The following is a 72,089-nucleotide window of genomic DNA, read 5'->3' as shown; positions in this document are numbered from 1 at the left end:
ATTGCTAGGAAAGTCCATGCTGAAAAGATAGGGAAGTTCCCACTGAAGAGGGAATAAAAAAAGCTGGCAACCAGGGAGTTATGGTGGATTTTATGGAGAAAGTGGTAGAGTTGGTGTGTGAGCAAAGGTAGCACCAAGCACTAACACTACCTCTATCACCACCTCCTCCTCCTCTGTATAAAGCGCCAAAGGAGAAAACTATAATGGAATTCAAGAAATCTAGTTCACCACCATTTGAGGGTACCGCCAACCCTGATGAAGTGGAAGTTTTGGTAGAGCAAATAGAGAAAGCATTCGCAGTGATAGAGTGCACCGAAGAAGAAAAGCTTGGCTTTGGGGTGTACATACTCAAGGGTACGATGAACCGTTACTATAAAGGAGAGCTTCACATTCATCAAGGGTAAGAGTTTGAGTCTTGGGAGCAATTAAGGGAAGCCCTCTTTTGCAAGTACTTCATCAGGGATAAGATGGTGTAGTTTGAGAGGAAGTTCATTAATCTGACTTAGGGGAGTATGACTATTGATGAGTATGGATGGAGTTTGACAAGCTTTCTAGGTATGCTCCAAAATTAGTGGATGATGACTAGAGTAGGGCCCTAAGCTTTGAGGGGAGGCCTACATGCACACATTTGTAGGAGGTTAGCCGCTTTACACTTGACCAGCTATGCAGAGGTTATGGGGTGTATGAAGTCCCTAAATACTATATCGAGTGACACGTTGGATCAGCAGGAGAAATTTTAGAAGAAGAGAGATAGAAGCTTTGATAATTAGAGAACTTACTAGTCTAGAGGTGGAAAAAACCTAAGTTGGATGTAGGATACGATGCATCTCAAACTGTCAACGGACCTCCAACTCCATGATCTTGGGGTCACCACCTGTTCCTCTCTGTTTTAGCCAAAGGGGGATGTGTTACTTGTGGAGGTACTCATGTGACCACGGATTGCAAGCGTACTACTAGAGGCTGTTTTAGGTGTGGTTATTTGAAGCATCATATTACGGAGTGTCCATAGCATTCTTTTGGAGCACACAGGGCATCTAGTGTGAGAATTCTAAGCATGTGCCTACACCAAAGCCTTAAGCTTCCACAGGTCAATGCACTTGAAAATAGGTTGTTAGTGAGTAGCCATCTTGCTCAACACATCAAAAGGTAGGAAGACCAAAGACATAAGGGTGTGTTTATGCAATGATGAAGGAGGATGCACATGCCTTTAATGAAGTGGTGTCAGGTGCTTTATATGTTTATTCTGCATATTCTTGTGCATTGTTTGATTCTGGAGGTACACATTCATTTGTCTCTTCTATATTTATTCAAAAGCTTGTCTTGACTATTAGTGCTATTGACTATGATTTGTGTGTTGCTACCCCATTAGAAGTCAATATTGTTCTTGATAGAGCATGTACAAATTGCCTAATTCTTATTGTTAGTCATGAGTTGCTAGCTCAATTCCATTACATGAATATGAAGAACAATGATGTCATTTTTGGGAATGGATTTTCTATCTGACTTACATGCCATAGTTGGCTGTAATGCAAAAATTACAGTTTTTAAAATCCTTAAAGAGGTAGAGTTCACCTATTGTGGGAGTAATTCTGCATCACCACATCATCTGATTTCCACACTTCAAGCTCGGAAATTACTTTTAAGTGGGTGCTAAGGATTTCTTACCACCATAATTGAAGCTAAATTAGAAAGATTGGTGTTGGATGATATTTCCATATTCAAGGAGTTTATTGATGTATTTCATGAAGACCTCCGGGTTTACTTCCATATAGGGAAGTGGAGTTTACCATATATAATGGCACCTATGAAGCTAAACGAGTTGAAACCGTAGCTTAAAGATTTGATCGAGAAAGATTTCATTTGGCCTAGCATTTTGCCATGGGGTGCACTAGTTTCTTTTGTGAAGAAGAAGGATGGAAGTTTGCGATTATGCATCAATTACTGAAAGTTGAACAAGGTGACAGTGGAATCAATATCCACTACCTTGGATCAATGATCTCTTTTATCAATTGTAGAGTTCTCAAGTGTTTTCAAAAGTTGACCTCAGGTTGGGATATCATTAGTTGAAGATTAAACCAGAAGATATGTTAAAGACTACATTCCAGACTCGTTATGGGCATTAAGAGTTTCTTGTAATGCCTTTCGGGTTAACAAATGTCCCAGCTACTTTCATGGATCTAATGAATAAAACCTTCAAACCTTTTTTGGATATGTTCATGGTGGTTTTTATTGATGATATTTTAGTGTATTCCAAGAGCTAGGTAGAGTATGAAGAGCATTTAAGGGTTGTGTTGGAGATATTGAGGAAGGAGAAATTATTGCAAAATTCTCCAAATGTGAGTTTTGGTTAGACAGAGTAGCTTTCATTGGTCATGTTGTAACCAAGGACTAAATTTATGTTGATCCTAAGAAGATAGAAGTAATTGTTGAGTAGAAGAGGCCTACTAGTGTGACAGAGATTCACAGCTTTCTGGGGTTAGCTGCTTACTACATATGGTTTGTGGATGGGATTTCTGTGTTAGCAGCACCATTAACAAGGCTCACTAGGAAAGGATAGCATGTTACTACATACGGTTCGTGGATGGGTTTTCTATGTTAGCATCACTATTAACAAGGCTCACTAGGAAAGAAGAAAAAATTTAGTTGGCTGATTAGTGTGAGCAGAGTTTTCAAGAGTTAAAACACCGGTTGGTATCCGCACTTGTTCACACACTTCTAGCTCCTGGTGGAGGGTTTACCATTTGCAGTGATGCTTGTAAAACTAGTCTAGGGTGTGTAGCGATACAGAATGACCATGTGGTGACTAATGCTTCTAACAATTGAAGCTATTTGAGGAAAACTACCTAACTCTTGAACTAGAGTTAGCGACTACAGTGGTTTTTGCTATGAAAATTTGGAGGCATTACTTGTATGGTGAGGCATGAGAGGTCTTTATAGATTTCAAGAGCCTTAAATATATTTTCACTCAGAAGGAGCTAAACATGACGCAAAGGAGGTGGCTAGAGTTGATTGAAGATTATGATTTGACTATCAATTCTCATCCTAGAAAGGTAAATGTGGTGGCTAATGCCCTTAGCAGGAAATCTTTCAGTAGTCTTATTACGTTAATCACTTCCTAGAAGCCTACCTTGCAAGATACCAGTGTGTCTTTGGCGAGTTTAGTGGTGAGGCTTACTCTATTTGAGAGAATTAAAGCAACACACGAAGAAGATTGTTATTAGTAGAAGATTTGACAAGAAATGGAACGTGCTACCCAAGTTCAATTCAGAGCTCATGAGGATGGCTCAGTAAAGTTTGAGGATCATATTTGTGTTCCAGATGATTCAGAGTTGAAAAAGGAGATCATGGAGGATGCTCACTATACCAGCTACTCAATACATCCCGAAAACACCAAAATGTACAAGGATTTGAAGAGTATTTTCTAGTGGAATAACATGAAGCGAGAGGTTACGCAGTTTGTGGCATAGTGTTTAAGTTATCAGCAGGTCAAAAGCTTTAGAGGCCATATGGACTTCTTCAACCTCTTCCCATTCCTGAGTGGAAGTGGGATAATATTGCTATGGATTTTGTCTCCAGATTTCCTCAAACTGGTAAAGGTTTTGACAGTATATGGGTGGTGGTGGACAAGCTAACCAAATTTTCTTATTTCTTTTCTATTAAGACTGGTATGTCTTTGGAGAAGTTCACATAGTTGTATATTTGATCAAATTGTGAGTCTTCATGGCCCTTCTTTTCTTATTTGAAATTTGAAATGTTTTAGTTTTTCTATAGAACCCTTAAATTATTTTTATTTATAGATATTCACTATTATTTTTAATCTTTTATTCTTTTTTTTCTTCAATGGCACCCATCACAAAAGGTCAACTAGTAGAATCTTTTTATGGGTTAAACAATGACCATACTAAAGCCCAGATGGATTAGCCCTTCCAAGACAGTACTTTGTTTATTCCAAAAGTTTAGGGAAACATATCCAATATCATTGTATCAACTTCAATGAATGGACCACTACACCAAAGGACGTTTATGATCTTGTTAGACTCACATAAGTCAATTACACCAAACCTTGATTTAGATAGCTTCAGATGTCGAGTAAATGCCAATCCAACAATAGTCATATCGGCCCAGCAGGTTTTGTTCACCATATATACTCCTTGCCTGTAGACTATAAGAAGTGGACCTTCAAGTTCATAAGCAATTCAATGAATAAACTTAAACAAGTTGGTATCTTAGGCGGAGTCATAAAATCAATCGGATCCTATAATTTTGATCCATCAATAATAAAGCAAATTGTGGGTGCACCCAAACTAATACCTTTATCACTCCTTTTGCAGAAGTTGGGTTCTCTTCATGGGACTTAAGATGCATAGGTGGATTACCTATTGTTGGAGCCCTTTATGAGGAATATCTCCATCCAAACAACGAACTTTATTTCAAAGATAATTTTACCATTTTGAGGGATCTACTTAATGTTTATCAATGGATCCACCATCATATCTCAAGGAAGAATAACAAAGTTATCTACTCTAAATGGTTGGGCTTTTTCTTTACAAGCTTGCATGAAAAGAAGGCTCGACATTCAAATATTGACACCTACTCCATCGCTCCATTTCAGAAGAATGCAAGTTAGTCACCTTCCTATCTTTGTGGTTGTGTCGCTTTGTCATGCCACACAAAGGATTTTTTTTGTACATCGTAAAACCTTCATAATAGCAAGAAAATTGGCTCAACGAAAGAGTATAGCTTTGTCCCTGCAGTACTAGCATACATTCATACAAATTTGGATTCGATGATCTCACATTCTAGAGGACCATGTAGTGATCCAATCTACCTACCATATCATTTCCGTTATGTCCCGACCGGGTCACATTTTGAAGGGATATATGTTTGCCTTAATAAGACAATGAACAACATCATAAACATAAATGGATTACTGGAAATCCTATGCATCGCTTACATATCTGACATAAGAGCAAGCACCTTCATGCTTAAAAGGGCTTAGAGCATACTAAGGAAAAAAGAATACCTCAAATGGCTACCATTCACCTACGATGAGTTTAAGAATGAGGGTTGGTCTGAAGATCACAAGGACCCAAATGATAATAGTAGATTGTGAATGACTCAAGTAGAATATTTTGTTGCCTTTCACCAAAGTATCATTCCTTCTCATCTTAGGAAAGACCTCTATGCTCAGCAATACAATACTCATAGATTTTCTCGACAATTTGGCTATGATCAAGAGTTTCCTAAAGAGATTCAAATGCCTAAACATCCTCAATTTGTTGGCTTTTTGGTAGGCTATTGGCATCACTTTGGTCGGAGTAACAAGGTCAAGATTTTATATTCCATCTAACAAGTATGAGGGACAACATTTGTACAGATATGCACATTATTGGTCAACCAAGTTGCACACAACTTTGAAGTCTATTTATGACCATCTTAATGAGAATGACCAATCTACAAAAATTCCCAATGGTAAGGCCCCAGCTAAAAAAGAAAGCTTCTTCTCAAAAAAGGAAACGAGATAGTCATGGAGTTAAACTATGGAAAAGCCATGCCTGACCTTCTGGGCCAAATATCTCTTCACCAGTAGAATCAAGGAAATCTCCAAAAAGGGTTTGAACTGACACATCATCATGAACTCATTCTATACCATTGCATAATAATCATTAATCACCTCCTTAAGGTTTGTACTTCATATATTATTTTTTTAAATACATCTCAAACTTTATTAAATGTGCACTTTCTTTTCTAAAGGAGTTGCTCCTTACATAAATGAACATGAGGGGGATCAAGCTAACATTTCCAAATTTGGATCTAACCCAATAGGTATATTACTCAATGAATCTTTCTTTTCCCTTTTTCATTTTAATTATCAACTTTATTTATTTTAGTTTTTGCCTATTGTAGGTTCTCATGGAGCTCCATCGCTAAATATGGGTCCTTCTGAGCATGACTCTTTGTCTTCAAATTTTGCAAACAATGCTGACCACCCATCATTGATGATAATCCTCCCATGGAAAGCCCTTTTTAAAAAGAAGCTTCAAAATCACTACAAGCCATTCCTTCACATCAACATGTGAAAGAAGACTCTACTCCAAAAGCTATATTCACTAATAAGCCTCCTCAATCTAGAGAAGATTTAACTAGCAAGGCTAATAGTTCTCCTAAACATGAGGAGAACTTAACTATAAGAGTTGTGTCCATGTGCTCAACTCATCCTCAACTTGCTAGAAAGACACTAGCTTGGAGTGTTTTTTGGATAAATAAGCTCCTTAAAAAGGTGAAATCATCACATCCGCATGAGAATGCATCTTTGAGGGAGGAATCTACAAAATTGTACAAAACTTTGATGATCCATGGAGTTGACATTTCAGTCACAAGGTATGAAATATATGAAGTGCTTGATATAACAAAGATTTCCCATAACATAAAGATCAAAGGAAACAACCCAACTTTGGTGAAAAATAAAGAGTTGATGAAGAAATCAAAGAGTATTAAAGAAACTAAATTGTCCCTCAAAACAATGTCCCACCCCGTAAATGAGGCTAATATGAAGCTTATACTAGTAAGGAAGCAGTTTTTCATGATTTGAGAGCTCAAGAAGAAGAATAGGGACAACTCATCTCCTCAGGTATGGAACTACTATCTATTGATCCTTCTATTGAGGTAGTGGACAAGTCCCTAGCTGTTGTTCAGAAGAAGATTAAAGAACTAGGAGGAAAAGTTGGTGACTTACAACCTCATTGTCACTTGAAAAGGCCCTTGCCAACTATGACAAAGTGAAGCTCAACTTTAAGTTTACCTTATTTTATTTTCATCACTTAGTTTAAGACATTAGCTAGTATAGTTATTTCACTCTTAGCATAGTGTAATAAATGGACCAAGACTAAATATCTATGAAACATGTTTTTCTCTTTTGTATTAAAGATTTTTCCCTCATTTTTGTATGAGTATGCCAAACTTCAAATATGATCTCCACCATTGACAATGAAGAAAACTAATCTTTAAGTTTTGATAAAAATATTATCAAGATAAGAAAAGATTCTACCATTTGAACATTAACTTGAATATGAACAAGCAAAACAAAAATGATTAACTGATAAGTGATATTTTATACATGTTTTATCAATACTATTTAGCACTTAATCAACCCTATTGAGCTCTATTTCTATGTATAATTGGTACTTAGTTGTTCATTTTGTATCTCAAGTTAAAAGAAGTACAACAAAGTTACAAGGGAGTTACAAGGCAAGGTGCACACCCATGTACCTGCCCATGTAATGGTCAGGCCTTGTTAGTATAAATTAAAGTTTTGAAGAGATTTTTAGGGCATCCCAATTTTGGATGAATTTGGGGAAAGGTTCTGGAGTTCTTTGGCTATGGTTGAAGGAGTCTTTGAAGGATTGAAAAAGGAGTTTGAAGGAGTCACCATAGTGATGATCCATTGGCAATGATACATCTCTAACCACACAGCATTAAGAAAGGGGAATTTTCTTCACATGTTTAGAGTTTTAGAGATTGAGATTTACTTTGTATTGATGAACATGAGCCCCATGGATGGCTAACTCCCCTGAGTGACCGGATTGATGTAGCTTGGGATTACTTTATTTTTTGACTGTTTTAATTTAGATTTACCTTTTGCTTTCGAATTCATCCTTGTTTTTGTTGTTGGTTTTGTGTATCAAAAAGTGGCTCTGCCATTATGATTTCGCTTGTGTATTGAAAGATCCTTGAGAATAGATCACACTTGGATGAGTAGGTATCACTGATGCTCACTAGAGATAGTAAGGGTGCCATGTACCTTTCAATTGGAATTATGGTGGTTCATCCCCAATTCTCGACGTTGAGATCCTAGGGCTCATTGCAATCTTGCGAGGGTAGCAGTAGGAGAGATTCACTTCCACCTTAAGCAGAAGATAAGACACTAGGGAGTCTTGAGAGAGCATTTGGTGTGATTTTGGTTTCCTTCATTTCTGGTTAGCTAAGGTTTAATCTCTATTTAATTGCAATCATCTTATTCAATAAATTTCCAAGTGAAATGGATTCAGGCACTGTTCTATTCATTAAGTTTAGTTCCTCACTTCCTCTGATTTGGTCTTTTGTTTGTTTTTATTTTCTCTTTTTTAATTATAAAAGTAAATTTGATTTTTGTTTTAGTTAGCTAACAAAGATAGACTTAGTACTTCTAATATCTAGTCTCTATGAATTTGACCTTGATATTGCATGTATTACTTCGATTGACGCGTACACTTGCGTGCCTACTTTATGTTGATCATTGATGGATGCTATCTCTGATTTATGATTTTTTTTTATGAAAAGTAAATCAACTTAAAAATCAATCTCCACCATTCATATTGAATAAAAATATTTTTAAAAAAGTAGCAAAAATTTCATAAACTTCAAAGAATGTTTAATGCTTCAATCATCAGTTTGATGCAAGTGGTTGTGACAACTGCAATTAGAAAATTTTACATCTAATTTGCAAATTTGTTTAAAAATAGAGGTACTTTAAAGATGATCATGACCATCCATTTCAAAGTAAAACATGTATTAAATCCTTAATAAAAATTTCAGGTTGATCTGAGTAGATATCATGATCAAATTAACACCTTAATTGACACTGGTCATAGAAAGATAAATTTCTAACTATTGGCATGATGTTTTATCTTTTTCTAAAAACTATATAAACTTCAAATTTAATTCCAACCGTCCAGATCAAAGATTGACATGTATTTGTAATTTAGCTAAAGTTTAGGATAATCAAAGAGGATTTTGTCATCTAATGAGCTGCTTGATTGAAACAACAATAGCAAGGAAAATTACTGATTTTTTCCTTCAGGATCCACTATATTATAATGATTGTTTCTTTCTTTTTTTCTTTTTTTCTTTTTTTTTTATCTGATGTAATTTATTTTCTTTTTTCTTTTGCTTTTTTTCATGGCACATGCTTTTTAATGAAATAGAGAAACCAATCAATATTTCAATGTGGTCAATCGACATGAAACTCATAAAAGCACTTGAAAATTTATGAAACTTGTCTTTATTCAAAGTGAAACAACATAATGAAACTTGTGTTTTTCTTCAAGAAGCATGTAGAATGCTTACCAAATTGCTCAAACAAGAGCACTAGGCATTCCATCATAGATAAATGCAAGCTTATTTATTTATTTATTTTATTTTTAACATATTTCTACTTTATGATTTACATATATCATGGATAATATTTCTTCAAAATCCTATCATTGATTGGTGCCATAGGACTTTTTCCATCTGTGTTGACTAGCTTATAAGCTCCTCCTTCATAAACAACCTCTATAATGTATAGGCCTTCCCAATTTGGCTTGAATTTGCCCCCAACATGCTTGTTGATGATTATTGTTCTTAACACCCAAACCATCTCTCATTTCTCAAATATTTAAATGTGAGCCATTTTATTGTAAGCTCATGTCATCCATTCTTTGTAGACTTCAAGGTTTTGTTGAGCCTCTAGTCTTCTTTCTTCTAAGGAGTTAAGTTCATCCAAACGTAAGCGAACTCTATCTTCATTAGTAAGATCATTCTGCAAGCCAATACTCAAAGATAAGATTTGGACTTCAAGTAGTAGAACAACTTCTAGACAAAAAACCATCTAATATAGTGTTGATTGAGTTGGCATTCGGTAAGTCATGCAATATGCCCAAAGGACTTCAAAGAACCTTTCATGTTAGTCCCATTGGCCTTTTAAAAATTGTTTTATTTAGCAACTTGGATTAGGTTTTGTTAAAGGCTTCTGTAAGGCCGTTAACTCTAGCATTATTGATGGCAGAGTATCTCAAGTCTATTTTGTGATTTTGAGAAAACCTACCAACCTTAAAATTTATGAATGCTCATCCTTATTAGAAATAATCATTCAAGGTGTTCCAAACTTATATAGCACATGGTTTTGGAAAACTCGATTTTATCCATCTTTACTTCCTTTAAAGGAATGGCTTCTACCCAATGTAAAAACATAGTCGGTGGCAACTAATATGAAACAATTCCCTCATGATGATGAAGGCTCAATAAGGCCTATAACATTATGTCTCCACATCTCAAAAGGCCATAAAGAGATTGTAGGGCATAAAGGGGTTTGGATGTTGATGGATGAAATCCCCTTAAGATTGACATAACTTGCATCTTCTTGTATACTTATACAATCATCAATCACGCATAGTATCCAATATGCTTGATCTTCAACTGCATCTTAAGGCCTGAATGGTGAGAACCATAGATACCAAAATGAACTTCATGCATGACTTATTCAAACACCTTTTCAAGAGACATCTTAATAGTAGTTGATCATATAATCTTCAATAGAGGATGTTATTAACAAGGGTGAACCTTCTCAATTTCTTCTTTAACTACATTGCCAAAGACTTTTCATGTGGAAGTTTGCAATACTTGAAATATGTAATGAAAGGCTCCCTCCAATCATCTTTAGCCACTATTAGAACTTCTTCCCTTCTACCGTGTTTGTTCTCTAACTATTCATCAAGGCATGAGCTCAAAACTCTCTTATTTTAAATGGTGACTTGAATTCTTCCTTATTTGGATCTAGTAGCCCTTTTGCAAGTCTCGCTATGCTATCTACTTTTCCATTAATAGACCTTGAAACTCACTCCAGCTTAACATCAGGAATTTTTTTTATTAACTCTCTAACTCTTTGATGATATTGAAGAAGTTCCTACTTGTATGTCTTGAAACTTCCTTCAACTTGATTTATGATAAGTTAGGAGTCACCATATATGTGCAAACTCTATATCCTCATCTTAATTGCTAGTTCTAGTCCAGCAATAAGAGCTTCATATTTTGCTTCATTATTAGTGCATGATTTTAGCATAGAAAGAGAGTATCTCAAAATCCCACTCTTAGGGTAATGAAGATTAGTCCAATACCAGCTCTGACTTGAGGGATTTTTGTTTGAACACCTGGTTGGATTGAAGATACTCCATCAAAGTACAACTTCCAACATTGTTTTTCTTCTTCTATCACCAAAGTCTTGTCATTAGGAAGATTGCATTTCAATGGAGAATTTTTGGATAAAGCATGTGCCTTAAGAAAATCCGCCAATGCTTGCCTTTTTATCACTTTTTGTGGAGTCTAAGTTATGTCAAACTCCATTAGTATTAGTGCCCTTTTTTCTAATCTTCATATGAGTATTGGCCCGGTCATTAAGTACTTGAGTGGGTCTATTCTTGAGATAAGAATAACCTTATATGAGAGTACATAATGTCCAGCTTCTTTATCATGAATACCAATGAGAAACAATGCCTTGCTATGGGTGTGTATTGATTTTTTGGTGCCTATTAGCATTCTATTGAGGTAGTACAACACGTTCTCTTTACCCTCTTTATTCTCTTAAGTAAACAGAGCTCCAAGAGATCCATCTAGAGCTATTGTATATAAGATTAGTAGCCTTGCTTTAATTGGCACAGCTAACACTTTGGGATTCAGTAACTAGTGTTAGATTTCTTCAAAAGCATTTTGACATTTGTTACTCCACTTGAAAGGAACATTCTTCTTTACTAACTTTGAAAATGGCTTACAACTTCCTGAAAGGTTGGAGATGAACCTTCGAATATAAGCTAACCATCCTTGGAAGGACCTTAGTTGCTTTAATATATTTTCATGATTACCTTATTTTATAGGGGTCAATCTTCATTTGTCAGTGGCTCATGATGAACCCAATGAATTTTTGAGATAGCACCCCAAATGCATATTTTATAGGATTCATTTTTAAGTTATATTTTCTAATGCTATCGAACAACGTTCTGAAGATATTGAGGTGTTGATCTCTTGAGTGTGTCTTTACCATCAAGTCATGTACATAGCACTCCACAACTTGGTGAATAAGGTCATCAAAAATCTTAATCATAGCTCTTTGATATGTCAACTCACATTCTGTAGTCCAAACGACATAACTTTGAAACACTACATGCCTATCGACATTCAGAATGTAGTGTGTGTTTTTCATGCTCCATCTTGATTTGGTTGTACTCAAAGAAAAAAATCCATGAAATAAAAATCTCATATGAAGATGTATTATCAATCATGATCATCATAACATGTAGTGGTAAATCATCTCTGGGACATGCTTTGTTTAAGTCCCTAAAATCCACATATATTTTGATTTGCCATTCTTCATCTTAATGGGCACTATACTGGCAATCCAATCAGGATAATTTTCTTTCCTTATAAAACTAGCTTCAATTAGTTTCTTTGTTTTTTCAATGGCTTTCTCATCCAAGTCAAACATCATCTTTCTCGGTGCTTGTTTCACTAGTGAAACACTTGGGTTGATGGCGTGCTTGTGCATAGCTACCTCCATATTGAAACATGGCATTTCCTTATAGCTCCATGCATAACAATCAATGTACTCTACAAGGATACTTTGTATGTCTTCTTTTTCTTCCCAAGTTAACTTGATTTCACTAACTTTTCAATTATTGTCGGTTCTCCATCTTCTAGCTTAGGGGATGCATCTTTCAATTTTATATCTTTTATGAGATGATCATTTACTGCATCTTTAATTGGATCTTCTTTCTTTCTATCCAAAGCATCAATAACTAACACCATGTGACATTCATATACTTGTCTATCATGAAAAGTAAGTCCATTCTTACTCAAACCTTGACCTTTGCATAGCTCTCTTAAAAGGATGCCAAAGTCTCTCAAAGAGAAGATGTCTACCTTTTGAATGCTTTAAACCAATTCCAACTCATTCTACTAATCTTCTTAGCTGAGGAGAGTAATAATCTGAAATCCTCAAAAGCCAAGGTTCCTCATCCGCCATCAATTTGATCAGCAAAAAGTCTTTTTCACTGAACTTATTGGGACTAGACTTATGGAAGAGGATTCCTCTCTCTTCTTGATAACAAGAAGAAACATAGAAAGTGATGAGTTGTTCTACTAGGTAAGTACTCAACTCATCAAGAGCTTTGTAGAGGCCTTCCAATATTCTCATAACATGAAGAGAACTTTCTACTATATTTTCATCATCATCTTCTTTCTTTTTAATATATAGGAGTGAAGCTTATTCTCCATCAAAGTCATCACTACCAAAATGTTGGTTCCTCTTATGAAGACATGAAGACGGATAAATGATTTGTATATCCTCATCATCTCTTTCTTCCTCTGAAGACTCCATGTCACTTCCAAAATGTGGTTTCAAAGGCAAGAATGAAACCTTCCTCTGAGTGAGCTTGATAGTCTTCATGACCTTCATAAATGCATCATCCTTGGTTGCAAAAATCTTGCCTCCTTTTGATGTATTCACAAAATAATGACCATCATCATAGTGGATTTCATGGTCACCAAATGGCTGAATTCCCCCATTTATAGGATACATTTCGTTATCCTTTATATACTTCAAACACTAATGCAAAGTGGAAGGAACCACATAATTCTCATGTAACCACGGTCTTCCCAATAATGCTCTATAGGAGGCATCAATGTTAATGATATGAAATTTTACTTCTGACACCAGCTTCCCAATCTTCAAAGGGAAAGTAATCGACCCATGAGTCTTTTGACTATGTTGATTAAAGCGTTGGACAATAGTCTTCTTAGTATGTCTCCAAAGCCAAGACATACAGAGCCTTTAATGCTATCAGATTTACTGATGAGCTCGGATTAACAAGGATTTGATTGACTTTCCTCCCATCACAAGACCCGGTAAGATATAAGGGTCTAATATGCTCCTTTGTCCCTAACAATAAGTCTTTCTTCAAGAATTTAATTGTTTGTAAAACAAAAGCATAGAGAGCTTTAGTCATGTGGACTTCAACAAAAACTATAAGAAATGATCATCTTATACGGGCTATAACAAAAATGGCTAATGAGCTCTCTACTTAATCACTGGTGAACTAAAAGTATAAAAAGCTTCCATCTACTCGATAGGTGGTATCACATTCAGATTGTGTCCCTTTGATTGCAAACATGGGACTTGAACTTTTGTTGGTGATGGTGGTGGACTCAATTTAAAAGTGACAAAATTTGACACATCCCCAAACATGATTTCAACTCCGATAGGGCCGATGTAGAAAGAAGTGTAAGGCAACTTCACTTGGGTGACTTGTCCTAAGAAAATGGTGCATGAGGTAGAAGCATTAGTGTTGTTTTCAAATGCCATTACAAAAACCTGAAAAAGGAAACATCACATTAACAAAACTAGTTAATTTGATTTCTTTTTTTTTTTTTTTGTGAAACTTTCTCATTCACACTTTGTTTCAAAGATGAGAGGAGAAGTATGGTCCCACTAGGTGTGCAAGAATTTGTGGATCTAGCCTTTGATAAAGATGACATGTTAAAATTAAGTAGATCACAAATCAAAATTTATTTCTTTTTAAGTTTCAAATTATTTTGGGTTCATAATTTACATTAGGGACAAGCTCCTAATGTTAATTATCCAAACAATGTCAAGGGAACCTCTTATTAAGAAAAATTATGAACAAAATAAAAAATGGATATATGATAAAAATTAACTTTATTAATTTCAAAAGAGAACATGTATACATAAACTTGATCAGGAATACAAAGACTAGAAACACTAGCTTTCACAATGTTGTTTTCCTTATTTTCCTCTATCTTCACATGATTTTAGTCTATTCAATTTTGGTTTCTCCCAATTCTTGTGCCAAAATGCACACTCAAACGTCCATTTTGACTTTGTTAATTTTGATTTTTTTTTTTTGAGTTTTTTTCTTGAGTTTTTATCTTGAACATCATTCTGATCTCAAGTTGTGATCTCACCGTGTTCGAGAATGATTAAATTGATTTCCTTCCATTTTGATTCTTGAAGACTTTGGCACGTCATGCTTGGAAGCTTTTAAGTTTTTTGATTTCTAAGACTCTTCAGTTCTCTGACTTTTGATGTCTTAAGACTTCAAAGTTCATTCATTATTCATTTGAGATTTTTTCATGTCTTGCTTCTTCCATGCTTTGAGCTTTGACTTGTGAGTCATCAAGTTATGACTTTTCACATGATTGCTTTAACTTTTTTGGTTTTGGAATGCATTTCAAGTTGTAATCATGAACTTGATCTCCTATAATTTTGGTGTTTTAGGACTTCATTATTTTATACTTGTGAATGCTCTAGAACTTTGACTTGTGAAACTTTTTAAGCTTTTGATTTCCTTATATCTTGGAGCATCAAAGTTTCATTTGTCATTTTATTTGAAATTACCAAGCCATAACTCTCTCACATTGTCGAATCATTATTTTGGTTTCTTTGAGATGTTAGAAATCTTTCTTTTTTTTCTCCTTCTTTTTTCTTGACTTGAAATATCATATCCATTGTCTAATAAGAGACCCTTTCTTCCATGTGGAAGCTCTCTTCATTAGTTTATAGACTAAAACATGGACTCGTTTCTTAATTAATGTGATAAGTGCTTGTGTGTTAAGAATGCAAAGTATTCTTTCCTTGTGTTGAGCATTATTTTTATCAAGTTTTAGCCCTAATACATGTGTATTTGTGTTACTTTGGTGCATGCAGGGTTGTGGAGCCAAATATGTAAGAAAGAAGCTAATATAGATCGTGAATGCACTATTTGATGAAATCTTGGAAGGAATAAACGCGAAGACACAAGTTGGATTCAAAGATACGTGAATGTGTGCTAACCTTCGTGTATTCAAGCAATCACATGGTTTGGAGGGACACAAATACAGTCACATTTGCGTATTCCAACTCGTGCAATGATAACAAGATCTTCACCAATGAGTCTGTCTATTGAAGAAGCGACGCGATCTACGGCATAAACGTGTGGCCGTTTATGTTACCTTAATGAAAAATGTTGAATTGAGAGCATTTTGGCTTGTAGTAAAAATACTGTAGCAACCCACTGTAGCAGTTACTGTTCACAGCCCGCAGAAAATAAAGATTCCAGTGAATCCACAGGGCGTGTGGAACATCCACAGGGCCGTGTGGATGCCCAATTCCAGCCTATTGAAAGCCGCGATTCAGCCCGATTTCAGTATCTTTTTTCCCTATCTTTTCTCCAACTCTTGATGGGCTTGCGGCTAGGGTTTAGAGAAGTATTGGCAAGGCTTTTGGAGTGGTTCTAAGACTTCAACACCACGTTTCTCTTGGAAGATAGCTATTGGGGGAGCTTTCGTCAACACTAATCCGGCGAGATGTGCCCTAGGCTTGACGAGGGGACCTTTGGAGAGGACGAGGCTACTCCACAAGACCATCGACACGACTACCGAGGGGGTTTTCCTATGGATTACTTATTTTTTACTTTCAATTTTACTATTGATTGTATCTTGCTCCATGGAGAGCTAAACCCATAGTTGGTACTTGCATTTGTGAACCCTAAGATGTATTTGTTTCATTAACCTTTTATTATGCTTTCCTTAATTGATGTTTTAAATTGAGTTCCAATCTTGAATGCTTATTGAATGATTTCTCCCTTAGAGTGACACTAGGGTTGAGAGTTCATATTGGTAATCTTTGTGAGTGAGTGACACACCACGAGGGTTAGACAAAGCTAGATTGGAGAGGGTCGAGAGGGTGAGTCGAGAGCTAGCGAAGTGAAATGCTAAAGGATGAACTCCGTTGGGGCTTAGTTGCGCAAGCGACAGAGTGAAACGTTGAAGTGAACTTTAGTATCTGGGGCTAAATTATGACTAGGGGCCTTTCGCCTAAACCAAAGGGTTAGGTCTACATAAAGGAATAGGGTTTATTACTTGGAATCCCTAGAGCTTCTTGCGACTTTACACAGTGTGAGGTGTTGAGACTGATCGATTTCTCCGCCGGGGTATAGTGTAGATTTAGTCACGGTTAACCTTAGGTTTGGGACCGTGTATCTTAGGATGTCCACGACTCATTGATCATTAGTTAGGAAGCATAATAGATGGTTTTGCGCTTGAAGCGATAATCCTAAACAGAACAATATCTGAGTACCCCACTTCTTATCGATTGTCTTTCCTCTCACTTATTTGTGCCTCTCTTTCTTATTCCTTTTATTTTGTCTACATTACATCTTATCAACACAATCATTGTTTCATCTTCGCTTGGTTAAGTAGCAATCTTGGTGTTTCTATTCCTTATTCACTATGGATACGATACCCTACTCATCTGAAATTTATTATTTCGACAAACCCGTGCACTTGCAGATCACACGCAAGGGGTGTGTCATAATGTTTGAAAAAAACCATTCTATTTATCTTTGTGTGAAGAAACGTTTTCTTTATTTTGTAAAGCATTTTCTTTTTCTTCTTTACCCATGAGCGCATCATGTTTTACATTAGACCTTATTTTGGATCAAAATCTTCAAAGAAGAGCCCTTAATGACCTTCTTGTGAGCGTCAAAAGACAACAACAAGAAAACTCTCAAATAAACAGTCCACCTTGCATTAGTCTTCATCAGTGGATCAACATATTCATAGAGTCTTTAAGGACCTCCCTCTGAGTGTCATGAGATAATTGAGGAATACTCTCAAGGAGAGGGTCCACTTGCATTAGACCTCTTTATTGAGTCAAAAAGAGAGGAGAGCCTTTTGAGACCTAGCTATGAGCATCAAGAGACAAAGGTGAGAAAAATCTCAAAGAGAGATTATTGAACCTCATCAATGGGTTAAAAGTCCTCCAATGACCTCCTTAAGAGTGTCAAGAGTCAAGAGTGGGAAACTGTCAAAGTGAAAGTCCACCTTGCATTGAACCTCATCAATGGGTGAAAAGAAGAATGCAATCTTCCAAGGACCTTTTTATGAGTGTCAAGAGGTTAGTGTTAGAAAACCCTCAAAGAGAAAGTTCACTTTGCATTTAACCTAATAAGTGGATCAAAAGGAGAGTAGAGGCTTCACATGACCTCACTATGAGCGTCAAAAGGCTAAATTGGCAAAACTCTCAACAAGAGTGTCTACATTGCGTTAGACCTCATCAATGGATCAAAATTTTTTCTTAGAGAGTCTTCAATGACCACCCTATGAGCATCAAGAGTCAAGAATGAGAAAACTCTCAAAAGAGACATTCCACCTCACATTGGAGCTTATTAGTTTTCAAAAGAAGAGTGAAATTTTCATAAACCTCCTTGTCAACGTCAAGAGACAAAGGTGAGAAAACTCTCAAAAGAGAGAATCCACCTTGCATTAGATTTCATTAGTGGGTCATAAAAGAGTGGTGAGCCTTTTAAGACCTTCCTATGAGCGTCAAGAGGCATGAGTGGAAATAATTCTCAAAGAGGTTAATAGAGCTATCAAAGAGTGAAAAAATCACAATGAAAATTTTCACCATACATGGGACCTCATCAGTGGGTCAAAGAGGTTATTAGAGCTTTCCAAATTTCCCTGTGAGCGTCAAGAGGCAAAGAGTGAATAATTCTTCAAGAGAACTTTCATCTTGGATTGGACCTCATCAGCCGGTTAAAAAGGTGAATGGAGCCTTCAAAGTCCTCGCTCTGAGCATCAAGAGACAAGAGTAAAAAGAATTATAAAAAAAAATTCAAATTGCATTGGACCTCATCAATTGATCGAACAAATGAATGGAGCATGAAATTTTTTCCTTTTAACAAATTTCATGATTTATGGAACTAGCTCCTTTAACTTTTCACCTTTCAAATGTTTCCATCAAATTTTGCAAATAACCCTTGAACTTCATCATTTGACATTTCTCTAGATTTTGCAAATAATCCTACTTTCTAATTTTCTACTTTTTCACATGATTTGAACATCACTTTTGTCTTTGTAGACTTGATCAACGTTCAAAAGACCATTTTTTTTTTATCTTTGCTTGGAGAAAAAAATTTCTTTTATTTCATAAAACATAATTAATTTTATTCATTATCTAAGAGGGTGGGTGTCATGTTTTACATTAGATCATATTTTAGGTCAGCATCTTCAAAGAAGAGTCCTCAATGACCTCCTTGTGAGTGTCAAGAGGCAAAGATGGGTAAACTCTCAAAAAGAGAGTCCACTTTGCATTGAATCTCATCACGGGGTCAACATCTTCATAGAGTCTTCAAAGACCTTCTTGTGAGCATCTAGAGGCAAGCGAGGGAAAACTCTCAAGGAGAGAGTCCATCTTGTATTGGACCTCATTAGTAGAGAACCTCTTGAGACCTCCTTGTGAGCATCGAGAAGCAAGGGTGAGAAAACATTCGAAAAGAGAGTTACCTTGTATTGAAGCTCATTAATGGGATAAAAGAAGGGTGAGATCCTTCAATGATCCCCTTGTGAGCATCAAGAGGCAAGAGTGGGAAAACTCTCACAAAAAGAGTCCACCTTCCATTAAACCTCATCAGTGGGTCAAAAGAAGAGTGCAATCTTCCAAAGACCTCCCTGTGAGCGTCAAGATGCAAGGGTGAGAAAACTCTCAAATATATCGTCACATGACCCTCTTGTGAGCGTCAAGAAGTAAAGATGAGAAAACTCTCAAAAAAGATACTTTACTTTGCATTGGACCTCATCATCATTCCTGTCATTTTTTTTCGTGACTTCCAGAATCTACCTTTTTTAAAAATTTTCATTATCCCCTCAATTTTTTTTAATGAATTTTTTTTATCTTATCCCCATTCTTTGATCCAGGCTCGTATTTACCCCTTTTATTCTTGCTCGAAACAAGGTTATTCATTTTCCACTTATCCCTCCTTTTTATTCCTGCTTAAGCCGGCTTTTTTCCTACTTATTCTATTTTATTCTTATTTGAAACAAAATTATTTTTCTTTTTCAAATAAAATGAATTTGAGCTTAAGTGGTGAAAAAACCTATATAAACATTAATAAAGATAATTTTAATCACATTTAATTGAAAAACCTAATAAATAAACAAAAGCAACTAGTTTCATTTGTCAAATAATTTAAATGTTTCTATTTAATTTAACTATTATAATTAAATATTTAAATTAAATAATTCGCGTTAATTATTATTAACTTTAATTATTATATAATTATTTAAAATAAATTATTTATGTTAATTATTATTTAGTTTAAATATTATAATTAAATATTTAAATTAGATAATTTATTTTACTTATAACATTTAATTATATAAACTAATAACTTTTATGACTACATCTTTCTTGGAGGTAAAAAAAGACATTTTCAGTACAAATTGCAATTGTTTTTTTGTTGACAAGGCAGTAATGTTGTTAGAATGTAACATTGTCTTGTTGGTTAGCTCGAAGTATTTCAGTACAAATTGTTTTTTTACTAAAATACTCCAATATAATAAGTGGCAAATATATCAAAATTTATAATATTTTGAATTAAATATAAAATTTGTTTAATAATAAATATTTGTTATTAATAAAAAAATAAAAATTATTATAATAGAGTTAATTTTTTTTATTAATATTAATTAAATAAAACTTATTTATTTAAAATAAATATAAATATTTCCTTGAACTTCATATTTTTAAAAAAATTAATCTCAAATGATTTTTAGCTTCATCCAAATATTTAGATAAATATATTTTCCTATAAAACATATATATGGTTTCAAAATAAGTTGTTAAAGCATTATAAAAGTAATTAAAAGCATTCTGTCATCACCTTCGAAAAATGTAATCAATCTTTTAGAAAGTTGACATTTTGGAGATTTTATTGAATTTAAAGGGTATAACGTGGAAAAATTCATATTTCAGTTCGGAATGTGAGATTTCCACCTATTGAGTTGGTAATCACATTTCCGGTAATATTGTGCAAGTTATCATATTTTAGGAATATGATATTCCCACTCTATTTAATTAAATAAGGTAATATAACATTACGTGGTCCACATCTGAGGGTAATCTAAGGTGGCGTGTGATTAGATGCAGTTAAAAATGCAGTGGATTCCCAAGGATTCCCAAAGCAAAGCAAGCTGATTCGTAAGTATGATATAAGCTCCATTTATATATCATACGCAAGTCTTCATAGCTTATCAGTGCCCTTATTTCATTTAACATTGGGTGCATGTAAGAAAGCTCTCCAGACGCAAAATATACATATATTATCTTACCAATTGAGTAGCTTGATTTTCTCTGCTCCCATTTTTCTCATTTTTCTTCCATGTCCATTCAGTTGGAAAGTCTGCATAAAGCAAATGTTTTTCCGCAATCAGGTTATTGATTTGTTCTTAAACATTTTGTGAGCATGGTTTTCTTAACATTTGGTCTATTTATGATGCTTGGAATTGATTCTTTCTTCCTGAAGTATATGTTGTGTTTATGGAGAAGATGTATTAACAATCATTAGACCAAAGGATCTCTATGATGAATAGTGAATTCAAATAACCTCCAACATGCCTTATGCGCAGAAAGATAACGACAATCCAAATAGGTTTTTATCCCATTAATTGGTCCATCTCCGCTTGTTGTTATAATGGCTTTTGTTTTATCAGGCCCGTTACTAATGTATTTGAAAAGATATTTAATAGCTCTAGCTCTATTGGAGATCTCAACATTAATGTATGATAGGTAATGGATTACCAAATCAACATTGTGTGGGACAACAAAGCGGTTGTCTAATTCAATGTGATTTCGAGTAAAAGTTGATGTTGTACCCCTTCTTCGGTAAATTGGGAAGCTTTCAAATTAGCTATACCACATTGACCATGGATCATAAAAGAGGTGACTGGATCGTAGGCAATTGGATCTAAGAGTTTGTTAAGTGTTTATGGTGAAGTATGCATGATTAGATAAATTAAGTGAAAAATAAGCAAAAGACATCTAATATGCTTTTTATGGAAGTGTTTGAACATAAAAATTGCTATTAATATTAATTTGGGCATGCCATTATTGTTGCATATTTAAATAAATTGACATGCTTTGCTTTTCCCAAAGTGTTCTTTTTTTGTGAAGTCTTTTAGAAGATGTCTTAGTTTGATTCTAAATACTCTTGAAACAATATCAGCTCGATCTTCTGGATGTTATCCTTTAATCAATTTTCAGTGCATCTTTGATTTCAGGGCATCGAACATTACAAGTAAAGGTGACAAAGGGATTTGGAAAACCATAGTATTTGTAAATATCTATAGCATCATGATTTTTTTTCAAATAGGTACAGAGGACCAGGAACAAAACTTGGGAAGAATAATTCAATTACCAATAGTATTTGTTCTCATGTCAGGACCACTCATACAATCTCTAATATTCTTATACATTTCACTATGCATGGATCTTTTGATTTTCCCTTAGAAATTTTAGCCTTGTCTCCTTCATAATTGAATAAGTATCAACAATAAACTCTTGGAATAAATGACCACCACATAATAGAGTACTATGATATAAGGATCTTTGTTGTATGCGATAAGCATAATACTCTCCCAATGTAAGATGTTTTCTATGGAATTTTCACGAACATGAGACTCAACATACAAAATAGCTAAGTGGAAGCAATCTTCTCCATATGGGAAAAGAAGTGGGTATTGAAGGGCCATGAATAAAGGGTGGAGGTCACTAATTCATTGTAGACCATCTTAACGATTCTCAGTTATAACATCTCTCACTTTGCCACTTATTCCTATATCACCAACTATTAAAGCTGCAATTTCTTGAGCTGTTGGAAAAGAATAATTCTGTCTATATTGAGGTTGAGTAGTGGCTAATTTTAGTTTGAAAAGAATTGATGAAAATATCTTGCATATCTAAATACCTTTACCAACTCATTACACTGGTCAAGCATATCTGTTAGTCTTCGAACTATCTCAAAATCAAGAGTAGAGTTTTCATTACCATCTTTCAAAGTAAAGCATCTTGTAAGTGTTAGGTTATATTGGAAAAATTAAATAACATCATCAAAGGCATGCAGAAGCATAATAAATTTGCGATATATTCTAATTGTTTTGATGAACACTGTAATTTAATTAAAAGGCCTAGAAAATTACGTCTTAATGATTTTCTTTTCTTTGATGCACCAAATTTATCTCTCAGATTGTCGTAGATCTCCTAACTCTGAACGAAAGTCCCACACCTCTAGATCACACGCCAGAATTAAGAGACAATCTCCTCTTATTCTCTAAATAGCGGCTAGGGTTAGAGAAGAAGAGAGGGCTTGGGGATTTTCTCACTAGAGAATTAATTGAGTTAGTCTATAGTTAGAGATGAGTCATATTTATAGAAACTTCATAAAACATGATAAACATTATTCAAGTATGAGTTCTATTCGAAATATGAACCATCAAAATATGATAAACATCATTCAATTATGAAGTCCTATTCAAAATATGAACTTTCATAATATGATAAACATTACCATAGAAATTCTATTAGAAATATGAGTCCTAATCTAGCTAAAACCACTTTTGTCTTTAAGTCCTCATAATTTTGATTATCTATTTGACTCCATCGAATTTGAATCAAAATTTAAATTTAAGACAAAACCCTAGACCAATTTATAATTTCACTTATCCCATGAAATAAAATTGTAAATTGACAATTTTACCCCTACACTCAAAATGAGACTAAATCTTTATTCTTTTAAGCGTGACTCCCTAGGTTCATTCCGATTGGCAATAGGAGGATACCAAAGGACGTGGGTGACACCTAGGCAGCCCCGTAGCCTCATGTAGTAACCCAATTGAACATGAATAAGTAGATCATTACAAACCTTTCTGATTATGATTACCATATATGTATAAAGCTTTTGTTCTTGTATTACAACTGAGTGAGAGCCATAGTAATTGTCAAACTCACTGAACTCAATCATATGCAAATAACTATAGTGGGGTGAGATTACCAAACTACCTTTCGTGTCCCACACGATTAGTTTGACTGCCTTAGCCAAGGTCTTCTAATCTCACATATCTATAATCGCATAGGACACTAACTCGTTCACTTCCGAGAGAACGAATTCTTTCTTGGTAATCACCCACAACTACTACATGCCAGACATAGTCGCGCTTCAAGGTCGGCCCTACCAAAGAATAAAATGAGCCTAACAACTCTAGTAACAGACTAGATGTCACATGTACAATGTGATCATGATACATCAGGTCTAGGGTCCACTCATATGATCATAACCAATAATCCCAATTATTGATTTTCAAAGAGTAAAACCCATGTGATTGAATTGCTGTGAGTCATTTTCGAATACACCAATCCTAGTGATGCATTTATGGCATATGCTCCCACTATTCCATAGTGGTCAACTAGCACTCTTTGTCAAAGTATATGTCATACAAATCCTTACGAAACTTTAACGCCCAATTAAAGATTCTCTGATTTACAAACTATTTAAGTGTATAAGTACCAAACCCTTCTAGTGCTCTCCTTTTTATCCCACAAAAAGTAGAAGGTTTAACTTATACACATGGACTATGATATTCAAAACTAATTATAATGCCATCACAAGATTTATATGAACATCAAAATAAATGCCTATTTAATAAGAATAAGAATGTATAATACAAATGAAATGCCATAATACAAGTATCCTCGTTGGCATTTAAGGGCATAATCCTAACAGTAAGATACTTCACTCTCAGTATCATATATGTAGACATATATATATAATTTAGCAAATTTTGGTATTTGACCTACCGATGGCAATAGTGATCCAATTCTATGGTAAGTTTGCCCACTCAGTTTGAAGACACAAGGACTTGGCCTCATATTGATGGAATTGTCAACATTTGCTCCTAAAGATGTGATATGAAAGATAGAGTTGTATGATCTGATTTGATCTCTAAACTTAGAATTCTTTGGTGCAACAACCACATCTAGTAAGCTATTCAGGAATGTAGGAGTTGGTTTTAATTATGGGAGTAAAATAAGCCCTTGTTTACAACATAAGTTAAGCATAGGGCTTGACGTGTTCTTTGATACATCAACCTGTTCTTCATACCACATGTATGCATGGAAGAAAGAGCAAATGAATGATAGCTCTCCAAAGTAAGAATATTCGAAGCATGTCCCTATAACAATTATTACATCATTCAAATGTAAAAAAAATTAAAACTGTAGGAATTAAAAAGCTTTAGAAAAAGATCATGTATTGCTATAATTAATCTATAGAGTTAATTTTTATATAATATAAGAAAGTATATCAATATACATCAAAATGAATTTATTTACTTAATATAAATATCTAACAGTAACTAACCATACTTAAGTGATTCTCATGTGACGAAGTGTGTTGACTATAATCATTTATCCTATCTATAGTGGTTTAAATAGTATTAGAAGACTTTTTGCTACAAGCATTACTATTTTCTTGAATCCGACTACCAACAACTACATTTGTTCTACTAATATCATCATTAGCATTGCTCCTTATTTGTGGAGAGGAAATGGAAGGTAAATTCTTCTTAGTACTTAGTTTTTTATTTTTGTTATTCCTTGGTGATATACATGGCAACACCGTGGTTTCAGTTTGAGACTGAGTTTGGAGCTAAGTTTTTTTGGAAGACTTAAGAGCATTTAATCTCCTTATTCTATTTTCTTGTGCATTTGTTGAATCATTTGGTGTAGAATTTTGGCCTAGATCCCATGCCACAACATTCAGCCTAGCTGTGTGTAGTTTATTTGTGTTAATGTCTACCAGTAACATAATGCTCATACCAGATTTTTTAGACTTAATAATTATTATTCTGTTAGATCGATTAAGCTTGGCTTTTATCCTACTTATTAAAGGTACATCTGCAACCAAATGAGAAATATGTTCTCTATGTTGTTTGAGACATCTAGTATGGGCTGGTTATTTTGTTTATATTGAGACTATCTCCTTCCATCTTCTTTTTCAAGACTTATTATATAGAAGAATGTTTAGTGAGACTAATGGCAACATCATCCCATTTGTTGAAGATAATTATAAGGGTTTTTCCCCAAGATCCAAAAATCAAAATACCTATATAATTAAGATTTATCAATCACTATAATTCATAGATAGCAGCATAACCCATGAAGAAATAATTTATAGAGAATATGAAAAAAAATTTTATAATAATATCCAGCTAATAGTCATAATAAATGAATAAAATAGCATATGTGATGCTAAATGTCAATTATACCTTTCGAATAATCTATCACTTAAACTCAAGAAAAGCACATAGGTAACAACAATATAGATCAAATATATAAGTGTGATGTGACATTTTCCGTTGCTATCAAGGAAGAACACACACATATAGTTAAAAAAAAATTCATATTGTTCAGTTGTTAAATTATTCTTACTAATTGTAAGGGCACAAAAAGAATTAAGATTTAATTCCAAACAATCCACTGCAAATCCTACAAAATAAAACAACAATATTGCCTTAATGTCCTTGAGCATAACATCTTGGGCGAGTATTATGAAGGGAATTAGCCATGGACAAAGTTTAAACTTGGTTTTGCAACCTTAAAGATCAATAGGAGTATAGAAAACTATTGCACAGATGCAAAACTCAAATTTCCAAAATCTGTTCAATTGACATCAAAATATAATGACATTATTACGTGTTTTTTTCTAAGGATTTCAAAGAAGATCTATAACAAATGAAAATAAATGTTATAACTTATGGACATTATGTTGAATTTCTTTAGATTAAGTAAAGTACTTTTTAAAAAATTTTCCTATGTCATCTTGCGAGGCATGATGGGATTGATGGCTATCCGTTCAAACATAATTGCTGTTTCACAGTGTTAAGTTAGTAATTTAGGTTGACACTAATTAATATTCAAAATAATTATGAAAGGAAACAGGGACAACACTTGACCTTTGGACCATTACATATAATAATATAAACTATAACCAACATAAAAAAAATATTATTTCTACATTTATATTTTTAAACAATTAATCTAATTGAATTATTTATCTATGGAAAGTTTTAATTAAAAGAATGCATTCTTGATGATAGTTATTAGTAATACTATTAATATTTAATAGTTTTAATATTGGTGAGCTTTAATTTTTTATATGTTAATATATCATTTCAGTGATACATGATAATTTTAATAATATCAATGTAATGCATAATTTTGTATATAGGATTTTTTTCACATAAAAGGTCATAAAAAAACTAAAATGTAAATTTTGGAACTATATTATTTTTGCAAAGTTAATAAAATGATTATAAAAAAATCATGTTCAATTATTAATTTTCCCTGTTAATGTACACATTCAAATATGATTATAATAAAAAAAATGATATTGCTTGTGAAATTTTAAAAAACATTTGATGATCTTAAGCTTTGTATGATTTTTCTTAAAAAAAACTATATATATATATATGTATACAAAAAAATACATACCTTGTGATTAATGATTTGAAGTAGGTCTAATTCCCTAAATAGTTCCTCTACTTTTTTAAACTTTCCCTTTTAGTCCCTCACTTTAAATTGTAACCTTTTAGTCTCTTTACTATGTTTAAATGAGCAATGTCAGTCCCCCTTTTTGATGGTTTAGAGTTAGGGTATAGGATTTAAGGGGACTGACATGGTTAAATTAAAATTGTAGAGGAACCGAAAAGTTACAGATCAAGTAAAGGGACTAAAAGGATAAGTTTGGAAAAGTAAAGGGACTATTTAGAAAATTAACATTTGAAGTAATGAAGGGTTATAAAGAAACTAAATGAATTATCAATAATTCTACTAAGTATTATATAGTAATGTGTAGGTTAGTCCTTCATCGATTAAGGCTAGGGCTGTAAACGAGCCGAGCCGAGCTTTGCCTTGTTCAAGCTTGGCTCGATACTATTTAATCGAGTTCGAGCTCGAACCGAGCTTTCTTCGAGCTTCATTTTTCATGTTCAAGCTTGGCTCGTTACTATTTTAACCGAACTCGAGCTCTAAAGAGCTTATTTCGAGCTTCATACTCGAGCTCAACTTGTTAAGAAAATTCGAAGCTTAGACTTGGCTCGTTAGCTTGATTAAGGCTTGATTATTTTTTTATATTCTATTTTTTATTTAGTAAAGTATCATTTAAAGCTTATTTAATGAATTATTATCAATTGTGACTCAACTCGATTTGAGTTTGAGAATCATTTTAGTAAAAGAATAATTTAAGCTTGTTTATGAAATCATTAAGGTTTGAGTTCAAGTTTGTTAAAATATTCATTAAATAAGTTAACAAATAATTACAATAATAACAAAATAAACATTGTGATGTAACTATCTATAATTTTTTTTTGTAATATTTTAAAGATGCGGTAAATAAGCTTGTTCATGACACTATAAATGATTATCTTAATGATTGTTGCAAATAAAATTATAAATGATACTATAAATGAGCTTTTAATTATACAATAAACAAGTTGTTCACAAGATTTAATGAGCCGAACTTGGTAATGTTCAAGCTTGGCTCGTTTATCTTACGAGCTCATTTAACTTAATGAATTAGTTGACCCGAGCTTTTAACGAGCTGAGCCTTCGAATAGTAGTTTAGAGCGCTATATGTGTGACTCAAATTGACAACAACGACATAGATTATATACACCTTAATACACACACACACACATATATATAAACGAGCTCATAACCAAGCTTATAAATGAGCTTGTTCATGAGCTGTGTTCGTGAGCCAAAACGAGCCGAGCTTTCAGCTGCTCAAGTTTGGCTCGTTTATTAATCGAGCTTGAAAATGATATTTAAGCTTGGCTCGTTTACAATATGAACTGAACACGAATGAGCACTTATCGAGCCAAACACCGAGCCGCTCAAGAACGGCTTGGCTCAAATACACCCCTAATTAAGGCATAGGCACATGTGAATGAATGAAAAGAACGGTCCATTTATTTTTACAAGTTTTTTTATTGTTCCGATGAATTTGCTAAAGTCATAAGAGTGGCCCCACATATCTTTTCATGTTCTTAGATCAGTATGCTATATATAACTAATATGTTATGTATATATATAATAGAAGTGGGTTTCAAAACTAAAATAAAATAAAATAAAATAAAATAAAATAAAATAAAAGCAACAACCAATTGGAAAAGTGAGGTTAATTTTTTTTTTGGGTAAATCATTGAAATTTGGTTAAATATCATTTTGATCACTAAATTTTAATTTGTATATTAGCTGATGTGGAGGTCATAGATCACTTTTTGATTGTGCGATGACTAGGCTTTTCATGGCCTTCACGTCAGCTAATAAAGATGCTAATCCATCGGGTGACATGTCTCTGAAATGATTAGTAACTTTAGTGGATATTTCGAAGCAAATCAAAATTTAATGATCAAGATATTTTTTTGACTAAAGTACAGTGATTTAAAAAAAAAAAACCCAAAAGTGCCATGTGCCGCTTAATAATAATAAATATATATATATATATAAATATAAATTAACTAAGGAGTTCACAAAATTATCAGGTCCGTTACAATTATCCCTGTGAAGATTTGCCACCCCCCCTCGCCTTCTTGGTTGTCCACAGAGGAGCAGATGGGAGCTGCTGGAAAACCGCATCCTCTTCTATGCTGGAAGTGGCCCTGGGATCCCTTTCGAAAACCACAAGATCCCCAAAATCCTAACCCTTGCGGCACTCTCGAGTCTCCCTGGCTCTTCCAGTCCTTACACAACCTCAGCTCCCTCGCCGTAAACCTTTTCGACCAAGCCTTCTCCCTCGATCCAGCCCGTCATGGCTCCAAGAAGACCGCACCCTTGTCCCGCGAGGACCAGGGAGAGGCTGAGCACCGGGCATTGGCCTCTGCGCTTGCTAGCGGTAAGGATGCCACTGTTATCGAGTTTTACTCTCCCAAGTGCCTGCTCTGCAACTCCCTTCTCGATCATGTCCTTGAATTGGAGGCTAGAAACTCCGATTGGGTTAGTTTTGTTCTGGCGGATGCTGAGAATGAGAGATGGCTTCCTGAGGTTAGGGTTCTTCTTCTCTTCTAGGTTTTTGGGATTTTGAACTTGTTATGATTTTGTTATTCTTGTTCTTATGATGCTCGATAGCAGGATAAATGGGTTCTTTGGTCTCTTGAATCTTTTGTTTGATTGTGTGGAATCAAATATATATGTATAGCGAAATGAAGGAAAATGTGTAACAATTTTTTCACTTTCAGTTTTTCTCCTTTTCTTGCATGGTTTCTCTTCTTTGGCTTATTTTATTTGTGCTAAGGGTATTCTTGTTTTCACTATTAACCCATATAAGAATAAAAGGTTGACATGAGACGTAGTCTTGGGAAAGTTATGCTACCAGATGAATCTTAATAGTTTTTTATTTCACTGGTCTTTGGCTTCTTCAAGTGTTCCATGTTTTGGCTGAATAGAATCAAGTTCGTCCAAATAATTGCAAGAAACCCATATTATAAAACATATGCCATGTAAGTGACTTGTTAGCTGTAAAAATTGAAATGAATAAAAATGGAAATTTACAAGGATTGTTTTGAACGTTTTCATTGTAGAAGAACAAAATATGCAATATTTGAAAATAGACAGACTGCTAGTATTTCTGGCAGTTTAAGTTTTATATTTGGTTTAAAATATGTTTGTCTATTAATTCTTGATCACTTTGTTGACTCAAGAATTGATACCTTTTTAACCAATTTATTAAGTGTAGTGTTTCACCAAAAATTTGGGTAGGTGGTATCTTATTATCCTCATTTCCTACCTTGTAATGTATTATTCTTATCTTTTTCTGTTTCACTGTGTTAGTGGTCATGCTCTATGTCTACTGAAGACATAATTTTTGTTTTGAATCAATTGTGTTTTATGCATCTGTAATCTGTATGCAGCTGTGAATTTTTGGTTTTTGTTGTTCTGTTAAACTATGATATGTGCATATATGCTAAGTGTTCTTTGCATATTTGCATTATTCCTGCTACTGTTCCAAGTCCCATAAAATGCACATGAAGTTAGATGAATTGTTAAATCATATGACGTTATACAGAATGGCAGATTTAATTTTTTTTAAAGATGCTTTTATTGGTGATATTGTTAGAATGAGATACCCTTTAGTTTTAAATGCTAAAAGGGACATCTGGCTGTGTTGGCAACTCGTAATTTCTCTGCATTAGCATGCAGTGAAGGGTTTGCATGATATGGAAACAGAAATAAGGAGGAAATGCTTTCTTTATGTTGTGAAATGTGTGGCTTGATCTATAAGATATATTGCATAATTTGAAATTGATAGTTTGCCTGAAATTTAGGGTTTCTTAATATACTATTAATGTGACAAGAAGAAGAAACTTTTAGTGGTTGAAAGCATGGCAGAGTGCAGTACCAATGAGAATTTTCCTCTTAATTTACTAAGATCTAAATATTTCCACAATGCTTGTGTGAGAATTGAGAAGTTGTGGCCAAAATGTAACCAACTTAGTTGTAATCATGATTTAATTTAGTTGCACTTTGGTGTAAAATATATGGAATGATGGAAGTGATCCTTATTTATAATTTGTGGCTTCATACGGAGATATTATATTCTTGAAGTCGTTACTTGTGGTTATGAAAAGGGAAATGGATGTTATATATTTAATCTCATCTCTGAAGTAATTTATGACATTAGCCCTCAAAATTTTGGCTCCATTAAACTTGGATAGTATTTTAAATTTTAAGTTATATCATTACATTGAATTTGAGTGAAGGAAATATATCCAAACTTTTGAGATCAATGTTGCTACATATTTCATTTCCTTTATATTTGCAGAATTTGAGTCAATTGAATGTGTTTCTCCAATTTTGAATGTCTGGGGAGTGAAGTTTGTGTCGTTGGTAGCAAAATATGTTCGAAATGATGAGAGTGTACTCAAATAGCTGTAAATTCAAAACATGGGCAACTTAGTTTGTCACTCATTAGTCTTTAACCTATACAAAAGGGAAAGCATGATATGTGGCATCTAATAGGCACAAACATATGGAGAGTGTAAGCTCAATATAATATTAAGAAATTATATTGAAAGGTATATCCTAGAAATGCATTTTGAAAGAGTATGTTAACATTTCTTTTGTGCACAATGGAACCATTATTTTCAGTTTTGGGAATGGTTGATGGTGTTTTCTCTACATCGGGATGTATTTGCTGTGCATTACACAAAACAAAAGGAAGTCTTGATGGAAGTTTTTGAATGATAGTGCTAGAATGTTTGCTATGTAAGGAACCAACAAAGTTAAATCTTCATTTACTTTAAGATAACTTTAGTATATAGGATCTCAATGTTTGGGATAATTTGGAAAAGGGATGTTTTAAAGTTTTCGTTTAAGGAAGGCTAGCACACTTAGTTTATGTTATTGATTGAACGAAATTAATTTTAGCTTTGTGAGTTTGATTATCATCAAGTGTGTCATCAATATTACAATCTAATATATGTATAAGGAGGGATTTTGTCTTTTCTTGAATTACAAATTAGAATTTTTTATGCAGATCCACTTGACAAGAACTTCCTTTGTGATTTTAATGAGTGGCTTTAGTAATTACACATTTGTTTTGTTGATCATCTTTAAAATCTTTCGGATCTTATAATTTAGAAATTTTAAATGATGCAAGTAGAAGAAAAGAAAATGTATCTCTTCTTCTATATATATATTTATATTGAGGCATATCTTCGTGATATTTGGATTTATTGTCTACTTCACGGATTCACTGATTTTCTTTTGATTTTACTGGCTTTGACAAAGGGTTTGATATCTATCATGTATTTTGACATTAGCTTGCTAGCTTCGCTTGATTCCATCCAATTAATATTTGGCTTCATTTTGATTGATCATATATTTCATGTAATTAATTATGCATTTGATATGACTAATCAATTTCATTAAAACTAATCATTTTTGTGTCTTCCCCATTGTTCATAGTTTTAATCTTTGCTTTTTAGGTCACTATTGATTCAGAAAAGTTGTTATCATCATGTTATGAACAAAGAAGGCAAAATTTGTGAAGGGGGTTTTTTATAATTTGAGATCATTATTGTTATTTTATCTTTAATTTACAATGTATAAATACTTTTGATTTTGCTGCAAGAATTTAAAAGAAAATGGTTTGTCCAAGCAGAGGTAGTTATATTTTAGGGATTAAAATTAAGAACTAATGTATTTTGATAATTGTTCTATTGATGAGTTGAATGCAAGCATGATCAACTCCCCTCAAAGATTGAGGTTCAAAAGACTATTGTTTTGAGACCCTCAATATTGAATTTCTACCAAAAAGACAAAGGCAATACTTCAAGATATTTCTTGTTGTGGATCTAGACAATGAGGTGCTAATAGCAGTATGTGAAGAGAGGAAGTGGGAAAATCTGTTATTATTCAATTATAAAAGGAGTACAAAGAGGAGAATAAGGAAGAGAGTAAGGTTAGGAAAGTAATTGTAAGGGATGGACTAGCTCCTTGATTAGTTATGTTTGTTATTGGTAATTTTGTTCTTTTGGTAATCTATCTAAATATCATGCCTCAGAGAGAATCGGTGATAATAGAAGCCCACGAAATTTTAAGCCTATTGGGATCAATAAAGAGATGGGGCTTTATCAGGCTTATGCACCTTATTTCAATTCCACATTTGTCATGGAAGTGGAAGAGCAAATGTCTTCCAAATTTCAAAATTAGTCAATATGGCAGCAGGGCATTCTTAAGTTGTGACTCTCTCTTCGAGGTGAAAGTTGGGCCATATTAGGAAACAATAAGTTGTTTTGCGAGGGAAGAAGAGAGAAGAGATTTGCGGCTATTGATAGACTCATTTTCAATCAAAGTTGGCTAATAGATTATGCTTTTGATGTGATAGAAATATAGCTTGAATCCGGGTTTAATTATGGAAAAAAAGAGTAAGAGGATGAACAAATGAGGTCTCATAGAATGTTGAGTAACTATTGCAGGATAAGGGGGATAACTTACTTCAATTGTCAATGAACGCTATAGTTGGAATTTCTACTTCAAAATTAATGAAGCTATGGGGAATGTTAAGGTTAATGCAGATCATTGGGTTGGTAGATAGTGGCGCTTTGCACTAGTCTATTTCATCAGAGTTGGTTATGGAGTTAGCAATTCTGGTAAAACTTGCTTTTGCAATGATGGTGAAGAAATGTTTACAAGGATAAAGGGGCGGGTATTTGTAGGAACGTGACAATCAAAATGCAAATTACTTCTGTAACTCAACTTTTTTCCATTTGAGTTGGGTAGTGCCAATGTGGTTTGGGATTGTAATGGTTATGGAATGGTTAGGAACCATTGGGAATGGAAGACTTTGATTAAAAAGAAAAAAGAAAAAAAGAAACTTAGGTGGTGTTTGTTTTGGTGTATTTGGAGTTACATGAAACTGACTATGAAAGAAAGCCTCAAGGGTGTGTTTGGTGTGAGGATTAATCTAAAATTTCAGGGAATATAAGGGAGGGAATGCGTTATTCCATGTTTGGTAATAACTTATGAACTTATTCCTAGGAACCATTTATTCCCAAGTGCAAATCATTTCCGTAGTTGATGGCTTTCTATATTATCATAGGGGGGTGGTTGGGAATTAAATATTCCCATGTGTTATTCCTATGTTTAGTATTAGTAACATATTTCGAGGAATGTTTTGTTTTAACCAAACAAAGGAATAAAATATTCCTAGGTTTATTATTCCCAGGGCTCCATATTCGTGGGGCTCTATATTTTCATGGTAATATTTTAAACCTTATACCAAATGTTGTCTAAGTGATGAAATCCTTGCAGGATCACTTTCAGTATTAACAATGTCATCAACATATACTACAAGAAGAATGATGCCAGGCTGAGAATATTTATAGAAAGCCGAGTTATTAGACTCACTTTTTCATTCCAAATTCGTCGATAGCTTCATTGAATTTTCCAAACCAAGCTTAGGGACTTTGCTTCAAACCATACAAGCATTTACAAAGTTGGCATACCTTCCCATATTCCTCTTGGGCAACAAACTCAGGTGGTTGCTCCATATATACTTTCTCCAAAAGATCATGTAAACAACATTCTTAATGTCTAGTGGATATAAAGGCGAATCATAGATGGTGGCCAGTGAGATGAATAATCGAACTGATGTCATTTTAGCGACTGCAGAAAAAGTATCAAAATTGCCTTATTAAAAGCGAGAAAGACACTCGCCTAGGTGCTTAGGCGACGCGAGGCGAAACCTTAGCACCTCAACACCTTCTGGACAAGGCATTAAAAAGGTGCGCCTATCTTATTTTCTTGATATAGGCCTTTTATTTAATGCTTGCAATTAGTGTTTATTGGAATTCTAAAAAGGCACAGTTACTAATAAGGTATGAAATAAATTTAGGGGAGGAAAATTAGGTGGTTTTAAAAAGACACGCTTATTAATAAAGAAATAAATTTAGAGGAAAAAAATTAGGAGATTTAAATACATAGTTGCCATTTTTTAAAACTAATGATTAAATTAAGGAATTAACTAATCAATTAGAGATATTTGAAGAGGTGGCAAAATTAACCCTTGCCATAAAAAGTCCGAAGGATAGCATACAACAACAAAAAAAGAAAAAAAAATGAAGATGGAACAAGGTTGGTGTTTTGGTGGAAGCATGTGACTTTAATTATTCTAAAAATTATATATATATGTGTAATACATATATATATATATATATTAACTAGCGCTTTACTTTGTTCGAGTGAACACGCTTGTTGTGGCGCCTCTCGCCTCGGGCAATAAAGTGTCTTAGCGCCTTAAGAGCACCTAGCTCTTTTAATTACACAATTGCCCACTCCATAAGTCGGAGCATAGCCCTTGGACACTAAACGAGCTTTGAGGTGAGTCTCTGATCCATCTTGGTTAACCTTCATTGCAAACACCTATTTATTCACAATAGCCTTCTTCCGTACAAATAAACTTACCAATCAGAACACCCAAGCCAATCAATTACTAAAAATGAAAAAAGCCCGAAAAATATCTAGTGAAATATGGACAAACAAAGTAAGGTATTCCTTGGTGAAGCTACACCATAGCCACCGTGATGTAGAGAACACCTGGCTACCACTGAGGACGTGATCGGAGGATAGAGATAGAACAGAAAAAGAACCCAAAGACTCTGATACCATGATAAAATTGAGGAAAAATGAGAATAACAAAGAGAAAGAAGAATAACTTGTATTGTATGTCTAAACTGTACAAAGAGCCATCCTTTAAGGGAAGGAGGCGAGCAAAAAAAGAAATTACTACGTAAGGTAGGTAGATAGATAATTGATACTAATTATGCAGAATCCTCAATTAGTCCACTAATTATCTTAATTGGGGAGATTTGTGAACATTTGCTAAATATTCTAGGATTTAAGCACCTAAAATAATGCTAAAGATTATGTAACACAGCCTAATTGCTATTAGATGAGATGAAGTTGGTATGGCAACCTAAGGAGATAAAGGAAGTTCAGGTGTTACTAGATGGTACGAAGTATACCCCAAATGGAGAACCTTGCTAGATTTTGAGAGTAAATGGGACCGTATGATATGATCATGATTTTTATTTTGAGGATAAGATGCCTTTTATTGGAGAGACTATTGGCAGACCTTTGATATTGAAGTTCTATCAAGCATTGCAGGATACCCCTTGTTGTGGATATGGGAAATGAGATGGCACATGGTAGTATGTAAAGGGAAGACGCGGGGAAATCTATTGTTATTTGGTTAAAATGGTTGTAAACAGAAAAGAATAGAAGAGAATGGAAAGGAAAAAAAAAAAGGGTTGTGGGGAGGTACTAGCATTTTAAACAACCAAACTTGGTTATTTGTAATTTTGTCCTTTTGTTAATCTAATCCAATCCATCCAGTTTTCTATCAAAAGCTAGTTATTTGTAATTTTTTTCTTCTACTAATTAACCCAAAATATCAGAGTTCTTTATGGGAATATCATTTCTTGATCAACATTTACGCAACTTTCATGAACAGCTCTCTGAAGTCTAAAATTCCATAAGCTCCAAAACTTTCTGCGTTTTTAGAACGAATGGATGTAGTGGTGAATGTTTGATCTTGTGATGCTCCTACTTCTAACCGCTGGGAATCTCACACATCATCCTATTGCAATATAATTTTCGTACTTATAACCTTATAATGAATAATTAAAATGGAACTTTGGATGAAAGACAATGTCAAAATTTTCCTTGGGTTATCATGAAAATAACATTGAAACCATGACTCGTGGACTGGGAGCTTCATAAATCCCAATTTAAATTAAACTGAGGCTAACACCGTGGTTAGGTTTGTTCTTCTTCATGGTTTCTTGCACATACACTTACTGCCATCCTACTAGCTCTATAACTATATTCTCAGTTAATTCCATTCCAAAGTTTTCTTGCTAATAAGCTGTGTCTAGTGTTGCTTTTATTATTTTGCATCTGGTTCAAGATTTAAATCTCTGCCACACTTTAAGTGCTTGGACTTATTTATTTCAATGATTCATACAATAGTTGATGGCTCTGCTTTATTTTAGTTTTTGATGATAAGCCATATATGGTGATCACAAACACATGCACATACACACACAAACCTTTGTACCAGCTTTACTACTATATTTCAGTTAATTCCATTTGTTAGCTCTCTTGCAAGTAAGCTGCATTCGGTGTTGCTTTTATTATTTTGCATCTGGTATAAGTTTAAGATCTCTGTCACACTTCAAGTGCTTGGGCTTTATTTAATGCTTGTTTCAATAACTCATAGAACACCGGACAACCCTATTCTCCTTTTAATTTTTTGATGATCAAACTCATGGTAAATGTCGCATAATTATGTATCACCATCAAAGGCATGCGGAAGCAAGAATAAAATTGCGTTATGATCTAATTGTTTTAATGAACTGACGCGCCCGAATTAAGTGTAACCGCAAGTGCATGGGTGTCGAAGTAATAATTACCCCAATAAGTGGGTAGTCGAATCCACATGGAACGAAAGTACTAGTATTAACCAATTCTCAGTTATCTACTCAGAATCAATGAATTGTGATGAAATGGACTAATTGCAAGAAGAGTTAAAAAGCAAGCAAACGGGCAAGAAATAAAGTGAAGGAGTTCTCGATCAATAACGATGAGGTAATCAGGCAATGCTCCCCCTAGGATATAACATGAAGCTCAAGATTCGCTAAATGTTTCTAAACCGAGTTTAATTGAGTCGAGGTGATCCAAGGGTAACCGGCCTGTCTCCAAGCAACCGGTACTAGTCCCCTACAATAAGCTCTAAGGATACCTAGGAGTGAAACCGCTTCCTAAAAATAGATCCAACCCTAATTCCCGGCGAAGGATCTCTAATCCTCTACAAGGTCCCAGTGGAGAAATCTATCAATCTCACGCCTCACACCAAATATGGTTGCATAGAGTCTGTGGAATACGGAGATAGGAAACACTCAATTGGAAGGAAAATGGGACACTCCACTATCTTATGGCTCACCCTCTCAACCCTCTTTAACATTGATGTTCTAACTCTAATGGAGACCTCTCACATCAAAGTAACAAATCAAGCAATGTAGATTAATCGCAAAGATCAATAGCACATGCAAGCAATGAAATCACAAGGTTAAAATTCAAATCAACTCGGATTAACTAGAAACATAGAGCAAATCAATACAAAAGCATAAATCCTATGGTTCACATGTCTAAATACCTACTTGGGTTTAGCCCTCCATGGGGCAAGTTACAAAACAATAATGAATACAATGAAAAACAATGAAATCTATAGAAAGAAACCCCCTCGAATTCGTGCAGATTGGCCTTGATGGGTAGTTCAACGTCTTGAAGGGTTCTTTTCTGAAGCTAGGTCGCCAATGACTCCCCAAGTGCTATCACGGCGAAGGAACCTATCAAAGTTGGTGAAGAACCCCCTCCAAATTGGCAAAGACCTTCTTAAACCCTAACCGATTGCTCTCCAAGTATTCGCCTTAAGCTCCTCAAAAAGTCACCCAAAATAGGGTAAACGGCCTATTTATAGCTCAGAACCGCGTCTGTCACATGCCCTCACGCGCTCGTGTGGATTTTCCACGCGCCCGCGTGGGCTGCAGGAATTTCCACACGGGAGCGTAAACAGTAATTTTGCTACAATACTGCTATAGTAAAAACTACAATACTTTACTACAGTACTTTTCACAAACGCGGTCCAAACATTCTCCTCTTTGTATGCGTCTTCGAGAGATCTTGCAATCTTCACAAAGAGAAGGAACATGAAGATGTGACTGCCTTTGTGCCTTTCCAACTAGTGAATTGACTTGAATCTCCTTGGAAGTTGGCACACATCTTCATATTTATGAACTCCTCTCGTGTGTTGGTCTTTGAATTGCTCAAGAACTCTCAACATTGTAAAAATATGAGACAAATATAGCCTATCTTTGCTCCCTTTTAATCCTTCAAGGCATTCACAACTTAATTACACAAAAGAACACCAAATACACAATATGAGACATAAATCATGGTAAAAATGATGCTCAATGCATGTAAAACACGTATAAAAATGTTTAATCAAGCACTTATCATGAACACTATTTTAGTTGAAAGGTTTAGAAAATTACCTTTGGATGTTTGAAAACCTTTCCTTTGATGTGCCAAATTTGTTCCTTGGATTGTCGTTGATCTTTTAGCGCCGAATGAAAGTCCCACGCCTCTAGATCACATGTCGGAATTGAGAAATAGTCTTTTCTTTTCCAAAAAGTGGCTAGGGTTAGGGAGAAAGAGCTTGGGGATTTTTCTCACCAGAGAATTAATTGATTTCATCTAGGGTTAGGGAGGAGTATTTTTATAGAGGCTTCATAAAACATGATGAATATTATTTTATTATGAAGTTCGATTCAAATATGAAACTTAATAAATGATAAATATTATCATTGAAGTTCTAGTACAATATGAGTCATAATGTAACTAAAACCACTTTTGTCTTTAAGTACTTATAATTTTGATTAATTATTCGACTCCATTGAATTTTAAGCAAAATTTAAACTTAAGACAAACCCTAGACCAATTTACAACCTCACTTTTCCCGTGAAGTAAATTATAAATTGATAATTTTACCCATGCACTTAAAACGAGACTGATCTTTAATTCCTTTGAGCGTAACTGCTTAGGTTCGTTTCGATTGGCAATTGGAGGATATCAAAGAATGCGGGTGACACCTAGCCAGTCTCGTGGCCCCACGTCGTATCCCAATTAAACACGAATGAGTAGATCATTATGAATCTTTCCGATTATGATTACCATGTGTATAAACCCTTTATCTCAACCAAGTAAGAGCCATGGTAATTGTCAAACTCATTGAACTCGATCATATACAAATAACCATAGTAAAGTAAGATTGCTAAACTATCCTTCGTGTTCTACACGATTAGTTTGACTGCCTTGGCCATGGTCTTCTAATCTCACATACTTATAATCACATAGGATACTAATTCGTTTACTTCCGAACAAATTATTTCTTGGTGATCACTCACAACTGCTACTTGCCCGACATAGCCCTACTTCGAGGTTGGTTCTACCAAAAGGTAAATTGAGTCTAACGGCTCTAGTAACAGGCTAGACGTCACAAGCACATTGTGATTATGATACCTCAGGTCTAAGATCCATTTATATAATCATAACCAACAATCCTAATCATTGACTGTCAAAGAGTAAAACCCATGTGATTGGATTGTTGCGAGTTATGTTCGAATACACCAATCTTAGAGATGTATTTATGACATATGCTCTCACTATTCCATAGTGTTCAACTAACACTCTTTGTTAAAGTATTTGTCATACAAATCGTTATGAATGTTTAACGCCCAATTAAAGATTCTTTGATTTGCGAACTATTTAAGTATATAAATACTAAATCCTTTTAGTGCCTCCTTTTATCCCACAAATAGTAGAAGGTTTAACTTAATACACATTGACTATGATGTTCAAAACTAATTAAAAATGTTATCACAAGATTTATATGAACATTAAAATAAATACCTATTAATAATAATAAGAATGTATAATATAAATGAATTGCCCTAATACAAGTATCCTCATTGGCATTCGAGGGCATAATCCTAACACAAACATCTACGGTGATCCCACGTTCACGCACATGGACACACTTACACAACCATCCTAATAGGTCTAAATATATTTTCAGTTAATTCCATTCATAAGCTCTCTTATTAATAAGTTGTGGCTTTGCTTTTATTATTTGGCATCTGGTTCAAGTTTTAGTTCTCTTCTATGCTTCAAGTGCTTAGGCTTTATCAAGTGCTTCAATGATTCAGACAACCCTATCCTTTTAGTTCTTTGATGGTCAAACATATATGGTGATCGCATGCTTTCACAAATCATTTTTAATCATTCTGTGGTTTTTGTTTCTGGTGGGTATCGTTACCTGATGTCCCACAGATTTGTTTCTTTTGTAGTCTTAGTCTGATCCAATTTACGTTGTTGCAATTGAACATGACAGTGTGGAGAATTAAGAGTATCTAAAGTTTGTGAATATGTTGACTTGAGTAAAATAACTCTTGCAGCATTACTAGTTCTTACATTCCTCCGAATCATCTGAGTGGATATTGCGATTGCCCTGGTTAAGTGATTTATAAATTTCTGGTTTCTATTGTAGATGATGTTAGACTTGTAGTCAGACCTATGCTTTTGGTTTTCTTTTGAAATCTTTTTGTGCACATGTATTTACATCATTCATTCATATGATTTTAATGAAGCTCATACAGATGTTTTCTTCCATTAATAATGGTGAATCTTCCATGTTATTTTGGTGATGTACTCATAAAAATTTTTTCAATTGAAACTCCTTTGAGGTTCTTTGATAATAAATATAATTCTGTATTTATCACTTTTCATTATTTTCCGCTCTGACGGAGGTGGAAGCTGATTTTGAATATTTAATGAATTTTCTTTTTGTTGGTTAACAAACTTCTATTTATTCAACTATAATGAAACTCAATTCAATGAATTTTTCTGCAATATTTTTCCAAAATCTTGGTGCATGTGATATCACTGGAAATAGCATTTTACTTAATGTCAGTGTGGTTTAGCTGGTCACCTTTAAAGTATTAGGAGATTTGGTAGTAATGGAAAATATCTTTTGCACAACATGCAGTTCATTCTTTTGTTTGCATGTATAATGTAAACCACGTATTAAGAATATCTTTTCATTCTTGTTTGAAGCGTAGCAGTTTATTTTTTTTTATTATTTATTTATTTTTTAAATTTACTTTGTGAGCTTAACCAGTTTATAATTAAACAAGCATTTGCAGATTGAGCTTTTTATATGAAAACGATAATAACGCACTTTATGATTCCATTAATTAATATGTAATTTCTGTTGTGGTTGCAGCTCCTCCATTACGACATTTCGTATGTGCCTTGCTTTGTGCTATTAGACAAGAATGGTAGAGCTCTGGCGAAAACAGGAGTTCCAACTAGTAGAGAACATGTCACTGCGAGTCTTTCTCATCTTTTGCAAATGAAACAACCGTGATTCCGAACAGGCAAAGGTTCATAGTTAGATTGATAGTAACTGGAAGCTGATGAAATTCTTTCAAGATCTCATTTTCCCCTTTTATTTCAAGGCATGTATGTAAAAGTAATTGTTTGCTAAGTGAGTCAGTATGATATAATCCTATCATACTCCCCGTGATAAGGAGTTTGTACATCCTGAAACTTTCATCTTCCTCTGCTCCTTTATTTTCCTTAATCTTTGCGTCAATTAAGTAGCAAGTGTATTTTACAGTTGAAGCCTCTATTTTTATTTTTTTTTATTTTATCATTTTATTATTTTTTAGTTGCGTAAGACCTTTAAATTAATATGGTTCAGGTATAACATGCATATCATAATGACCTTAGCAATCATATCAAAATGGCTGATTATACAAGTTGTTGATTGGCTGTACTTATACATATTTCTTTAAAAAATGATTTTTAATTGAAATAGATTTTGGTCCATCAAATTATGAATTTTTGTAATTAATTTTTATGGCACGGGACTGTTATATTTGTCAAAGTGGTCATGAGACCATGCATCAAATCAAAGTGGCCAGTGAGTGTTGAACATGCTTTTTTTCGTTTGTTTTCGGGCTGCTTGCAATAGCCAGTCTCCTTCCCTGTCCTTTGGTGTATCATATAGTGAGAACGCTATTTTTATTTTTTAAAGTAGAGGATGACATCACAATATGTATGTATATAATGGTGCCAATGTGGCAGGGGTGTCTTTGAAGAATACAATTCTTTTTAAGTTAAATCCGTATAAAATTCTCAAATCTAATCCTGATTACAATTTCAATCTAAATTTTCAATCTCGTTCCAAACACACGTCCACGTTTCATTCATATTTAAATTAGATAAAAACAATTATATATTTTTACAAAATTATTATTTATCAATTTTAGAAAATCATAATCTTAGACATTGAATTTTAATATATTGGCTATCAATTTAAAATATAACTAAACAAAATTTATTTCATGAATAAAAATTTATAAATTACAAGAATTTTTAAAACCCCACAAGTTATGATCACTAAATAAAATCATTGGCACTATTTAAAATGGTCTCTGACAAATAAAATTCATCAATTAATCAATAGGATTAGAAATAGGATATCAAAATAATAAGTTAAGCTCTTTAAACTTATCAAAAATATGAGAAACTCAAAAAATATCTTAATTTTCAAGATTTCAAGCCTTTGTCCAGTGACAAGAAAAGATAATTATTTTTAAATTTGAGTTGAATTTTAAAAAAAAGGTCTACAAGGTTTAAATCTTCAAAAAAATAATATATCAATTAGAAAGCCACAGTGTAAATTACGGCAACATGGGTAGGGGCTAATTTATTAAAATATTGTTTTTTTTTAATTATTTCCTTAAATGCGCATTTCCGTAATTATTTACGGAAATGCGCATTTTATATTTTTTTATTATTTTTTTTAAACAGCCGGTCCCACTCTAATTTTTTAATATTTAAATTTAATTTTTTAAAAAAACAGAGGGGCCCGTTATTTTTTTAATATTAAGTTTTTTTATTTTTTTAAGAACTCATGGTCCCGATAGTTTTTAAATTAAAAAAACATTTTACATTCAAACCCTTATAATTTTTCATTAATTTTTTTCTTATAACTTATTTTTTTCTCACTTCTACTATGTTATTTTTATTTTCATTAATTACTTCTCACTTCTTACGTAATTCGGTAAATAATTAAAAAAAATGTTTTAATAAAAAGCAAAAAAAAAAAAAAAGAGGAAGCTTATATGAAAGTCAACTAGTTAACACGGATAGAAAAAAACATACCGAGTCCATTGATCAAAAATTGAGTAACTAGCAAACTAGTAGTGGAAGCTTATTTTTTTCGTCAAGAGTTCCCTCCTGGCCTTGGTCGGGTGTTCCTCTCGACCAAGGGTTGTCTCCTTCGCTCAAGATAACGAGAATATGAATTTTTCATTTAGATTTAATGTAAAAAAATAAAAATAACATTGCAAGAAAATAAAAAACTACAATGACAAAAAAATTTTTAAAGAAGAGCTTCCTATATTGATAATTTTTTTCTTTCATAGAAATACTTTGTGTTTTTAGAAAAGAATTTGGAGGGTTTATATAGGCTCCACCCTAACAAATGGATGGCTAAGATCAATTTCATCCAACTGGCTCTCATGAATGCTAGGTAGACTGAATTTCATCCAGATCAGCTCTTATAGAAACATTTTTTTAATTATTTAAATTATTAATGTACGGGTTATAATTAGTGAAAGTAAAAATAACATAGTAGAAGTGAGAAAAAATAAGTTATAAGAAAAATTAATGAAAATTATAAGGGTTTGAATGTAAAATGTTTTTAATTTAAAAACTATCGGGACCCGCAGTTCTTAAAAAAATAAAAACTTAATATTAAAAAAATAACGGGCCCCTCTGTTTTTTTAAAAAATTAAAATTAAATATTAAAAAATTAGAGTGGGACCGGCTGTTTAAAAAAAAATAATAAAAAAATATAAAATGCGCATTTCCGTAAATAATTACGGAAATGCGCATTTAAGGAAATAATTAAAAAAAAAACAATATTTTAATAAATTAGCCTGGGTACAGGCATTTAAATAATAATATCAATTAATTCAATCTTCTATAAACGTATAAACACACACACACGCAGGATCTATATATTGGCCCGAACCAATGAAGATTAGCATCCATATAAATATATATATTTATATACTCTGTGTGTGTGTGTGTGTGAGAGAGAGAGAGAGAGAGAGAGAGAGAGAGATTGCATGTAAACCGCAAAAAAAAGGAAAGTTCTACCGAAATAGTTAGAGGAGGGAAACTTGTAGGAGAGAGGCTAGGGTTGCATGCATGGGGTACCCACCTTTAGAGGACATGAGGGAAAAATCAAATATTCCAAAATAGGTCAAAATTAATAAAAAAAAATACCATCAAAAGAGGAATGAAAGTTATTCAGTGTATTATACGCAGAAGAATCCTTAAAATATATATGCACATGTATGTACATGTCAATATAATATATATATACACAGTTTCTTAGTCAGCACAAATAAATATATATATTTGAGAGGGTTCAATAAAGTACAATTTATTAATGATAATAAAATCAGTAAGGACTAAAAAGACTCAAAAGGAAAAACAAGCATTGGAAAAAGACAACCTAAGCAAAACATTTATAGAAGTGAAAAAGTACAATTAAAACAAGGACAACTAAAGACTACACTTCAGAAAACATCGGAACCTTGATCATCGGTGTGGTGGCCATTTACAGCGGATGGCAGGTGGCAGCACAAAAGAATGTTTCTTTTTTTTTTTAAAGAAAAAGGTTTTTAAAAATAGAGAGCTCCCAGCGATTCCAAATAGCATCAATGGCATGAAGCCCAGACATCCAATAATTTCAAATATATAATCATTAGATAAACTCGAACTCGATCAGAGATAGAGCAAAAGGTAATATTTAACATAAAAATACAAGTCTATGCAGTCACTATCAGATAGAATTAGAAACATGAACAATATTCACTGAAAAAAATAATACAACATTTATTGAATGAATATGAGTAATTGTAAGACTCTAGCATCTTAAATCACATGGAAAGATATAGAAAGCTTCAGTGAACTTATTTCTAAATCAAAATCAAGGGCATTCACACTTAAAAAAAAATCTGAGACAGCAATAATGATCACATGAAGCTCTAAAGTCTAAACTAACAGGTCAACAGGATAACAATACAGTCAGAAAACATGAGAAATAGACAGGCTAAATCTCACAATATGAAACCTGAGTTCTTGAACTAAACATATCATAAGTTATTATTATGAACATTAAAAAATTCAGATTAACAAAATAAATATAATAACCCCATATTCTGAATTATATGTTAAGTGATAGCAAAGCTCCCTCTCCGAGGCTTTAGAGTGCAAAATAATTTATAATAGAAAATATGATATGATGAGATAAAAAATAATTCTGCCACTATTAATGAAGAATAATTTTATCCTTATTTTAGAAATAGAACATATGAGGCAAAGCCTGATTATAAAACAATGTGTCAAGATAATTAGCCCATGGACTCATTAGCGCTTTATGGGGGTAGTATTATAGAAGGGGTCAAACCGTTTTGGGTTGAAAATAGTTTGTTGAATCCTAACATAGGGTGCTTTTCATGTGTATATTGAAAAACTAATATGCCCTAGAAAGCTAATTTAAATTAATGATAGAGATCATTAAAGTGAGACATGATTATCTATGTTCCTTGCAACCAGAAATGGTTCACAGCCTATGAGATAAAATATGATTCCATATTCATTATTTGGTTTTCACATGTTGTAGTATTAAATATGCTAGAGTGGTATGTGTTAGCCACTAGAGTGGAAACTCTTAGTAGTATTGTTGGTATTTGTAGTTGACAAATATTGAATTGAACTACTACAAAACTTTTAGACCAAACACTATTATAGAATAAAAGAGTTATTCTATTATAGAAAGTTCTTATTACCTGAGGATGTTATTTAATCTTATATATAAATTATATTACTTTGATAGTGTCAACAAGTGATGCTAATTGGAGGCTATATACATACATGTTGGATTATATAATGAATACATGAAAGCTTGTAGTCATCTAAGATGAGATCTATCACTCCTATTGTAAGAGAAAATATTATAGATTGTGTTTCTTAATTATGTGTTTGATAAAAATCCGGTAGGTTAATTTTGTAAAATTATTTTATTATATATAAAATATATATTATTATACATGTTTTTTAAATGTGTTTTATGTCTAATAGTATAAGGAAACACACATATAAGTGTGGATAATCAGTGTCATTGGTGGTCTAATCATGCTCACTTATATGAAATATTTACTGACATAGGTGAATAATATGTAAAATATTATATTGGAGTCTCATATATGAATATCTCTAATCTTTGAATTAAATTGCAATTTGTTGATGGACATGATTGTGATTATTATAATTAGTATGAACTAATTTGTTAAAGATGTAGAGATCCCAAATAGGTCCCACAATACATGTTCTAACCTTATTTGAATACTCCCTATAAATATGTGTTATGAGATTAGGGTTTTAACCAATTGTTATTGCCATCAAAAGATGGCTATGAGAAAACCCTAATATTCACATTAGTTCTTTGAAGCAAAAGAAGCCATTACTCCTTCCGGACCAACGGTGAAAAGTTCAAGAGCATCATGTATGAACGTTGGAGGATTTTGCGTTCGTGAAATCTCTCTGAGGTAACTCTGATCTATCACATATATTCATGTGTTCATGAGATCGATCCTTGATGATTAATCAATTGTTGATTAAATATCAATTAATAGTAATTGATAGTCCCAATTTGATTAGAACAATTATTTTCTAACCATAATTCTATTAGATCGATTCTACCAACATATATTGTTGGGGAGACTAGATAATCACGCATCACAAAGCTAGCATTTTGATGAAGTATTGTAGCACTCAACAAAGGCACTATATTAGTAAATGTGGGTATTGTAGCAACCGTGTTATTCTTAGAAATTATAACTTGCAATTAACACGGCTTTGACATAGGCATGTTGTTGCCAGTGCTATTTTTAAGAATCCTCTTGTATTGTAGCACTTAAGTATGGGTACTATAGCAACTTTGCTAAATTTAGAGCTTTTAGCTTGTAATTAGCATAACATCTATATGGGCATGTCGCTGCTCATGCAATTGTTAGAAACTTCCTCATATTAGAACTTTGATATTGTATATCCCCACATTGTAGTACGGGTACGATATCATAGTGTGAAAATTAGAAAATTTGTGATTTGCACGGTCTCAGCAGGGTTACTATAGTAGCCGTGCTAAATTCTGAAATCTCTAGGACCTTTATTCTTTCCATCTTTGTGTACAAAATTGGAATCTAAGCTACACATAATGAAAGATCTATCAAACATATACAAATGAGGCACACGATTTAGCATGGAAAACACCTCCAATCTAGGGGTGAAAAAATCACAGAACCCTAAGGCCAATTAAACCAACTTTCCACTATGTCAACAAAAAGATAACAATGTCATCTTTAGATTAATCAAGAGGTGTACAAGCTTAGAGTCATCGACACACTAATGAAAAACTCTCAAGCAACAAATGTCATGAACACAAGTATGAATGATAAAAGACACCAAGAAGGGATCAAAAGAAGAATCACACTAGATAGATAAGAGGGCTTCTTTCAAGGATTCTCTACTCAAAGTTTGAGTGAAATCCATCTGATAGTCTTGGCCTAGCATTTTTTTTCTCTTCTCCTCTTCTTCTTGGTTTCACATTGGTATGCTAGCCTCTCTCTCCTCTCTTTCTACAGTAACACCACAACAAAAAGGGGGCTGACCCAGCATATATGGAAGTAATATTGAGGTTGAGGACCATAATTATCTTTAATTTAAATCCAATAAAAATAAGATCCAACATATATGAAGGTAATAAGGACCATAATTATCTTTAGTTCAAAGACATTAAACTTAAGAAAAAATCAGTCCAAAAAACAAAAGTAGTTTGATGTAATACATTACCATTGAACAACCCCATGTTTTTGAAAAAAAAAATGCAAATGCTAATGCTTTAATGAATGTTCACACCTTAGGGTTTTTCACTAATAATTTTGTTTCCTATATTTTAAAGAAAACACCCTCCAATGCTGTATTCATACCAAAGCAAAGAGTCTTAGAAATAGGAAAAATAACCAGCTAAGATAAGAGATCTAGTCTCTCATAGGTCTATTTCTCATATCTCACATATAAATGAGGGTTGTTTGTTTTGAAGATGGTGGCCAACTATAACAAGAGGAGATAGAATTGATGAAAATATTTCAAACAATAGCTGCTAGTTATATAGTGAAGGCCTATCATTTTTCATTCAGGCTGTATAATTACATCCTAACTATTAATTTGTAAATTACTACTTTTGTAGTGCTCAAAAGAATTGCCTTGACTTTATTACTGTGTGATCAGTTGGATCCCCGCATGGTTAAAATTATTCTATTTTATACAAATTTAATTAGAGCTCTTTCCAATTAAACTTAAGTAATGATGTATGTATGTTTATATATTTCACATGTGCAGCAGTACATGTTATTAACAATTCTCCCACTTGAAGATTTGATTGGCAAACAGTCAGATCTTCATACCGTTATTTCTTCCTTGCCATTCAATGTTGCATATGTCTCTACTAGGCCACATGAGGATCGAAACCATATAGATTTTTCAGTGTTGATTGCTTTTGTCAGAAAATCTGCTAGGTTGTTCTTTGTATGAATTTTCTGCATATCCACTGTTCCTTCTTCTACTTTCTCTCGGACAAAGTGGTATTAAACTCTGATATGTTTTGTCTTGGAATGAAATGCTATATTTTTTGCATGATGCAAAGCACTCTAGTTGTCACAATATAGAGAAATATTTTCTCTCTTTGTCCCGAGTTCTTCCAGCATCATCTTCAACCACATTATTTCTTTACTAGCTTGTGTAGCTACTAGGTATTCTGTTTCTGTCATTGATGTAGCCACAATTGACTGTAGTTTTGAAACCTAGCTTATATCTCCTCCTGGTAGTTTGAACACATATACTATGGTGGATTTGCTTTTGTTAAAATCACCTGCATAATCAGCATTAACATATCCTTTGACAATAAACTTTGTCCCCTCATAACATAATGCAACATATGAGGTTTCGTTTAGATATATGAGAATCCTCTTGATAGTATTCCAATGCTCACGACCAAGATTCGCCATGTACCAACTTACCACTCCAACTGCATGTTTAATATTTGGTCTTGTACAGATCATGGTGAACATTAGGCTTCCCACTGCTGACGCATACAGTACTTGAGGATAACTTAAAATTAATAGGAAGTGGGGTAGAAATTGGCTTACAGTCTTGCATGTTGAAGCGCCACAAGATCTTCTTCAGATAATTCTTCTAAGAAATCCAAATCTTCCTATTATTTCTGTCTCGGTAAATTTGTATCCCTAAAATCTTGTTTCCGGTCCCAAATTCTTCATTTCAAATTCCCCAAGCAATTATGCCTTCAACTCCTTGATACGATCTTTGTTCGGGCCTGCGGCCAACATGTCATCAACATACAACAACAAGAAGATAAAATCTCCTTATACACAAGGGTCTGTATTGAATTTGCTGTACCCAAGGCTCATGATGAAGGAATCAAATTGCTTGTACTAACATCTTGGTGCTTGTTTTAGACCCTATAGAGCTTTGTTCAACATCCAAACCAAGTTCTCTTTATTTTTTTCTCCAAATCCTTCTGGTTGGAGCATGTAAATTTCTTCTTCAAGATCTCCATAAAGAAATGCAATTTTGATATCTATTTGCTCAAGCTGAAAGTCAAATTTAGCACACATTGCCAGGACTATACGTACTATTGTGAGTTGAACCACATGTAAAATATTTCATTAAAGTCAATTCCTTCCTTCTGAGTATATCCTTTCACTACCAATCTAGCACAATAACGATCTAATTTATCATCACTATTGCGCTTGATCGTATAGACGCATTTGTTGCCAATGGGCTTTCGCCCTTGTGGTAGTAACACTAGTTCCCATGTCCTATTTTTATGAAGAGATTTAATTTCTTCTTGCATTGCTGCCATGCACTGAGATGCATCTGAATTGCTCAATGCTTCTTGAAGAGTTGATAACTCTCCATCATCAATTAGAATACAGTATTCAATGTTATCCTCCATAATATAGTCAGAATGCCAACTTGATATCTTCCTTGTATGAGTTGACCGCCGAACTTCTGGAACTTCATATTTAGCTGGCTCTTGTATTTCATGCTCTGGTGTAGCTTCAGCTTCTTTTTTACATGTACTATTGTAATCTCTGTGCTTTCTTTTGAAGTGATTTCACCATTTGCTTGTTCTTGTTCTTTGTCTTCTATGAAAATAACACTCCTGCTTATTACAACCTTGTGTGCAGTGGGATCCCACAGGCGGTACTCCTTAACTCCATCAGCATAACCTAAGAACATATATTTTTTAGATTTTGGATCCAGCTTTGTAGTTTCTAGGGTATTATAGATTACATAAAAAGGACTTCCAAATATATGAATGTTTGAATGGTAAATTGGCTTATAAGTCCACATCTCCATCAGTGTCTTCAACTCGATTGTAGTTGATGGAGCCCGATTCACCACATAATAGGCGGTGCTGACTACTTTTACCCAAAACTTCTTATCTAAGCTTATAGCTTCTTTCATAGCTTTTATTCTTTCCAACAGAGTTCTGTTCATCCATTCTACAACTCCATTTTTGTTGAAGAGTGTACGTTATAGTGAACTACCTTTTGATGCCTTCTGACTTGCGGAATTCATCAAATTATTTTCCAGTATATTCTCCTCTATTATCAATCATCAAACACTTGATATTTTAGCCAAATTCAAGTCCTGCATGAGCTTTGTAAAATTTGAAAACTTGAAACACATCTGCATTTCTTTTGATAGGATACAGTCAACATCTCCTGGAATAGTCATCAATGAATAACACAAAGTAATGTGCACCTCCTAGGGACATAACTGATGCTTGCCACACATCAGAGTGAATCAATTCTAGAATTGCTTTAATTTTAGAATTAGATGTGTTAACTTCAGTTGATGCTGCTTGCTCACAATGCAATACTCATAAAAAGGTAGCTGTACCTTTATGAGACCTTGAGGAACTAGATTTCTTTCGATAAGAACCTTTATTCTTTGCTCCGACATGTGTCCAAGTTTTCTGTACCATGTCATTGTGATTCTTTTACTTGACTACTTGTGGTAACTAAAGCTTCTCCTTCTTGCAAAGTTTCTCCCTTCAGCATGTATAAATTTGTAGCTATCTTATCTCCCTTCATACATACAAGCACTCCTTGAATGATCTTGATCACCTTGTTTTGGACTTTAATTTTGTAGCCAAGATCATGAAGTTGTCCAATAGACAACAAGTTCTTAGTGAGTCCCTCCACATGTCAGACTTCTTGTATAGTCCAAGTTGTTCCATCATACATCTTTAGTTTGATAGTTCCAATACCAATGATCTTCAAAGCTTGATCTTTGCATTTGTATACAAAATCTCCAGAGATAGGTTTGTAGTTATAGAACTATTCTTTTCTGGAAGTCATATGAAAGGTTACCGTTGAGTCTAGAAGCCAAACATTAGCAAACCTTTTTCCTGTGTTTGTTACTACTTCACATACCATTGCATTTCCATCTTCTAAAGTGTTTTCAATATTTCCTTTAGGATTGGAATACTTTTTATTTAGATTCCAACAATCTTCCTTCAAGTAGCCTTTCTTGCCACAGTGATAGCACTCGAAAGTCTTCTTACTCCTTAATTTTGATCTACCATGACTGTAGCTCCCACTAGGGCCATGTTCTATTGGTCTTCCTCTTGTTACTAACAAACCCTTTGCGTGTGTACCGCAAGTGCACAGGTTGTCGAAGTAATAAAAGTACCCCAGTGAGTGGGTAGTCGTATCCATAGGGAATAGTGATCAGAAACACAAGATTTGCTATTTAACTATGGTGAAGATGAATCAATAGTGGTGCGAACAATATCAATGTGAAAAGAAAAAAAATAAAGAAAACACGAAAGAGAGACGCTGTAAAATGAGAAGAGAGGCAATTGATAGAAAGTGGGGTACCTGGACATTACTCACCCTAGGGCTATTGCTTCGAGTGCAAGACTGATCATTATGTCTCCCAACTGATGTCTAATGAGTCGTGGAAATCCTTAAACACACGGTCCCAAACCTAAGGTCAACCGTGACTAACCCTACACTATGCCCCGGCGGAGAAATCGCTCAATCTGAACATCTCACACTATATAAGGTTGCTTAAAGCTCTAAGGACTCCAAGTGATAAACCCTATTCCCTAATATAGATCTAACCCTTTGGTCCCGGTGAAAGACACCTAGTCACAATTAAGCCACAACACTAAGGATTACTTAAATGTTTCACTTTGTTGTTTGCGCAACTAAGCCCCAGCGAAGTTCCTCTCTTAGCACTTCACTCTATTGTGACTGCAAAGAACTCTTGGAATACAGAGGTAGGATAAATCACTCCGGAAGGGAAAGGGGATGTTTCGCTACCTCTTGACCCACCCTCTCGACTCTCTCCAATCTTGCTTTATCTAACCCTCATGGTGTCTCACTCATCCATTAAGATTATCAAGATGTATTCTTAACTCTATTGTCACTCTAAGGGAAAATCAACTTAACAAGCATTCAAGATTGGAACTCATTTAGAACATCAATTAAAGAAAACATAACAAAAGGTCAATGAAACAAAATCATCCTAGGGTTTACAAGTCCAAGCACCCACTAGGGGTTTGGCTCTCCATGGAGCAAGATACAATCAATAATGAAATTGATTGCTTCCCCGCAAGTGTACGGGATCGCCAAGTAATACCTCGTGTGAAGACACGAGGATCGTATTCCACGGGGCTAAGGATCTCCTATTACTCCTTCTCGAGCTATTATCTATCCTAAGATCTCAAGTGATGGGTTTTACTCTACTAAAAGTAATTAAAGCTAAAATGAGATTAGGACCAAATTAGCGAGAACAAGCAATAAGCAAGCAAGAAAATCAATGAGATGCAAAGGCCTATGGATGAGGATCCCCTTGATGCGACATGGATGATGATCTAAAGATGCAAGGGTAAAATGGACCATGAGATTTCAAGATTAGAACAACCCCAATTTCTCGGCGATTGAACCCTAATCCCATACGAACATAGATAGGAATTTCTTCCAAATCTACATTCCTACGATTGCATTGAGTACGAGGAAATCTCACTTAGGATTAAACCTACTCTTCTTCAGATTAAACCTACATGGAGGGCTACCAAACACCCGATTTCTCGGCGTGATGATACAAGTATCCCCTTTTAATCCATTCATGACCTAATACATGCGAGCAAGTTACATCTACATGCATCATTCATAAAACAGCTACGGATTTCTCCTTAGTGTAGCACTTAGCATGAAAACAATGGATTAAATCTCAAAATTACCCAAGCATGGAATTAACAAGTTATCATCCAACATACATGATAAAACCCCCCAAGGTTCACCAACACCCGGTGGCCTTGGGGGTCTAGTGTGTCATCATCCCACAACAAGCAATACAAACAAACAAAACATGAAACAAAAGCATAAATGACACTCCCTAGATGAAATGGCGAAGGAGGAGGTGAAGAATGTGCCGAATGACACTTTCCCCGCCAAAGAAGTGCCAAATGATACTTCCTCTAGCCGCGGGTCTCCTTCCTTCAAATCGTGGTAAATCTCCCCTTGAATGATGTTGGCTTCTTGCCTTGAGAGTCTTGGATCTTGGGCTTGAATGATCTTCTAGCTTCCTTGCCCTTCTTCTCCTTCCCAAGGTCGCCCAAAATCTCCCAAGTGATCTCCCCAAAGTCGGCCAAGAAAAGGTCCAGCCAAAAGTCCCTTTTTTCTGCCCTAAAAGTTGGTATTTATACCCCCCGAGGCATACGGGTCGTATGGGGGTCGTATAGCACCAAAAAATTCTAGATTCGCGATCCATACAGGGTGCATATGCCCATACTGGGTAGTATGGAAATCTGAGCAGACACTCCAAAACAATCCGCTGCTACAGTGCATACGGCCCCCATACTGGGTAGTATGGGGGTAGTATGAAATTCCTGTTTTCTTCTCTTTTCGCCCAAATGATATCTTCTCGTTCTCCATGGCTTCCTTATGCCCTACAAAGCAAATAATAGATGATTAAGCGCAAAACGGGCATCAAACCTCACAAAATACATGCAAAGTGAATACGATATATACATGAAAACATCTACATTTAGACACTTATCAGAAATCAAGAGTAAAAACATGTAATCCATAAGTAAAATCCCCTTATATTCCATATCGATGGTCTTGTGGAGTAGCCTCATCTTCTCTAAAAGTTCTCTCATCAAGCCTAGGGCATATCTCGTCGAATCGATGCCGATGAAAGCTCCCCCAATAATTGTCTTTTGAAGGAATGTGGTGTTGATGGCCGTAGAACCACTCCCAAAGCCTTGCCAAAGCCTCTCCAAACCCTAGTCGTGAGCACCTCCAAAGATGAGAAAAAGATGGGCAAAAGATTGGGAAAAGATCCCTTAAAATTGCTTAAGTTGCGGCTTTAAATAGGTTGGAATTGGATATCCACATGGGCTTGTGGAATTTTCACACGCCCGTGTGAATCTCCAGGAAATGACCTTCTACGATCTATGAACAGTAACTGCTACAATAATTTTGCTATATTGATTTATTACAGTAAACTGCTACAATACTTCGCCAAAATACTCCCGATTCCACACTCTTCATCGAGGCCACATGAATGGGCATACATCCATGTGGTAGATCGTGCTGCATCTTCCATAAAAATCACCTTGACGACGATCTTGCTGACATTGCACAAGTCAGAATACGTGAATATGACTGCCTTTGTGCCCTTCCAAACCATGTATTTGCTTGAGCATAATGGAGGTTGGCACACAATCATGTGCCTTTAAGCACAACTCGTGTCTTCGCGTTTGTTGATTTTGAAGATTTCATCAAAAAAGTGCATCCATGATCTACTTTTGGATCTTTTCTTTCATAATTGTCTCCTCAATCCTTCATGCACAAAAGAACACAAATACACATGCATAAGTGATAAAATATGAGAAAAGTAATGCTCAATGTAAAAAAAAATAATATTTCATATTACTAATACACAAGCACTTATAAGTTACCATCAAGGCCTCTGCTTGACGAGAATTTGCCAACCTGCCTTTCTTGTTTTTGTGCTGACTCTTTTCTTCCAGAATTACAACTGCAATGTGGTCAAAGACTAGAATGTTAATGGGGACATTATTTGTTATGTTGATGATGATTTGATCATAAGAATCTAGTAGACTTTAGAGTAGAAGTTCTGTATGTTCACCTAACTCTATTTCATGTCCAAGTGACGTGAGTTGGGAAAATAGAGTATGCATTGTGTTCAGGTGCTTCATCACTGAAGTGGATTCCTCCATACGCAAAGTATAGAGTTTTCTTTTAAGGAAAATTTTATTGTGGAGTGACTTGGCCTCATACAGCTTTATGAGGTGATCCTAGATTTTCTTTGCCATCTTCTTCTCTGCTATGCTTGATAGAACTCTATCAGCAAGTGCCAAATGAAGATTTGGGCATTACCATCATCCCATTCCACTTGTCATCTTTAACCGCTAAGAAATTATCCTTCCTCAGGATAGCCTTCATCTTTAGCTTTCAGTGTGAGAAATCACTCCCATTGAATTTGTCAAACTCATACTTTGCTGCCATTTCTTCTACCACAGACTACTTTAAGGGTAGTAACTAGTTCCTATAAAGTATGAATAATAATCTAACTTATTTTTTGATGTGGACCATCCACTATTAGTGGCAACCACAGAGCATACGGTATGTAGATATATATATATATACACACCCTAAGCCTAGCTTTGGTACCACTTGTTGTGAAATTATGGAACTAGGTAGAGTAGGGTCATAGCAAAAGTACATGAAAATAATAATAAAGATGAGGGATGCAGATTTTTCATGGAAAACCCCTAAAATAAATTATGGTAAAAACCACGGGTAAGGTAGAAGAATTTCACTATAGTAAAAATAGGAGTTACCATCTTTCTATTAACAAGGAGAACAACAACTTCTTCTCTCTTGTAATAGAAGCAACACAAATTCTCTAATTTTTTTTCACTACTTTTCCTACTTTCTCACTCACCCTCACTCACTTCTCTGAATGGTGCAATGAGAATGCCCCTCATTTCCTCTATTTATAAGAGGAAAGGATGAGGATTATTTCACCTGGTCCTTGGATTAGGTGAGAATTAGGTGAGAGAGATAGAGGATTATGTGAGGATATATATATATATATATATATATATATATATTTTCACGTGTGTAGCAACACATGTTATTAACATATTTTACATTGTCCAACACATTTTCTAAGAACTTTTATGAGTCTTAGTTGAATATGAGCTAAAACTTAGTTTATAATTATGAGATATCCATGTTGATTTTAGTTCTAAGATTTATTTGCATCCTTCTGATGTGTTCTCTGCAAGTGCACGGGTCGCACACAGGTAGTAAAGTGGTACCCCGTGAGGGGTAGGGTTGTCGAGCCACAGGGACTGAACTAAAAGTACTAATTGATCTTCTAATCTCTAACCGATAAATAATGGTTGGTAACTAGATCTTAAAGGAAGAAAGGATGACAGGTAAGGGCTGAAACTGAACTAGGTGAGAGGCGCAGAGATAGATCAGGTAAAATTATAGGATCTAATATTTCAACAACAAGAGAGCAATGCCTTGGGATGATTCCTATGAGCTATCGTATGTCGACTGACCTCTAATGCCTACCAGGTACATTCTATGGTTCTTGCATGTGCTCAAAAGCAATGTTGCGTCTATGGTTCTCAAATCCACCAAGGTCTGCTAGGATAACTGTGCATCTCAAACACATCAAGTTTTTGCAATCACAATAAGAAATCACAACTATGGTCATCCATACGACAAGTTTTACCAAAGCATCTGTGCACATCAAACACATCAAGTTATGCAAACACATTATTTAACACAAGAAACCAAAAGAACTCCGTAGATCATTAGAAGAAAGTATTCAAAACATAGAAAACATCAAAATTCAACATCTCGGGGCACCATGGATGGTTAGCCCCTGAGGAATGGGTACAACATGGAGAAAAAAACTACAGATCTAAAGAAAGAAGATGAGACTCTCTTCTCTTCAAAATCGCCTCCAATGTTTAGCTCCATTGCTATCCCCACTTCTCTTGTGCCACCACTACTCGTGCTCTAGCACCAAAGTTCAGTCCGGCCCCAGAAATGCGGAGGGGAAGACCATTGCAGCTGCCCCCAAGAAGAAGGAGAAAGGATGGAGAGAAGAATGAGAACAATAATGTCCTAGATTTGACTTAAAATGCGGATTCTAGGCACGACACGCCCTGGACACAGGGGTGTCAATCCCCCCAAAAATCACTGAAAAGAAGAATCGCCGAAAAGCAGATTTTTCATGCATGACACACCCTGCGACATGAGGGTGTCAGGCTCGACATGATAATGCTAGGAGTACACAGACCGTATCCCTTCTCCAGACATGTGTTATAGTGATTTTCTATAGTAAATGCTATAGTATAATGCTATAGTACTCAGCTACATTGATTTTCCTACAGTACTCATCTTCACAAATCGCCTAGAATAATTAGTGGAACGTGCACGGTCATGTCGATACCGTGTCAGGCCTGAGAGCACTATAAATTTTCATCTTTTCGCATTGTAATTGTGCCAAATCCTGTTCTTTTTGCACAAGGACCTGTTTTCCTGCATAAATACACTGTAATACCCAAAGTAGTACCGAATCACAATAAATAAATGCTTGAAGAATGATAAATACATGAAAAGGGTATGGAAATGTATATATGAAATGCACTCATCGCCTTCCATCTGAAACGAACCACTAGTAAACATGTGAGATTTTACTAGTTATTGATGTGTTCTCCGCAAGTATACGGGTTGTTCACAAGTAATATAGTAGTACCTCATGAGCGGTAGGGTTGTCAAAACTCAGGGATTGGACTAAAAATACTAACTTAACACCGATCTCTAGTGACAATTAAATAGATGATGAAATTAAGCAAAATGATAGAAAAATTAAAGGGAAGATACAGAAAAGAAAGGATGGAGATAAAGGCAATTGGATCAAGTGTCAACAGAAGAGAAAAATGCCTCGAGATGTTCCCCTTGCACTCGGGAATGCTCACTCACTCTCAAGTTCTACCAGATACATTCTAGGGTTCTAGTGTGTGCTTAGTAGCAATGTGGTAGCTATGGTTATCATATACACTAAGTTTTGCTAAGGTAACTATAGCCTCTTGCACATCAAGTTTTGCAATCATGCAAGGTAATCATAACTATAGCAATCCACACATCAAGTCATACCCAAGCAACTGTGCAAATCAAAAACATCAAGTTATACCAACACAAGATTGACACAAGAACCAAAAGAACTCCGTAGATCAAAAGAGTAAAAGTGTTTTTAGCATTCAAAGTACAAAGATCCCACCCCGGGGAATCGTGGCCGGTTAGCCCCTCATGGGTGGGTATAACATGGAGGAGAAAAGACTAGATCTAGAGAAAGAAGACATGACTCCCTTCACTCTAAGATATGCCTCCGATGTCGAGCTCCTTGTGCTAACACCACTTCTCTTATGCCTTCCACTAGTTCTGTTATACCCTAAAAGGTGTGAATAAGATCATTCTTCATTCTCATCAAAGTCCTCCCACTAGAGAAGAAAATCCCTGAACAAAGATGAAGAGGAAACCCTAAAACTGGAGTTAAAAAGGCACTTTTTGGGCTCGACACAGTCTGCGCATGATCGTGTCTTTGACCATGTCATGTTGGGGGCGACAAAGGTGACAAGGAGTGTCTTAGCTTAAAAAGTTCGGTGGAAAGAATACGATCGTGTTGTGACAGTGCAACTCTAGGACATGATCGTGTCATGGGCTCCCAGCTCATGTCAATAATTTTCCCTTGAATTCGCCGATGGCCTGGGTTTTTCGGGGGCATTGACACGACCATGTCGTGACCGTGTTAATCTTGCAAATATCCTTCAGCACCGAAATATCACTGAGTCAACAATTGGCTGAGAACTTCGGGGGGGTATGACACGAGCATGTCCCGCCCGTGTCAGGCTTGAACACTTGAACTCCTATGGGGTATTTTCATCCCGAATTCACCCCCAAAATGTACTGAGCCCCTGATTTCTGCACACATGACAAGAATACCCATAATAGTACTGCTCATGTATAAAAGTACACTTGAGAAGAAGTAAAATAATGAAATTATAGTATGAAAATATGTATGCAAAGTGCACTCATTAGTTATTTTCGTTGCCAATCAATCCATAAAGTCTTTCTTGATGAACACTATATTCCTACATTAGCATGCCATCACATAAATGATGCAAGATTAGTCATCCTTTTATATAGTTAAGTACAAAATGTGCCAGTTTTAATAGTATCACTAATCTTTATAATGGTCCATGGTATAATTTAGAATTTAGGTTATACCAAATTGAGGTGTTATAGGTATTATCTAATCATGGCCTCAATCATTACCTGAACCCATATTCATGGACTTCATATGTCAAACTATGCTTCTAATCATGTATGGTGGCTATTTGGAAGGCATAAATGGAATTAAAATGGAATGAACATTCTCACATAAAACACACATTCTCATTTTTGGTACCTATTTATGAAGTGAGAATAGAATCATAACCTATTCCATGGGTTGGTCATTTAAGTCAAGCCGGTTATTGGAAAAATGGGTCCCTAGAAAAAATCATGATAAATGTTTTTAATTATTTTTATCAAATAATAAATTATATAATAAAAATAAAAAATTATCATAAATCAATTAAATAAGATAAATTTTATAGTTTAAAAAAATAATTAAAAATTTTCAAAATTATAAAAATAAAAAGTTTAAATATAATGTTTTTTTTAAAGGAAAACATTGTGAGACACTTGACTATTGTAGGGTTAGGATAGATTTGTTGCACATTGATATTACCATAAATTAAGCATTACAATTGATAAGGGTTAACAAAAGCGTATGAGCCGATCAAGTAGTAAAGTGTGCACTGGGGAAAGATATCGATCCACAAGGAAGATTGATAGCACTTGTACCAGTTCTAATCCCAAAAATTAACCTAACCAAAGAGTGTGATGTGTGCAAATAGAAGAAAATGAATAAAAAGAAAAAGTCCAAAAGGTAAATTAGTCGAGATTCAAGGGGAGATGGATGCTTGGGTGTAGAGTCCCTCTAGGGTTTTATATGTCCAGGACAATAGTTGTTTAAAAATAGCAATCTTATTTCAACTGAGATAAATTCTAGAATATACTAAACGCTTCCTACAAGGGTGAATAATAACTAGTTCAGTATAGTGCTAATAAAGACACCCCTAACTGCATTGCACTCTATGAAATCTCAATGTGAATTTAACAAGATTTCATAACTAGACAATCCTTCTTGCGAAAACATTACCCCTAATCCCATGCAGAATAGAAATGAGATTTCTACTAAAATCTATTTTCTACAATTGTAAAGAGTATGGAATTACTTGTTAAATCACTCGGGAGTATTGAGAGAGGAGAACTCTCGACTCCAAAGTACCTCATTGCTAGGCTTACTCATAATCCCCTCCAATCTTGGTTTGTCTATGCTAGGTGGGTATTTCTACTCGTTACAAAGCACATCATATAATTAAACTAGGGCTTTAACCTCAACAATATTCAAGATATTGAAAACACACAATTGGATTCAAATAGAAATGGATTGCAATTAAGGAACAATTTAAGCATAAAGATCTACAACCAATGTTAACATAGAATAAACCCTATAGTTAATCTACGCCCAAACATCTATAAAATTAGCTCTCCATTAAAAAAGAACAAACATTCAAACAATAAGACATGCCAAGAATTAGAGAAAATACTGAAACCCCTATCTCAATTGCGTCGAGATTTGATTGCCATAGAACGCTGAAGGACCTTCCACGAACACCACTAAGGCAATATTTGACGGCTCCAATCCCTCTAATATATAATAGGTGGGTTGAATCTCCTTCTTGAATTGCCTCCAAAGTCTTGGAAATAGGGCCCTTTCTTTCTCCAAGCCTCACCTTCAAATAAAACCAAAGATGCCCTAAAAACCCTCTTAAAAAATATTTATACCTAGCTACTTATTGGCTGCTCGTAAGAACATGATGGTAAGGAGTTAGGGAAGATGGGTCACAGGGGATCACTTACAGCCTTAAGTCCCATCTGTATGGTCTTTTATCTTATGTTACGCTCCATCTTATCGCCTAAAGTGCTGGACTGTAAGCTCCTCTAGATAGCCCTCCCGACCACCCTTATGGCCATATGTTGTGCTCATAAACTCCTTTGAATGACCCTTACGGTCTACCTTATGGGCATAAGGTCATTTGATTTGTTTCAAAAATATTTATACCTAGCTACTTACTGGCTGCTCATAAGAACACGATGGTAAGGAGTTAGGGATGATGGGTCACAAGGGATCACTTACAGCCTTAAGTCCCATTTATAAGGTCTTCTATCTTGTGTTACACTCTAGCTTATGGCCTTAAGTGCAGGACTGTAAGCTCCTCTAGATAGCCCTACTGACCATCCTTTTGGCCATATGTTGTGCTCATAAATTCCTTTGGATGGCCCTTATTGTCTACATTATGAGTGTGAGGTCATTTAATGTATCTTTATGATCTTCCTTATAGGCATAAGCATAAGCATGCTGTAAGGTGACCATAAGTGATTCTTCCTGGCTTGTTCTTTACTAGTTGATATCGAGAAAGCTCCATATATATCATTTTGGCTCCAGAATACTTCTTTTTGCTCTCTCTCATCATTAAGCACTGCTTGAAGCCTAAGAATACAAAATACACCATGTTTAGCATCGAATTCAATGATATTATTCTAATACACGAGTAGTGAGCGTACAAAATGATATTAAATGTTATATAATTGTACACTCATCAATAGTTTAAAAGAATATGTTAAACTTTTTAAGATAATTATGTGTATAGGATTATAGGATTATGGTAAATTTAAATATAATTTTTAAAAAAGAAAACATAAATTGTGAGGCCCTGGAAAATTTATGTGGATAGGATTACAAGATGATGGCAAATTTAAATATTTTTGAAAAATAAAACATGAATTGTGAGGCCCTAGAAAACTGCTGAGGGCCTATTATAAGGCCAAATTTGTTGCACAATGATATTATCATAAATTAAGTTTTATAGTTAAAAAAAAGTAAAATTTCAAGATGATAATTATGTGGATTGGATCATAGGATGATAATAAATAAAAATTTTAAATATAATTTCGTTTAAAAGAAAGCATGAATTGTGAGGGCCTAGAAAATTACGGGGTCCTATTATAAGTCCAAATTTATTGCAAATTGATATTATCATAAATTAAGTGTAATAATTTACAAAAAAAAAATTAAAGTTTTTAAGATAATGCTCTTGGATCGATGGAAAAACTCCCTCATTGCTTCTCTTTAGTGGATGATAGTGATTTTCATTTGGAATCGGTACTCAATATGTCGATATCGTGGCGTCAATGTGCCATGGATTGGCGACCTTTGACCTTTGCTCGAAACCTAGACTTTGATGAGCTTTCTCCAAAAGTCCCCTTTTAAACCCTAGTTGTTAAGCTTTATACTACAGGTAAAAACATAGTGTATGCTTGCGCTTGAGGTATTGTAACCTATGCTGATTGCTGGTGGTAGTCCGGACTCCAATCCTCACAAGTTTTAGTGCTCGAGTAATAAGCAAACCTAAGGAACACTCCCATGTTCTTCAAGAACAGTGATTCTTATGCCTTGTGCAGGAGATCCGTGCTTAGAATTTTCTCTTTATGTATGATTTACACGTCCTAAGCATGCCATGCTTTTCTCTAGAATTGTGCATTTTGGTTAAAATTACTCTGACTCACCTAATAAACACAAGATACTCAGTAGAAAGCAAAAATAGAGAAAGTCATGCCAAAAGGCAAGCTAAGTGCGTGCTTTATAATATAAAAATTACATATTTTATGCACTCATCAACCACTAAACATAATAGTATTAAATACAATTCAAGAATAATGAATTAAATAATCATAACATAATAAACACTCCTTTAGACTCCGCTCTCTTAGATGCTTGAACTCCTAACAAACCTCGTGATATATTTCTAATATTAACCCTTAAATCTCTCATTCTGTGGCTCCTTTAAGCTCTAGATTATCTCCCCATGGTTCTTGAGTAAAAAACTAGCCACAATAGTCCTAACACTCTAAAAAAATAAAGAGCTCCTAAAAGAATCACATTCCAACCTTTTATAGTTGAACTAAAGTATGCCTAGATATGGGGTAAACAAGGGACATGTTAAGGGACCATGTACCTTGCAGCTTGGAGTCCTAAAAATTGCCAAACATAAAAGCTGGAAGAGACATGCCACCTCCTCAACTTGAACATGAAAAAGAACTGAATTGAATAGCAAAATCACTTAAATTTGCCGTGAGAACAAGCAAAGTGCTACAAATAATGATATGAAAACATGTATAATCAAGCACCCATCAGACATCACCACACTTAAGCATTTTCTTGTCCTCATGTAAATAAAATTAAATCAGGAAAGGTAAGTGCTTGACCTCTCGCATGACAAGTATGAGTGTAAAAAATCTGAGGAAAATTCGAAAGTGACAAGTAAACATGCAAAGTTCATCAAAAATAAAATAAGTTCCACCTTGCACTAGGTTACCACGTGTGTGTGTGTACTCACTATTTCACTTTCTTTCAACTCGACCCACACAAATAAGGAACTTATTAAAGCTTAACCCACTCTTTTTTTTAAGTGGGTGTTAGCTGCACACAACCCATAAGGTAGCCCCTCCTCTCAATAGGCATCATGAGAGTGGCTTTCACTCTTTAAAGATGGTAGCTCTTTCTACCATCTTTTCCTTCACATATGGATAGTAGGTTTTACATAGCCCATGAGGTAGCCCTTTTTTCCTATAGGGCACTTCACACATCTGACTTTTTGGAAGTGGCTTCACACTAATGATAGTAGCTATTTCTATCCACAAACATTTTTCACTATTTTCTAACAATCAGAAAAATATCTTTAAAAAATAAATAAAATTTGCCTTTTAGATATATTCCTATTTACACTGACCCTCTCCAAGTATCCAGATCTCTACAAAGTGGGAACTTGTGCTTAAAGATGCGAACGAATTAAAGAGTTAAACAAAACATTAATTAGGACATGAAAATAATTCACTCAATAATTGTCATCTCCCTAGACTATAAGGCTTCCAAACTCTACTATCATAATCCTTCATAGCTGTACACGATTATAAAGGTCTAGAAAAATTAAAAACTTAGCCCAAATTCTGCTTCTGCATAGTAAAATTGTACATTGTTCCTAATGTACTTACGATACCAACAAGAAGATGATAAATAATAAGAAGTACATGCATGAGGGAAAAGAAGCTAATAAACTACATGAGTGTGCTAAACGATGCAAGTGCAAGTGTTGTGTCAAGTAATAACAGTGTGCGTGAAAGCAAGGCTGATCCCACAAGAAATTAAATTGAGTACTAGACATTAACTCTCTTCTTATTATGTAGCCAATTAGCATGAAATTCAGATTTTCATCAAGAAAAACTAATGAAAACTAAGAATTTGCTTCAAAGATTCACAAACAAGATCAAGATGATGAGAACAATGCTTGGAACAAAAATCCATTGGTTTTTTTTAGAGTGAAAACTTCTATTTTTATAGATTCTTGAAGCTAATTTGCCATGATCATTAGATCACCGAGGCTCTTGCATAAACTAGCCTTTATCTCTAAACATTGTGGGGTAGGTATTTTGCATATTCCTCTCTATAATTGCATTAAATTTTGTGATGCTCATTCCCTAATCTTAAGAGTCCTTATCATTTTGATAAGTGTCTAAATGTATGAATTTGCACCTATGTTTGTTGTATGTTAGCATGCGTTTTTGAATGAATCGATGCCTGTTTTGTGTTTAAATTTGTTTATTTGTGTTATAGGCCTTAAAGAAGCCAAGAGGAGCTCAAGAACACAATTGGGAAGAAATCAATATCAAAAGTAGCCTTTTAGGGTTTAGATACTGTAGCAGAGTGACTATTTAAAGCTGCAACAGACTTGGTTGTAAACCTCACGGGCTCCATATAGTAGCATGAATTCCCATGAGGCTCCCTGGAAAACTTTGCACCAGTTACTGTAGATGGAATTAGTGTAGTACAATTACTACAATTAGATTACTGTAGTATTTACTGTATTACATGGAGAATTTTTCGAGTTGAAAAGGCTGGGAGCCTCACGGGTTTCCATGCGCCTGAATGGAGCCCATAAGGCGTGGGCTGATACTTTTTATGAGGGGCATTAGGGTAAAAGAAGGGGAGTTTTTGGGAAGTTTTTGGAGAGTTTTTGAAGCGCTATGAGGAGGCGACTTCACAAGGGTAAGAGAAGGCCAATTCTTGTGTTTTTGAGGGAGGAAATAAAAGGGAGAAGCGCCATTAAGCAAGATCTTCATCGATCTCACCTTTGGAGAGCTTGAAGATGACGAGGGAAGCTGTCCCTCATTACGGCGTCCATGGAAGCTTTCTGACACACCCTTTGCATGTGTACCGCAAGTGCATTGGTTGTCGAAGTAATAAAAGTACCCTAGTGAGTGGGTAGTCATATCCACAGGGAATACTGATCAGAAACACAAGAATTGGTATTTAACTATGGTGAAGATGAATCAGTAGTGGTGCTAACAATATCAATGTGTAAAGAAAAGAAATAAATAAAACAAGAAAGAGAGACGCAATAGAATGAGAGAAATGGAAATCGATAGAAAGTGTGGCACCCAGACATTGCTCACTCTAGGACTATTGCTTCAAGTGCAAGACTAATCATTATTTCTCCCAACTGATGTCTAATGAGTCATGGAAATTCTTAAACACACGGTCCCAAACCTAAGGTCAACCGTGACTAACCCTACACTATACCCCGGCAGAGAAATCACTCAATCTCAACACTTCACACTGTGAAAGGCTGCTTAAAGCTCTAAGGACTCCAAATGATAAACTCTATTCCCTAATCTAGATCTAACCCTTTGGTCCAGGTGAAAGACCCCTAGTCTTAATTAATCCCCAGCACTAAGGATTACTGCAACGCTTCACTTTGTCGCTTGCGCGACTAAGCCCGAGTGGAGTTCCTCTCTTAGCACTTCACTTTATTGCAATTGGAAAGAACTCTTGGAACATGGAGGTAGGATAAATCACACCGGAAGGGAAATGGGACGTTCCGCTATCTCTCGACTCACCCTCTCAACCCTCTTCAACCTAGCTTTGTCTAACCGTCATGGTGTGTCACTCATCCACAAGGATTACCAAGATGGATTCTTATCCCTAGTGTCACTCTAAGTGAAAATCTACTCAACAAGAATTTAAGATTGGAACTCAATTAGAACATCAATTAAAGAAAACATAATAAAAGGTCAATGAAACATAATCATCCTAGGGTTTACAAGTCCAAGAACCCACTAGGGGTTTAGCTCTCCATGGAGCAAGATATAATTAATAATGAAATCGAATGTAAAAGCATGCAATCCATAAGTACAACCCCCTTACAGTCCGTATCGATGGTCTTGTGCAGTAGCCTCATCTTCTCTAAGTGTTCCATCGTCAAGCCTAGGGCACACCTCACCGAATTAATGCCGACTAAAGTTCCCCAAATAACTATCTTCTGAAGGAATGTGGTGTTGAAGGCCGTAGAACCACTCCAAAAGCTCTGCCAAAGCCTCTCCAAACCCTAGCCGCGAGAGCCTCCAAAGATGGGGAAAAGATGAAAAAAAACCCCTTTAAAATGGTTGAAATCACGACTTAAATATGGCTGGAATAAGGCATCCACACGGGTGTGTGGAATTTCCACACCAGTGTGAATCTCCAGGAAACCAATTTTCTACGGTCTGTGAACTATAACTTCTACAGTAATTTGCTACAATACTTTGCTACAGTAACTGCTACAATTCTCCGACAAAATACTCCCGAATCCACACTTTTCATTGAGGCCACACAAACTAGCATGCATCCATGTGGTATATCGTGTTGCGTCTTCAATAAATGTTACATTGATGAAGGTCTTGCTAGTATTGCGCAAGTCAGAACATGCGAATGAGACTGCCTTTGTGCTCCTCTAAACCATGTATTTGTTTGAGCACGATGGAGGTTGGCACACAATCATGTGTCTTTGAGCACAACTTGTGTCTCCGCATTTGCTCACTCCAAGATTCCATCAACAAAGTGCATCCACGATCTACTTTTGGCACTTTTCTTCCACTATTGTCCCCATTACCCTTTATGCACAAAAAAACACAAATACACATGTATAGGTGATAAAATCTGAGAAAAATAATGCTCAATGTAAAAAAGAATACTTTATATTACTATTACACAAGCACTTATCAAACTCCCCCACACTTAAGCTTTTGCTTGTCCTCAAGCAAAAATAAAACATTGAATCATAGAAGAAGGAAATATTGAAAGTGCTTGGCCTTAGGTTCACCAAAACCATGCAAGGGAGGCATTCTACAAGTAAGGAAAAATTTCAACACCGAATACGAAAAATCAATGCTCTAGCTAAAAACTTGAATAAAAAAGGACAATAACCCGATATCGTGTAAGTGTGTATAAACTCACCCAAGTCAATCCAATGTATACTCCTCAAAGTTCTAATTACAAGGGAGTTATTTATGTACAGAAGAAAGAAAAGAGACGGTATTAGCTTCACACATCCTCTTAGGTAGCCCTTTCCTAAGAGGCCGCCAAGTTGTCTTTCACACTTTCGAGATGGTAGCTCTTTCTACCGGGGTAGTAGCTTTTACTCATCCCATGAGATTAATTCTTTCTCTCATTAGGGCATAACTAATATATGATTTATGATAGTAGCTTCATACTTCATAGGTGATAGCTCTTTCCACCCCCAAGGCACAAACAAAACCAACATAAGTATTTTTGTTCTTTTCATTCAAAATTTTTTTTTGACATCAAAGGAATTAAAATAAGAAACAACTAACTAGTCCCTTAAATGTCCAACTTGAGTCGGCACTAGGTTTAATGTGTGAGTAGTGCAACAAGTGTGAATTAGGCAAAAATTCCTAAAAATTCAAGTAGAAACTAGAGCATGAGAGCATTCAATGTTAGAAATTCTGCTAAACTTAAGAATACAACCATTGCAACTAAGGTGAACCTCCATTGGCTACATGAGCATGCACAATCAACGCATAAGTATAGGACATGTGTAATGTGAACTCCCTCCCACACTTAATGTACATTGTCCTCAATGTACTCATGCAAGCACAATAAAATATAAAGCAATCAAAAGAAACATATGTGGAGGTGGGTAATTGAAACAATACTCCCCTGAACTCCTAATGGTACGTTTGATGGAGCTATATTCATTGAGAATTGAGTTCCAATGGGTTGTGGAGCACACACGGCCATGTGAATATCACATTGACTGTGTCCATGATTATTCCTCAAATTCCAGACTCACAAGACCATCTGCATGTATACACAAGGGGGTTTAGTGAAGCTCAATCAAAAACAAAAAAAAACTCAAGTATGTAAAGATATGAAATGAAATACAACTCGAAAGACTAAAAATAAAAGATAAACTCAGAAGCAAATCCTTTCTGAGTAGTATAAGTCCAAAATAAAATACAAAAATAAAATACGAAAAACAAGAACAATAAAAAATAAGATGCCTCAAGCGTCGGTGTCAGGTGCTGTCGCCTCTGTTGCTGTTACTATTGGTGATGATGGTGCTGGGATGCTGAAGGAATCCTCACTCTCATCACAAATGGGAAGGTCACATCTTGCTCAAGAATCTGCTGTAGGATGTCGAGACGTGTCATAACCTTTGTGTAGTTCACGGCCTATGTGGCGCGATCCTCAGCTATCTCTGTCCGCAACACCCCTACTGTACTCTCGAGCCTCTCAAAATGATCATAGGCTCAAGATGGAGAAAACATTTGCACTAGGGGTGGCTCCTGTACTATTGGGAGGTGCCTCAGTCTCCATCGGCTCCTGCTGTGGCTCTTGTACAGGCTGAGACCCTCCTACTGTATCCCTCTCTGCCTCAGCTGTCTCTGGTGGGGGCATGATCAACACATAAACCCCGTCTCTGTATCGTCGAATCATGCCCATGAGTCAACACATAAACACCGATCTTCTCAACCCCCCTAATAGCGTCCATAAGACACATCCCCATGATGAGTCAAGTAATGTAGGGGCCTGAAAAGAGAACTTGACCCTGGCATGCTGACCTTGGTGTCACAGGTACTCTGCTAATATGTGCCCCAAGTGAATCGGCTAACTCTGTACCATAGAATATAAGTATAGCAGCTCCTGCAGGCTCAAGACTCCAGTACTGTCACCACGGCCATAAACTGTCACCTCGGCGTGAAGGCAACAGTATGCAGGCTGAGAAAGGCATGTGGCCTTGGACATGCCCAGCTCATACTGTCCCTGGCCACATAGTGATTTATAAGCGCGTTAAGGTGTCAAACTACCAGGATAATCAGTAGGTAAATACTCATACTCCTCAATGTCAATATAGGCCTCGTCGCATAATCCTAGTCGGGCGGAGAACTAAGTCAAGCTCATGCTGTGATACTAACCGAATGCATGGAACTGGATAGCATCTATAATGTCAAAACTGTTATACGATCGATCGAACTCAAATGATGGCAAAACCTCTAGTGTCAGCATGCGAATGGCCGACTCACAGATAAGCAACAAACAACGCCAACTCCCCATTGCAAGTAACTGCTCAACCTCATTTGCCATGTCTTATGCAAACTGGAACTCTCTCACAGCACTAAAATCCGGGAAACGGGATTGGCCAAACTTGAGCTTCTCCAATCTCTCAAAATGAACCTAATGCTTGGGAATCTCAAACTCCATATGCTCCGGCTATGGGGAATCCTTCCTAGGACACATGCCGGCAGCTTTTTTTTTTTCTGGAGCCATATCTTCCAGAATTGAAAAGAAAATCGATCAAATAAACTCAAGAAATCAACATTGCAGAAATCCACACGGCCGTGTGGAACTTTCCACAAGCCCGTGTGGATCCATGGGGCATGAAAGCCGCATGACCACTAGGCCAAAAATCGCAAAAGTACATGAAAATATTACTTTAAAACTACTCTAATGCATGCACCAACCATTTAACATGTAAACGAAGCAACATTCACCAGATTTAGAATAAATAAATTAAGATTGGTGAAGAAAAGAGGGAATGAGGGCTTACTGACAAGATAAGGATGAAAACCTAGAAAAATAGACGGAAAACTCGAATAAAATCCATCAAAATCGATGGTGAGAAGTTGGGAGAGTGAAAATATGTGTATTCTGAGTGTTTGGGAGTGCGAAAATGAAAAGGCGTGATAGATTTATAAAGAAAAATCACGGCCTTTTGAGTTCTGTACATCCATATGGGGCACTCACACCTCCCTGTGAGCTCCCGGGATAGCACATCTTGCCTCTGAACGCATCCACACAGGCATGTGGAAATTCCCCATACCTGTGTGCCCGACCCATAGGGGTACCCACATGCCCTTGGGCTTCACTGTCCATCCGAGAATTCGATTAAGTGTTCCACACGCCCCTGTGGAAATTCCACACGGGAATGTGGATACTCACAGGGGTACTCATAAGGGCACTCAAACGCCCCTCTGTCTTCTCGAGATGGAGGAGAACTCTCCACAGAGTTTCACATGGCAGTGTGAAAATTACCCACGCCCATGTGCCATTCACAGGTCATCCACAGGGGTAGACACACGCCCCTATGTTTTCTTGGGATGGAGTCGAATGGAGTCTGAGAACTCTGCAGAGAAACACACACCCACGTGGAAATTACCTATAAGCGTGTGATCGTCACAAGGTTATTCACAGGGGTAGACACATACCCTTGTGTCCTCTCGAGATGAGCTCTAAATGGAAACACATGCCCGTGTGGAAATTCCACATGCCCGTGTGTCGTCTCTGGATGACTTAGAAAAATTTACAGGCTGTGTGAAAAATTTCTGCACATTCATTCATACACAGAGCCTGCCTATACTTGGAAAAACTGACCAGAGAATTATTGACATGTTTGAATATGCGTGTGTGTACCGCAAGTGTGCGG

General features: G+C 35.1%; 1 protein-coding gene across 1 annotated transcript; it reads left to right on the top strand.

The window, feature by feature from the left end:
- Positions 1–29,219: 29,219 nt before the first annotated feature.
- LOC120283682 (thiol:disulfide interchange protein TxlA homolog) lies at positions 29,220–42,510 on the top strand. The gene is made up of 2 exons (XM_039290396.1): positions 29,220–29,722; positions 42,084–42,510. The coding sequence occupies exons 1-2, from the start codon at positions 29,294–29,296 to the stop codon at positions 42,225–42,227; spliced, it is 573 nt and encodes a 190-aa protein (XP_039146330.1). The 5' UTR covers positions 29,220–29,293; the 3' UTR covers positions 42,228–42,510.
- Positions 42,511–72,089: the final 29,579 nt, after the last annotated feature.

Source organism: Dioscorea cayenensis, chromosome 19 (assembly GCF_009730915.1).
Source record: "Dioscorea cayenensis subsp. rotundata cultivar TDr96_F1 chromosome 19, TDr96_F1_v2_PseudoChromosome.rev07_lg8_w22 25.fasta, whole genome shotgun sequence".
Classification (NCBI taxonomy): Eukaryota; Viridiplantae; Streptophyta; class Magnoliopsida; order Dioscoreales; family Dioscoreaceae; genus Dioscorea; species Dioscorea cayenensis.
Note: the sequence above shows the minus strand (reverse complement) of the source record. Positions and strands in the feature narration are given on the sequence as shown.

Coding starts and splice junctions, on each gene's coding strand:
- LOC120283682 (XM_039290396.1), top strand. CDS start 29,294: ATGGGAGCTGCTGGAAAACCGCATCCTCTTCTATGCTGGAAGTGGCCC. Junction 29,723..42,083: donor ATGAGAGATGGCTTCCTGAG/GTTAGGGTTCTT, acceptor TTGTGGTTGCAG/CTCCTCCATTACGACATTTC.